This window comes from Salmo salar, chromosome 13 (genome assembly GCF_965601325.2).
Source record: "Salmo salar chromosome 13, fSalSal1, whole genome shotgun sequence".
NCBI classification, from domain to species: domain Eukaryota; kingdom Metazoa; phylum Chordata; class Actinopteri; order Salmoniformes; family Salmonidae; genus Salmo; species Salmo salar.
Genome location: NC_138303.1, coordinates 94,120,562 through 94,181,509, shown reverse-complemented (window position 1 = coordinate 94,181,509; position 60,948 = coordinate 94,120,562). Strand labels below are relative to the sequence as shown.

At 42.4% G+C, this 60,948-nt stretch overlaps 3 protein-coding genes across 6 annotated transcripts; 1 reads left to right on the top strand and 2 right to left on the bottom strand.

The window, feature by feature from the left end:
- Positions 1–240: 240 nt before the first annotated feature.
- Positions 241–3,243, bottom strand: LOC106568188 (glycolipid transfer protein). The gene is made up of 5 exons (XM_014138306.3): positions 3,020–3,243; positions 2,036–2,094; positions 1,797–1,930; positions 1,382–1,532; positions 241–1,142 (listed from the first exon to the last, which is right to left on the bottom strand). The coding sequence occupies exons 1-5, from the start codon at positions 3,120–3,122 to the stop codon at positions 960–962; spliced, it is 630 nt and encodes a 209-aa protein (XP_013993781.1). The 5' UTR covers positions 3,123–3,243; the 3' UTR covers positions 241–959.
- A 5,955-nt stretch (positions 3,244–9,198) lies between these two features.
- On the bottom strand, positions 9,199–30,904 carry LOC106568189 (ARF GTPase-activating protein GIT2). Of its 4 annotated transcripts, XM_082960461.1 has the most exons (21): positions 30,664–30,904; positions 29,988–30,121; positions 29,771–29,883; positions 29,461–29,566; positions 29,244–29,330; positions 25,062–25,192; positions 24,667–24,761; positions 24,225–24,270; positions 21,971–22,022; positions 21,808–21,880; positions 21,586–21,683; positions 19,856–19,967; positions 19,551–19,705; positions 19,315–19,467; positions 13,985–14,194; positions 13,709–13,798; positions 12,847–12,926; positions 12,509–12,682; positions 12,016–12,182; positions 10,990–11,053; positions 9,199–10,730 (listed from the first exon to the last, which is right to left on the bottom strand). In XM_082960461.1, the coding sequence occupies exons 1-20, from the start codon at positions 30,713–30,715 to the stop codon at positions 11,016–11,018; spliced, it is 2,166 nt and encodes a 721-aa protein (XP_082816587.1). In that variant the 5' UTR covers positions 30,716–30,904; the 3' UTR covers positions 9,199–10,730; positions 10,990–11,015. The 4 variants fall into 4 exon arrangements, with proteins under 4 accessions (XP_082816587.1, XP_082816588.1, XP_013993783.1 ...); XM_082960462.1 differs by lacking the exon at positions 12,016–12,182 and having other exon boundaries at positions 29,988–30,134; XM_014138308.3 differs by lacking the exon at positions 12,016–12,182.
- Positions 30,905–34,295: 3,391 nt separating this feature from the next.
- LOC106568190 (small G protein signaling modulator 1) lies at positions 34,296–51,499 on the top strand. The gene is made up of 23 exons (XM_014138315.3): positions 34,296–34,574; positions 34,683–34,726; positions 36,723–36,798; positions 39,600–39,762; positions 39,877–40,026; positions 41,309–41,376; positions 43,658–43,800; positions 43,889–44,020; positions 44,131–44,252; positions 44,361–44,428; positions 44,522–44,685; positions 45,547–45,676; positions 46,096–46,287; positions 46,469–46,614; positions 46,839–46,967; positions 47,088–47,264; positions 47,415–47,483; positions 47,567–48,988; positions 49,193–49,400; positions 49,517–49,626; positions 49,751–49,847; positions 50,077–50,244; positions 50,487–51,499. Exons 1-23 carry the CDS (start codon positions 34,568–34,570, stop codon positions 50,573–50,575), a joined length of 4,074 nt encoding a protein of 1,357 aa, XP_013993790.1. The 5' UTR covers positions 34,296–34,567; the 3' UTR covers positions 50,576–51,499.
- The last annotated feature ends 9,449 nt before the right edge of the window (positions 51,500–60,948 follow it).

Genomic DNA, 60,948 nt, shown 5'->3' with positions numbered 1-60,948 from the left:
GTACAACACCCCAATAGTGAATGAAACTGACATGTAAATGTATGTGCCAAATACTGTTTGGCATTGTCTAGCACTGCATTTGCTGATAGCTACTATTTATTTTTTGCTTACTATGACTGTGAGATGCAGTTGTCGCTCTTAGCTACCTTAAGATTAATACACTAACTGTTAGTCCCTCTGGATAAGAGCATCTGCTAAATGGCTAAAATGTGAAATGCAAAATGTGTTGAAAAAATTGAATGGATTGAAAATATGTATTTAAAAAAGACATGAAGGAAGTGCAACCCTACTCAACTAAAGATTCAGTTGTTCAAACAAACATGTAGAAGCCATAAACAAAACATCACACAATAGACAGCAATAAGACTTAAAACCACTAATGCTGGTTATAATCTCTGAAGGCACGGGGTAGTTAACTCTTCCCCTACCTACAGGGCAGTGAGGGTACTATCTCACGTTTCAGGGCAGAGTTACAGTAGGGATTTCATGAGTCTTGTATCATCAGCAGAAACACTCTTCCCTCCCACAGAGAGAGATACAGTACTAGAATAACACTGACCAGCTCTCTGGATATCACTTCTAAATGTCTCTTACCTGATGGTGGGTCATGTGTAACTGCAGCAGACCGCTTAATAGGCTGACACAACAAGAGTTGTGCTAGACCTGTACCAATTTTTACATTTCTTGAATTTATAAAAGACTCAACACGGAATATGCCACTTTCCATCCAGTAGCAACTCACCTGGGGCCAAACTGTCAACATTCAGTAGGGAGGGACTTAAAAGGAGGGACATGAAATGAATAATACAAATGGTGATACAAATAAAAACAGTGTCTTTGAAATAAAGTCCTCAATCCTCATAAGCTGGAATGTTCCATAACCTGAGAGAAAGGATGAAAAATAGAAGACTGGAAGAAAATAACATGCAGGATACTGCTGTGGTCCAGTATGGGGGACATCAAACACTATAGTCCAGCTCTGCATTCAGCGTTGTGTACATCTCATAGATTGCATCCACTGTGGCTGTGTAATTGATGAGGAACTGGCGTACACTAGCCATGCAGTCCTCCTCTCTGACCTCTTGACCTTTTGACAGGGCCTTTATAAAGTCTGACTTATAGGGTGCTGCAAACAACGCCGCCTGGAGGGGACAAAGAGAAATCCTGTTGTTACATAGTTGCTACACCTTGGCTGGGCAGTTCATCTACATTCAAATTCAATCTGTCGTTTTCAGTTATTACATGTAGAAATGAAGTTCGATATGAAATCAATACATTCAGAGGTGCTTGAGAACCAGGGTTAAGTAGAACACCAAGTCACAAGTAAAAGGCTAGGAGGTCAAGACTATGCTACCAACTGACTCTAGTCACATGGTCTCACCTTAAATATCTTCTGCACTAGCCAGCCGTGGTATTTCTTTAGGGCCTGGTCGTAGGCTTTGGTGATGTTGACACGGATGAGGTTAGGGTTGTTCTCGTCTTTCTCTCCATCTGCCAAGCTCTGAAGCAGGATCTGGATGAAACGGAGGCCTCTGCGGGAGAGAGGACAATCAGCTTAACTTATTTGATTTCAGTCACAACATTATTCATGACGTGCAGATCTCTATCTAGAAACAAGAACACCATTTCACAGCCTCTAGTCAGCCCAATTCTGATCTTTTGACCAATCACATCAGATATTTTTAAGAACTGATCTGATTGGTCAAAAGACCAATTAGTGAAAGAAAATATCAGAATTGGGCTACCACTGTAAACACAGCCTTAAACACATTCAGATGAGATGATTCTGAGCTCACCTCTTCAGCCACATCAGGGCCAAGGTGGCTCCCACTTTGGGCCACTCTGTGCCGTATGCCTCCTTCTCTGACTCCATTATCTGCTGTAGTGTTGCATACTTGGCAGGGTCCTTGTCATACACACTTCTGATTTTCTGGAAGGAAAATATTACCAACAAAATGTATAGACGTAGGCATTTGTTGCTGTAGGGTTACTCTTATTTTAAGGCACAATTAGAGGGTGTGGAAAACATACTTACTGTTATATTGCCACTGATGTCTGATTTGATAGGAACAAATACTTTTGACCCCAGGCAGTCTGGAAAGAAGAAAGAGAGGGACAAAACATTGGATTGAAATGCAACCAAGCAGTTATGAGTAAATGCAGACACAGCATCTTGGATGTAGCCGGAGAAACATCCTTGGGGGAGGAAAGAATAGAATTGAAATGACACTTATTCTCCCACAATGCTTATGTGAATTATATGAAAGTTTCTTGTTGGGCAATCAATAGAGAAAAGGGTCCATTCAAGTCGAAAGTCACACAAGGAGGCCAATGCAGCAGGCAGTGTGGGAGGAGAGAGAGAAGAGCTACAGCAGCTGCATACTAATTCACATGGCCCCTCTTGCCCTTTGGCTTCACAACCTCAATACGTCCTTGGTTTTAAAATCAGATTATTACACTTTATGTTAAGACTATTCCTTGACATTTCCAAGATGTAAAAACAACATCGTGCAAGGTTGTTACCACACACACTAGCGCATTTAAATCCCAAAATCAGCCTATGATTGAGCCATCCACAAAGAGTTTATTTGCGGATCATTCAAAATGTAATAACCGATTATTATGGTAGGCCTACTATGTTCGTTTGGGTAATGGTCATCTTTATGCAACTCTGACGTTAACAAAGCGATTATAACGGCGCTGTACTCACTCAACGTAATATGTTGTTTATTCAACAAGGTCAATGGCACTGTCGAGCCAACTTCGTCAAACCTGTGTTGATTTCTTAGACAAAATACACATTTAAGTTGATTGTTTTTAATTTAGTTCAGTCTATTTCTAAATGTTGTTATAGGGGAAGTCAATCATGAAAAGTGAAACAAAAAGAAAATGAGGTGACATTTTCTAAGGTATCGGTGACGGTGAGACGATTTGAGTGCCTCTCCAGTTTCATGAAGACCAATGAGTGTGATAGGCTACAGGTCGTCTGCCGACCGTTCAGGTGTACTTCTGTACTCACCAAAAAAAGGCGGAAGATATGCCACTGACTCCAGAAAGAACTTTGTATCCACTGATTTGTCGACTGGAAGTTCTCCAAATTGGTTATCCATTAAAAGTGACATCGTTTTCTGAAATGATATGTGACTAACTACAGAATGATAACGACTGCTGTCTGTGAATAATAAACCCGGAACTGTCTTCCGTGTTCACTGTCTTCTACGCCTACGGCAAGGCAACTGTATACTCTGGCAAGGCACACTGACTTGGCAGGGGGCGCGCCCTGATCATTCACGTCATCAACAGGTGTTAGAAAGTGAAAGAAAACATATTTGAGTGAGATACGCTAGTGCCTTTTGGGGGGCATGTACTCAGAGTGAAAAAAGGGCACCCCTAAAATGTTTTTACTGCAACCGCGGTGATAGACTCTTGAGCAATTATTCCAAATCAGTGGAAAGCAGCACAATCTGATGAGTAAAGTATTTTGCCAAACTATTTTGAAATTGAATAATTGCTGCACGTATTAACAATGACCAAAACAATTCCAGTACAAATTGATTGTAAGAAATACTTTAGACTATCATTACTATATCCAACCCAACTGAACTCCATTTGTTGCCACTATCATGCATCCCAGTGGTTTTCAAACTTTTGGAAAAAAAAGCTCATGCACGTGTGCACACTCGAACATGCATGCAGAACTGCTGCCATAATCGGTGATGCATTTTCAAAACGCTAGATAGGCTACAGAAATCAACTGCATTTTACACCTGCAATTGAAGCTGAAAGTCATGAATGTTAGGGTATGAACGTTATTTATAACAAGGGTTACATGGAGAAAATATGACCTCTCTGAAATGAAAATGGATGGCCCTCCCTTCAGTGGTGGTTCTAGACCATTTCAACTGGGGGGGGGGGGGGGGGGGGGGGGGGGGGGGCAAGCTGGGGCTAGTTGTACTGTTAGAGGGGCCAGTTCCATTAGATGTTATTGTTGTCATATCGTTTTCTTCACTGCATTGCAGGCATTAGCAGGCAAAAGACCATGTTCATAATCATCATCGTTGCCACTGTCTAATAATGGATGTAAAAAAAGAACGATAGCAAAAATTAGTTATGTCAAAATTATTTCATACTCCACATTTAGGGGGGCCACAAGGGGGTCCAAAATTGTTGTCAAAGGGGGTCCAAATTGTTGCCCCCCCCCCCCCCCCCCCCCCCTCCCCAGAACCGCTAGTGCCTCCCTTCAGCAGAAATATATTTAAAAAAACAAGTGACCCTTCCCTATACCCAAAATAATAATTGAAACAAAGTGGATAGCAGAGAACATGTCTACCGTTCACCGTCACTTCTTGGACTGAGCAAGCCTAAGATATGCAGTTTTAAAAACGGTACTTCATTCTACTAAGAGTAGTGGTGGAAAGATCTAATTTATAGTAAAAGCATTGCATGAATCTATCATCATATTTGCAGGTCCGAGAAAAAACAGCATTTTATAAAAATGTCGTGCAATTCTACATCATTTGACATATTACAGGATAATGGACAGAGAAAGGCCTATGTGTTAATTTTATCACATTTCTCCAAAGCCAAATCAGTGTGTCCAGTTTGCAATGGAATTGTCCCTGTTTGCAAATAATTAAATCTGAGAAGTCATTAGGAATTAAGCATGGTACTTTCAAAAGTTAGCCACTGGGTAACTTTTTGGGTCAGACATGGACAAACCCACGTGGGTTACATGTAGGTCTCAAATGGGTCCTGAATCATTTTTAATGGGCTGTAGGTGGGCAAATCTTGTGTTATTTTTTCAGGAATAAGGATTGGGACTCAATCAGATGTGTGTGTGAGCGAGTACATGTGTGTTAAGGTGCATAGAATCAGAGCAGGTGGTCAGTCCATTTCAAGTGTTCAACAGTCTGATGGCTTGTAAATAGAAAACTGTTGGTATCAGACATAATGCTCCGATACCATCTGCCTGATGGTAAGGGAGAGAACAGCTTCTGGCTGGCGTGTGTGGGGTCCTTGATTATGCTGCGTGCCTTCCTCAGACACCGTTTGATGTAGATGTGCTGGATGGGTGGGTGTACTGTCCCAATGATGTACTGGACCATCTTCACCAACCGCTGGAGGGCCTTGCGGTCATGGATGGAGAGATTCCTGTACCAGGCCGTGATGCAACTGGTCAGGGCACTCTCGATGGTTCAGCAGTAGTATTTGGAGAGGACCCGGGGGGGGGAAGTAGAGACGCTGTTGCGCCCTCTTGACAAGAGTGTGGTTTTGTTAGTCCCTGACAAGTCCTTGGTGATGCCTAAGAACTTAAAACTCTCTACCGAAGTCCTGTTTATGTGGATCGGGGCATGTTCCCTCTGCTTCCTGAAGTCAACAATCAACTCCTTTGTTTTGCTAATGTTGATGGAGAGGTTGTCATGACACGAGTTTGGAGAGAGCAATAGTGTTGAATGCTGAACTGTACTCAATGAACAGCATTCTCACATACAGTGCCTTCAGAAAGTTTTCATACCCCTTGACTTATTACACATTTTGTTGTGTTACAGCCTGAATATTTTTTTAAACGCACAATACCCCATAATGACAAAGTGAAAACATGTTTTTAGAAAGTTTTGCAAATCTATTGAAAATGAAATACAGAAACATCTAATTTACATAAGTATTCACACCCCTGAGTCAATACACGTTAGAATCACCTTTGGCAGCAATTACAGCTGTGAGTGTTTCTTTTGCACAACGGGATTGTGCAATATTTGCACATTATTCATTTTAAAATTCTTAAAGCTCAGTCAAGATCGTTGTTGATCAATGCTATACAGCCATTTTCAAGCCTTGCTATAGATTTTCAAGCCGATTTACGTCAAAACTGTAACTACGCCTCCCAGGAACATTCAATGTTATCTTAGTAAGCAACTCCAGTGTATATTTGGTTTTAGGTTATTGTCCTGCTGAAATTAGAATTTGTCTCCCTGTGTCTGTTGGAAAGCAGACTGAAGCAGGTTTTCCTATAGGATTTTGCCTGTGCTTATCTCTATTCCGCTTCTTTTTATCATAAAAAAACTCCCTATTTTTTGCTGATGACTGGCATACCCACAACATGATGCAGCCCCCGTCATGCTTGAAAATATGAAGAGTGGTATTCAGTGATGTCTTGTATTTGCCCCAAACATAACACTTTGTATTTAGGACATAAAGTCAATATCTTTGCCACATTCTATGCAGTTTTACTTTAGTGCCTTATTGAAAACAGGATGCATGTTTTGGAATATTTTTTATTCTGTACAGGCTTCCTTCTTTTCACACTGTCATTTACAGTAGGTTAGTATTGTGGAGTAACTACAAGGTTGTTGATCCATCCTCAATTTTATCCTATCACAGCCATTAAACTCTGTAACTGTTTTAAAGTCACCATTGGCCTCATGGTGAAATCCCTGAGTGGTTTCCTTCCTCTCTGGCAACTGGCTCATTCATCCCCCCTCCTCTCCCCTATAACTATTCCCTAGATCGTTGCTGTAACTGAGAATGTGTTCTCAGTCAACTTAACTGGTAAAATAAGGGTTAAATACAATTAAAATGTAACTGTTAGGAAGGACACCTGTATCTTTGTAGTGACTGGGTGTATTGATACACCATCATAAGTGTAATTAATAACTTCACCTTGCTCAAAGGAATATTCAATGTCTGCTTCTTTTTTTTTTTTACCCATCTACCAATAGGTGCGCTTCTTTGTGAGGCATTGGAAAACCTCCCTGGTCTTTGTGGTTGAATCTGTGTTTGATATTCACTGCTCGACTGAGGGACTGTACAGATAATTGTATGTGTGGGATACAGAGATGAGGTAATCATTCAAAAATCATGTTAAACACTATTATTGCACACAGAGTGAGTCCATGCAACTTTCGTTACTTTCGGGAACATTTTTACTCGTGAACTTATTTAGGCTTGCCATAACAAAGGGGTTAAATACATATTGACTCAAGTGTGGGTACAGTGTGCCTGGTATGCTGGCCTTGATGTGGGCCATGAACAGCCTCCCGAAGCCTTCATGATGACTGAGGTGAGTGTCATGGGGCAATAGTCATTTGGGCATGTCACCTTGTTTTTCTTGGGCACTGGGATGATGGCTGTCTCCTTAAAGCAGGTGGGGACTGCAGCCTGGGACAGGGACAGATTGAAGATGTGCAAGAAGACGCCCACAAGCTGGTTAACACACACTCTGAGGACACGGCCAGGGATGCTATCTGGGCCGGCGGCTTTGTGAGTGTTCAAATTCCTAACGTCAGCCTCGGAAAATGAAAGCACCCGGTCGTCCGGAGCAGCAAGACTCTTCCTGTTCGGCTGCCTCGAAGCGAGCATGGAATAGGTTAAACTTGTCTGGGAGGGAGGCTTAGGTGGGCACAGCACAGCTGGATTTGCCTTTGTATTCTGTGATAGTCTGTAGTCCTTGCCAAATGCAATGCAAGTCTGAGTTGTGGAACATAAATTCAAGTTTGGGTCTGTATTGTCTTTTTGCATCTCTAATGGATTTGCAGAGTTCATACCTGCTTGCCTTATATGCGTCGCGTGCCAGAGTCATCAGGGTTTGTTCTGCTGACATGAATGCTGCAGTACTGGCTTTCAGCATTGTACGGATATCTCCATTAATCCAGGGTTGTTGGTTGGGGTATGTCCGGATTGTTATTGTGGGTACATCGTCAACACATTTCCTAATGAAGCCTGTGACTGATGATGTGTATTCCACATGAAGGGTTAATACGATGGCTGCCATTTTGGTTGCAGAAAGCTGATGAATTGTTCAGGAGTCGCTTGGGAAATTATTCGAGATTCACATGCTGTAATATGTTGGGGATTTTTTTGAGTGGAATCGAACAAACTTGAGTAGAACCGATTTGAGGATTCAAGTATTTTTTGAGGAATTTATAGATTTTTTTATTTTATAAAGGTTGTTGTAGTTTCGTAAAATAAAAACTTAAACTAACCCAAATGAAACAGAAATTAGAAACTTTGCCTCCTACACTAATTAGAAACTTTGCCTCCTACACTAACTGAAATAAAATAAATACCATGTTCAATTATTGAGCTAGCTAAAATCAGCTTGTTTGAACAGACTGACCAGATACATTTAAATGACATGATCTTGAATTTATTCTGAAATCTGAATGGTGAAAATATAAATATATTCAAATGAAAAAAAAAAGTGATTAAGGTTACTGTATGTCAACTACAGCCCATTAAAATGGTAAAGGGTCCATTTGGCTCCATTTACACAGGCAACCAATTCTGATCTTTTACCCAATTATTGGCAAAAGAGCTGATCTGATTGGTCAGAAGACCAATTAGTGGAAAAGATTATCAGAATTGGGCTGCCTGTGTAGATGCAGCCATAGGGACCCATTTTGTAGCCCACATGGGTTTGTCCATGTCTGGCCCACAAGGTTAACCCAACTAGGTACCAGCTAAGATGACCATAAAGACCAAAATGTTGCACTAGATCAGTAGCCTAAATACGTAATGTTTTTCTTTTCACAGCTACCTATGAACAGGCTCGGATCAAACTTAAAAAGGTAGAGGAGATTTCTGATCTGCAGACGGACTCAGACATGGATGAAGAAGAGTCGACCTGACAGTAGTAACAGCGATAGCAGTACTACCCGAGGGGGCTGATTTCCCTATGAATACTGTCCAGGATGTGGAGGCGATGGAGCAAAATGTACTCGACACAGCTTTCCTGAATGGAAAAAACACCTTATAGTATTTAGTTAATTACACTGTTAATACAATCCCCAAAGTTGTGCATGTTAGCAATCAAGTTTGCAAGGTAATTTTTGTTTGGGATTCTTGTGGTCAATTTGCAATGTACAAATGATTTATAACCATGTTCCTGCCCCCGACCATCCGCTCAAGGAATATATATATATATATATTTTTTAAGTAATTAAAAAAAAAAAATCGGCCCTCGGCTGAATGTAATTGGGGACCCCTGATGTAGGCGAACACAGTCAGGGTACCAGGCTGTTTAGCTATCATTCCACTCCTTGTCATGCTAAACATCTTATCGTATCTTTGGCATATGACACAGAGTACAAGAAGTGGAATGTGTGAAGGTAAACAGACTGGTACCTCAGCCACACCACAGCACACAAACTGTAGCATAATAGTCAAGGTATTCACACATTTAACACAAACTGTAACAGCTGAGTTATAAATTAAAGTTTATTACTTTAAAAAGGCAGGTATTTAAACCACAAAGGCAATAACTATGACTTGTGTCGGGCTCATAACACTCAATGGCACACATAATTGATCATCACTCCCACATCCCTGGACAACACATGACTAATATAAAATAGTTCATATTACATATATAGAACCAATGCTTTAAACACATCTTAACACCCTATTAGTTGCACATTTTTGACCACTAGCAGCATAATCAAGACAATACAAGGCATAGGCTGGGTTTAGCACCACACACACACACACACAGAGAGAGAGAGAGAGATCACGAGCACAACTGATTGCCGGTGGATATATGGAAACGTATACCACCAAGATGAAAACTTGCATGTCTTCAAACAGCACGGAATATACGAGGAAACTTTAACTGTTAAACATACATTTTATGAAAATAAATGTTTTGTTAGATAGGTGTGAGACATTGTATTCATAAATATAATATAGATTAGGGTTGTATGAATTAAGAATAGATGTTTGTACATTTTCATTCTTTCATAAGAAAATACCACAAATTATAGAATTGGAATTGGCCATTTTGAGAATCCCTTTGGGAGAGACTTCTTTTTTTAAAACACTAAAACAAAATGTATATTGAGCATGTGTGTGAGGTACATGTATATTAGAGGTATGGCTTCACCTTCTGCTCAAACTACAAAAAGAAAAACGAAACAAAGGAAAACTGGCTTGGCAGTTGTCCTCACCTTTATGGCTTTAGTATAAAAAATAGAAATGGCATTCATGGAAAAAAACTTGACGAAAACCTTGTAATGGACGTATCATGACTCATGAGGCAGTATTCCACTAACCTATGTTCAAAATCCCAATGTGTTTGGCATTGAATAAGAAGTTAAAAGCTAACTGCTTAAAATGCTGTTTGAAACCTTTGGACAGTCACGTGTCATTGGTGCATAGGGAAGAGCATCAAGGACAAGCACCCCAGCAACCACAGAAATGTTTAAAATGTGTAACGTTGCAAAACTGTTCAGTAACTTCAATGTAACTAGCATGTCTCCTATGAGGTAAGCTCAGAGGCCGTCACACTCTAGCAGTATTAGTATATTTAACAGACAAACCCATGGACAAATCCCTCGGTTGACCCATGTTTCGGAAGGTACATTTTCTGTAAACGTTCTTCACTAGAAATCCACTATGACCAATTAAGCATTTTAAATAAAAATGGAGGCATACAAATAATAACATAACGTAACACTGATAACTTGAAATTAGCCATAATAACATTTTCAAATATCCAAGAGGGAAGTTAGTCTTTGGGTTAAAAATCAGTTGCTGTTTTCTTTGGTTGTCACAGTGACGAGTTGTTTGGCAGCCTTGGCAATGTCGTAGGCGCACTGGATGACCTGCTGCGTGACCAGCTGCATGTCGGAGGGGCAAGGGTCATGGGACGTGGCCTTCTGGCACTCCCCCTGGAGCCGGCTGGCACTGGAGGTGAGCAGCCGCAGGGACCCTCGCACTGTGTCAGAGTACGGCCTCTGAGGAGGAGGTAGGGAGGGGTCACATACTGTTGGCAAAACATAGGCAATAAACGGCCCTCAACACTAGAGTAATGGGCGGATTTACTGCCGTTGTGTGCGTGTTAAATGATCTCCACCCTGAAGAAAAGAGCGCAACATCTAACAGAACAACAGCTGCAAGACATTTATTTCCCATCCATGTTTACCAAACAAACAACCCTCACTGGCTCTTGCACACAAAGGAGGAGTCTCTGTTGTTGAGGTCACCCCAGCTTACCTTAGGAAACAGAGTGGCCATCTCCCTCACAGCCACATGGATCCTTTCTGAGCATGGTACAAAGCTGAGGGGGAGGAGAAACAAAACGTCAAGTAAGGGAGTGATCCTTTTTCCAACATAGATGTTAGTAGAAAACTCCGGGCCCAGTTTTTTTTCTCAATAACATTGTTAAACAAATATGTAGAATACTTAGGAATGTTTACAGAAGCTTGCTAAGCCCTTGACCCCCTTACTATATGAAACACCTCTCAAAATAGCAAAGTCAGCCAGTGATATCCTGGTGGAGGTTTATTTGTGGACAAGTGAGAGAATGAGAAGCCCTGGCTAATGGCAGTCAAAATAGAGAATATACTGAATAGTAAGTGTGTTCATTAATAGCAAGCATGTGCTCCATTTGAGTAAATTGAACACATGTCCTGTATTATTCCATAGACAACATAATGTAGTGGAGGCTGTTAAGCCATGACAATATCAACAATGAATGACAAAACACATGGCTTAAAAATCAGATCATGAAATACATCATAACTTTCCACCGTTTCAAATCAATAACAATGCCTCCGTTATAACCCAGTAGCTACGTGACTGAGAGGACGCATACAAATTGGCAGGTGTTCTTTGGTCACCAGCTGGAGTGAGGTTTGGTACACAAGCACAAAAGCTAAGCAAATACCACACAGCTTTAGTCAAAGGGGGGCCAATAGTGAGGGTTTGTGTTAAAGACAACAAAATCAAGTGGACTGTATAAACACTGAATGAATGCCAGTGTGAAAATGTCTCTGTATTTAATAAAAAAAACATAGAAAATAAATCCAAGATTGAGCACAAATATTAACCAAACACAGACAAATACAGATAAGGATAGCCTGTGTGTTGACATGTAAAAGCCCTGTAGGCCTGTATTTGGCATTCCATAAGGGAATCTTTGTTTTCTGCCAGCTGCGTTTGACACAAGCCCTGTCCCTCAGCACACAGACAGAGGAGACAGTGACAGTGCCTGGGAGACAGGGACAGAGGCCAGAGTACCAGGAGCCAGGGGGGGTCTCTTCAGCACTCTCAGAGCAGGGCAGCAGGGTAGAGAGACAGCCCTGTCAGAGCAGGGCATCAGGCTGTAGAGACAGGCACGTCCGCGGCCACCCCCCTCACAGCAGGGCAGCAGGCCAGAGAAGCAACCTAGACTGCCTGGCCTGGAGCTAGCCCACACCGTGAGGAAGGGAGTCAGACAGACAGGAAAACACAGGGAGGGGAGGACAGAGTGGGAATACAGGATAGTGAAAACAGAACACAGGAGAACAGAAAGATAGAAAAACAAGATACATCCTCTAAAAAACAATGACTGTAGTAGGTTGAAGGACAGGTGCTGGAAGGTTGGATGAAGGATCAATATATAGACAGCATCATGTCCTATATTTTGAACTGTAAAGGCAAGTTCCACATGAACACACAACCTTTTAGTCAACAGACCTTTTCTCTAACTGCTGATTGGTGTTTTCTGTGTTCTTATGACCCCTGACCTTACCTCTCATGTTTGTTCTCCTGTGCGGCCCTCAGCAGCTCCTGGATGTTCTTGGTGATCTGCTCTGTCTTACAGATGACGTCCTCGGTGAAGGGTAGGGTGGAGTCAGCCTCAGTCTCATCCTCCCCCTGATCTGATGCACTGCCGTCCCCCAGCCAACTGCTGTTCCTGCCCAGACTGCATGGGGAGAGGAGAGGTTACAGGCTTAGGATTTCCCTCACTTGTAGATCGCTTTGTATAGGATTGACTGCCACATGATTAAGTTCCTACATTTCACATAGTGTATATTTCTCAAATATACAATATTTTTCTACTATAGAGATTTGAATGAAAAGTCGTACCCGGACTCCTCCAGTCCGGAGTGGTTTGGTGTGTTGTCATAGTCACTCTCCAGCATGCTCTGTCCCTCTAGGCTGCAACCCTACAATGGGAGGAATGATACAGTAAGCTTCCAGACAACCGTTGAATCTGGAGAGAGCATCTGAACAGCAGTACGGACATGTTACAGAGGTCTGAACGTGCTTGATGAAGCATACGTGTCAGAATCATGCTCTCTGAACCTAAAAAGCCATTTCATATTAAACAGACCTCAATTGGTTTCAAAGCAGAAAGTAAAAAGAGGTAGGAAGTTTGAAACCAGGGACCAGCTCCATGTGACATTAAGCAGTAGGTACAGCAGTGGGTGCTGTTAGTGCAAGCTTAAGATCAAGACATTCTGCTGTACGGGTAAAGGCTTCAGTACAGATGGTTCTCTACCAGTATGGCTGGTAAATAATACTGTTCACACTACCATGAACCATATATCAATTTGTATTCCTTGTCTGTTTCAACACCACTATAGCCTTCTGACAGGATGCATGTTTTGGAAACATACCGTACATGTAATGCTTTGGGGCCTTTGAAAACACACGGATGGCAAACACCCATGTTTAGCGCTGGCATATAAAAAAATAACGTTTTTCAGGTACTCTACACAGCAGTGCTGGCTGGGGGAACAAAGGTCAATGAAGAACAGCAGCATGGTGGTGTATGCAGCCAGACAGCCAGGCGATGCTGAGAGGAGATGCAGTGAGGTACAGGAGCAGTTAAAGGACAGAGGTATAGGAGGATAGGAACAGTAGTGGACAAGCAGAGGAGATAGTCCACCCCTTCCCCTGGGGCTGCTGCCCCCACCCTCCCTTGAGGGGAGATTCGGTACTTAACCCTTCGAGCTCTTTCATCCCGCGACCAGGACAGGGAGGAGGGGAAGGTAGGGAGGGAGGATGAGGCGGTCCCCAAAGGACCCCTCCCAATCTAGAAAGGGGTCAAATCAAGTTTACACAAAGGGAGTTGACTATATTCTAGAGGAGGATGGGGGGGGAGATAAATGCACAAACAAAAACTGAATTACCGCAGACCAAAACTGCTGACAGCACCGGTCCACTGTGACTGCCATAGAACAGTCCAGGAGGGAGCGGTGTGAGTGGTCTCTGTACTTACGTTTGTAGGGAGGGGCTGTATGGCGAGGCCGTCGTCACGGCGAGGAGGGTCACCCCTGTGGGGGTACTGCCTCATGCCCGAGCCTGTCTCGTACATGGACATGGGGCGTCCTCCGTGGACAGGGGGGTGGCCAGAGGGGTCCGGAGGGTGCTGCGAGCCCCTGGGGGCCTGCCATTGCAGGGATGAGTTCTCAGTCTGCAGGGAGTTCAGCTGGAGGGGACAACAGTTCAGAACATCAGCTTTATTTCTGTGTAATAACTTAAATATGGGCCTATGGGTGAAACCTAGGGTGACCATAACATGGAGGATGTGATAGTATCAGTGCAGGTTTAGATAGAGACAAATCTCTCCATCCAGACTGTAAAAAAGGGAACCCATCTCGGTAGAAAAAGGGAACCCATGGCCAGAGAGCACAGCTGCACTTCCACTAGTGCTGCCCCCCGACTACAAAAAAAATCTTGGTCGACCTAGATTCGTCTGTTCTTTCGACCAATCGATTGGTTGAACCTTTTCCTTATAAAAGACACACCCACCACATGTTTTAATAAAATCAACTATATGTAGGCTACTGAGCTTTTCTAATGCTTTAACCACACTGTGATTAAATAATTAAGACACAGATGACTGAAGAGAGCCAGGCCATCCTCCAGCTGCTGCTGGCCTTCGCAGATTCTGCCATGAAGCTCCTGAAGTTGCCAGTGGATAACTGGTGTAGCCTGAGGTTGTCCATTTGGAGTGCCAATTTATCTTACCATTTCTACCAATCTGAATGCCAGTAATGATTTTCATATGCACATTTTCATGGAGCAGTTTAATTTAATTTATAATAAAGTCTTCGTATCTCAAAATCATTATGTGGTTAATCAAAATTCTAAAAGTCACGGTACCCCCCTGTATATAGTCTCGCTATTGTTATTTTACTGCTGCTCTTTAATTACTTGTTACTTTTATTTCTTATCCTTATTTTTTTTTAACTGCATTGTTGGTTAGGGGCTCGTAAGTAAGCATTTCACTGTAAGGTCTACACCGGTTGTATTCAGCGCATGTGACTAATACAATTTGATTTGATTTTGAACTTGTATTGCCATTGCCAACTATGTAAAAATACCCTCCATGAAGCCAACAAAAAAAAACATAGCAGCCTGCAGGTAGAAAATACCCTGATTAAAATATCCTATAAAAGCACACTGGCTAAGCATGGCCTGTATGCAAGGAACTTGAAACAGTGTATCAACTATTAACTTGGGTCTGGCCTGAAGCTAGCACGAGCAACATTGTATAAAATATACTGGGTCCTTAGAGCTTCCCACGCCAGTGAGTGCCGGACAGACATAGATGAAGGCTATTTGCACAAGGGATAACAAGTAATCAGTCAGGCCTCTTTTATGACGTTTCCACGGGATCAGAGCATGACATTTTTTTCCCCTTTCACGCCGAGTGGTTATCGAAAGAGAGCTGGAAAGGTTGTTCAAATAGGCTACGTTGAGGAACTATTGTCATTCTCAATGGATGTAAAAATAGACTTAATTTGCTTGCTGTTTGAGGTGAAGAAAAAATTACTTAGAGAAACTCCAGTGATGGTGAGTTAAGACAATCAGATCCGCAAATGGGCACATTTATAGGCCTACATTTGCACGCAGGTTAGGTAGCCTATGCATAATCAGGTGCGCGTCCTTACTCAACATTGACAAGCGCGCTACAAACAAAATACAATTAATAACTTGACAACACGTAAATGGAATGAAATGAACCAAAACTTGGTTAATTAACTTGGTTAACTTGGTTAAGTGTAGCCTAGCTTGAGCGGTCCGCAAACAACGTGTCCACTCCGACAATGAGAACGGTAAAATACTGTTATAATAATAATATTGAACGCATTAAAAAAAAAGTACTGTAACCAAACAAACATTGTAGATTACAAAGTATGGGAATTAAATGATAAATGTACTTCTGGTGAGCCATCCCCATGGCCTCCACAATGGATTAGTCCACTGAGACAGGCGTGAATCTGACAGGTGTCTCTCGTGCCATAATATATATATATATATATATATATATATACACACAGTGCCAGTCAAAAGTCAGGGGACTGCTAGAGGCATCACTACAGACCCTGGTTCGATTCCAGGCTGTATCACAACCGGCCGTGATTGGGAGGCCCATAGGGCGGAACACAATTGTCTCAGCGCCATCCGGGTTAAGGTTTGGCCGTCATCAAGCACCACTCCGCGCTGCTTCTTAACACACTGCTCGCTTAACCCATAAGTCAGCCGTACAAATGTGTCGGAGGAAACACTGTTCAATTGACGACCGTAGTCAGCTTGCAGGCGCCCGACCCGCCACGAGTTGCTAGAGCGCGATGAGCCAAGGAAGCCCCCCGGCCAAACCCTCCCCTAACCCGGAAGTAGAGCAAGGTGTTTGCAACGCCAGGGTTGTGGGTTCGATTCCCACGGGGGGCCAGCACAGAAAAAAAATGTATGAAATGTATGCATTCACTACTGTAAGTCGCTCTGGATAAGAGCGTCTGCTAAATGACTAAAATGTAAATGTAAATGTAATTTTAAATAAGAATGTTCTTAACTGACTTACCTAGTTAAACAAAGGTTCAATAAAAATATTAAAAGCTGACACACCCTACTCATTCAAGGGTTTTTCTTTATTTTTACTATTTTCTACATTGTAGAATAATAGTGAAGACATCACAACTATTAAATAACACATATGGAATCATGTAGTAACCAAAAAAGTGTTAAACAAATCAAAAATATTTTACATTCTTCAAAGTTGCCACCATCTGCCTTAATGACAGCTTTACACAAGCTTGGCATTCTCTCAACCAGCTTCAACTGGAATGCTTTTCCAACAGTCTTGGAGTTCCCACATATGCTGAGCACTTGTTGGCTGCTTTTCCTTCACTCTGCGGTCCAACTCATCCCAAACCATCTCAATTGGGTTGAGGTCGGGTGATTGTGGAGGCCAGGTCATCTGATGCAGCACTCCATCACTCTCCTTTTCAACAGGACAATGACCCAAAACACACCACCAGGCTGTGTAAGGGCTATTCTGGTTAGAGCCAGTTTGCGCTGTTCTGTGAAGGAAGTAGTACACAGCGTTGTACGAGATCTTCAGTTTCTTTGCAATTTCTCGCATGGAATAGCCTTCATTTCTCAGAACAAGAATAGACTGATGCGTTTGAGGAGAAAGTTCTTTGCTTCTGGCCATTTTGAGCCTGTAATCAAACCCACAAATGCTGATGCTTCAGATACTCAACTAGTCTAAAGACGGACAGTTTTATTGCTCCTTTAATCAGCACAACAGTTTTCAGCTGTGCTAACATAATTGCAAAAGGGTTTTCTAATGATCAATTTGCCTTTTAAAATGATAAACTTGGATTAGCTAACACAACGTGCCATTGTGGTTGCTGATAATGGGCCTATGTAGATATTCCATTAAAAAAAACTGACATTCCCAGCTACAACAGTCATTTACAATGTCTACACTGTATTTCTGATCAATTTGATGTTATTTTAATGGACCAAAAAATTAGCTTTTCTTTCAAAAACAAGGACATTTCTAAGTGACCCCAAACTTTACAGTTGAAGTCGGAAGTTCACATACACTTAGGTTGTAGTCATTAAAACTTGGATTAGAATCTGAATTTGTCCCCACCCAAGCACATCCAGTTCCAAAATGCTGTAAAACAGGACGCCCACTCTCTCTTTCTCTATCCTCTTCCTCGAGAGAGAGAGAGCGAGGAAGAGCACAGAGAGTGAGCGAGGAAGAGCACAGAGAGCGAGAGAGAACTGCTCCCTTTTTGTTTTGGTCCTGCTCATGTTTCTCATGTTGTCAGTGCAAAAAAGGGCAACCTGTTTTACAGCATTTTGGAACTGGATGTGCTTGGGTGGGGACAAATTCAGATATATTATATATATATATATATATATATATGGTCCAAAAATAGTCCAAATAAAGAAAAACCCTGGAATGAGTAGGTGTCCAAACTTTTGGCTGGTACTTTATCTATATATATATATATATATATATATATATATATATATATATATATATATATATATATATATATATATATATATATATATATATATATATATATATATATATATATATATATATATATATATATATATATATATATATATATATATATATATATATATAGTACCAGCCAAAAGTTTGGACACCTACTCATTCCAGGGTTTCTCTTTATTTGGACTATTTTCTATATTGTAGAATAATAGTGCTCAAGTCATAAACAATCACTTGGCTCTGTCATATCCTCACATGGTCTCTCCTATCATTGCTATGCAGACGACACACAATTAATCTTCTCCTTTCCCCCTTCTGATAACCAGGCGGCGAATCGCATCTCTGCATGTCTGTCAGACATATCAGTGTGGATGACGGATCACCAGCTCAAGCTGAACCTCGGCAAGACAGAGCTGCTCTCCCTCCCGGGGAAGGACTGCCCGTTCCATGATCTCGCCATCACGGTTGACAACTCCCTTGTGTCCTCCTCCCAGAGTGCTAAGAACCTTGGCGTGATCCTGGACAACACCCTGTCGTTCTCCACTAACATCAAGGCGGTGACCCGATCCTGTAGGTTCATGCTCTACAACATTCGCAGAGTACGACCCTGCCTCACACAGGAAGCGGCGCAGGTCCTAATCCAGGCACTTGTCATCTCCCGTCTGGATTACTGCAACTCGCTGTTGGCTGGGCTCCCTGCCTGTGCCATTAAACCCCTACAACTCATCCAGAACGCCGCAGCCCGTCTGGTGTTCAACCTTCCCAAGTTCTCTCACGTCACCCCGCTCCTCCGCTCTCTCCACTGGCTTCCAGTTGAAGCTCGCATCCGCTACAAGACCATGGTGATTGCCTACGGAGCTGTGAAGGGAACGGCACCTCCATACCTTCAGGCTCTGATCAGGCCCTACACCCAAACAAGGGCACTGCGTTCATCCACCTCTGGCCTGCTGGCCCCCCTACCTCTGAGGAAGCACAGTTCCCGCTCAGCCCAGTCAAAACTGTTCGCTGCTCTGGCACCCCAATGGTGGAACAAGCTCCCTCACGACGCCAGGACAGCGGAGTCAATCACCACCTTCCGGAGACACCTGAAACCCCACTTCTTTAAGGAATACCTAGGATAGGATAAAGTAATCCTTCTAACCCCCCCCCCCTTAAAAGATTTAGATGCACTATTGTAAAGTGGTTGTTCCACTGGATATCATAAGGTGAATGCACCAATTTGTAAGTCGCTCTGGATAAGAGCGTCTGCTAAATGACTTAAATGTAAATGTAAATAAACATACCTTGCTCTGCATCATCCGGATCTCCTCACTCAGGTGACAGTTGACCTTGAGCAGCTGCTGTATCTTGGCCTCGGAGGCCGTGAGGGCGCTCTTCACCTCCATGAACTCCTGTACTGTGATGGGTCCATCAGACAGGTCAGACGACTCCGAGCTCTGCAGCACGGGGAAGGAGAATGGAACAGTAATGTTAATGGTAATGAAAAACTATATTAAAAAAACTACAAATATGGTGATACCTTGGTCCTGTCATGTTTCCTATTCTTGCCAGAGGCGGGTTCCCGCTCTGGATCTTCATCTGACGCCACACTGTCATAATCTGGTTGGTCTTCATTGTCCTGGTTATCACTCCCATGATGGCTGCCGATTCCCTTCAGGATGAGCTCTATGTCCTCTGAGGAGAGAGAGCAACAGTCAGGTGAGTGGACCACGCAACAACCATGCCCTAGTGGGTACAGTAATGAGCTTTGTTCTAATCAGGTGCTGGATCAAATCATAAAGACCCCCTTTTGAATAAATGTAGCTTCAGATTACGGTACTATACCTCTGGGACTTTCACAGGAGTTCCCCCGTTGCCGACGTTTGGCATCAGTTAAAATATCAATGACGAGTGTTGCAAATTCATGTGCATTGAACCTTGCTAGCTTCTGTCTGCCCTGCAAAACAAATGACCACAAGACACAACATTATGAAGCAGCAGTGCTGAAAGTGTAGGCTCTTCAATCAAATGCATAACATTTACCTAAAGGCTTGGGAAAGAGACCAACCAAATTTGATTTAACCTGTTAGGGCTAGGGGGCAGTATTGACACGGCTGGATAAAAAACATACCCGATTTAATCTGGTTACCACTCCTACCCAGTAACTAGAATATGCATATACTTATTACATATGGATAGAAAACACCCTAAAGTTTCTAAAACTGTTTGAATGGTGTCTGTGAGTATAACAGAACTCAAATGGCAGGTCAAAACCTGAGAGATTCCTTTACAAGAAGTGGCCTGTCTGACCATTTCTTGAACTTCTTTTCCATCTCTATCTTTTACTAAGGATCTCTGCTCTAACGTGACACTTCCCACGTCGTCCATAGGCGCTCAGAGCCCGGGAAAAAACAGAATGTAGTCATTCCAGCCCCAGGCTGAAACACATTATCGCCTTTCTCAAGTGGCCGATCAAGGGACACTGGGCTTATGCGCGTGACCCGACCGCCCCCGCCTTTGGGATTTTTTCCTCTGTTTGCCGAAAAGGAGATTTCCTGTCGGAATATTATCGCTTTTCTACGAGAAAAATGTCGTAAAAATTGATTTTAAACAGCGGTTGACATGCTTCGAAGTACGGTAATGGAATATTTAGAATTTTATTGTAACGAATTGCGACATGCGCGCGACACTTCTTTACTATTTCGGATAGTGTCTGGAACGCACGAACAAAACGCCGCTATTCGGATATAACGATGGATTATTTTGGACCAAACCAACATTTGTTATTGAAGTAGCAGTCCTGGGTGTGCATTCTGACGAAGACAACAAAAGGTAATCAAACTTTTATAATAGTAAATATGATTATGGTGAGTGCTAAACTTGCCGGGTGTCTAAATAGCGAGCCCGTGATGCCTGGGCTATGTACTTAGAATATTGCAAAATGTGCTTTCACCAAAAAGCTATTTTAAAATCGGACATATCGAGTGCATAGAGGAGGTCTGTATCTATAATTCTTAAAATAATTGTTATGCTTTTTGTGAACGTTTATCGTGAGTAATTTAGTAAAATGTTAGCGAATTCCCCGGAAGTTTGCGGGGGGTATGCTAGTTCTGAACGTCACATGCTAATGTAAAAAGCTGGTTTTTGATATAAATATGAACTTGATTGAACAAAACATGCATGTATTGTATAACATAATGTCCTAGGGTTGTCATCTGATGAAGATCATCAAAGGTGAGTGCTGCATTTAGCTGTCTTCTGGGTTTTGGTGACATTATATGCTGGCTTGAAAAATGGGTGTCTGATTATTTCTGGCTTGGTACTCTGCTGACATAATCTAATGTTTTGCTTTCGTTGTAAAGCCTTTTTGAAATCGGACAGTGTGGTTAGATTAACGAGAGTCTTGTCTTTAAATAGCTGTAAAATAGTCATATGTTTGAGAAATTGAAGTAATAGGATTTTTAAGGTTTTGAAAATCGCGCCACAGGCTGGCAGTGGCTGTTACGTAGGTGGGACGCAAGCGTCCCACCTAGCCCATAGAGGATAACGTTGAAAGACATTTTTAGGTGACTTGCCTGGTTCCTTGTGGATGAGTATTCGGGGTTGACAGGGAGGAAAGGCACCAAAGTTGTATCTGTTACCAGACTGCTGTGGTTCTGAGTCACGAGCCACACTGATACAGCAAAGACAGAACATAAATAAACATGATTTGTTTTGTTAAATCACACTAATAATCTATTAAAACACCTAATGATACCTTTATCAAACTCTACAAACACGTCAAATGTCAGTTCAACCTGCATCAGTTTCTCTTCTGTCCACTTCATCATAAACGTCCATGGCAAGCTCTTCAAACTGATGGTTAGTGAGCTGAAATCACAAGCCACAGTAAAATCACATCACTGGTTGTCTAAAAGGACCATAAAACCATGTTTGGAAAAAATATATACAGTCACTCACAGACTGGAGTTTTTTCTTTGCAGCTTTTGCAAATTCTGACAAATCCAGACTGCTGTAGACATAAAAATAAAATATATACAGTGCCTGTAGAAAGTATTCAGACCCCTTGACTTTAACTACATTTTGTTAGGTTACAGCCTTATTCTAAAATTAAAGTGTTTTCCCCCTCATCAATCTACACACAATATCCCATAATGACAAAGCAAAAACAGGTTTTTAGAAATTGGTCAGACGACTCGATATATATATATATATATTAGCAATTTCTAAAAACCTGTTAATATATATATATATATATAAAAATAAGAAATCACAATTACATACACCCCCAGTCAAAGGTTTGGACACATCTACTCATTCAACGTTTTTTTTCTTTCTTTTTACAAAAATAAAATATATTTCATATTTTACATTCTTCAAAGTAGCCACACTTTGCCTTGATGACAGCTTTGCACACTCTTGGCATTCTCTCAACCAGCTTCATGAGGTAGTCACCTGGAATGGTTGAAGGAGTTACCACATATGCTGAGCACTTGTTGGCTGCTTTTACTTCTGTCTGCGGTCCAAGTCATCCCAAACCATCTCAATTGGGTTGAGGTCAGATGATTGTGGAGGCCAGGTCATCTGATGCAGCACTCCATCACTCTCATTCTTGGTCAAATAGCCATTATACAGCCTGGAGGTGTGTTTTGGGTCATTGCCCTGTTGAAAAACAAATGATAGTCGCAAACCAGATGGGATGGCGTATCACTGCAGAATGCTGTGGTAGCCATGCTGGTTAAGTGTGCCTTGAATTCTAAATAAATCAGACAGGGTCATCAGCAAAGCACCCCCACACCACCTCCTCCATGCTTCACGGTGAGATCCACACATGCGGAGATCATTCGTTCACCTACTTTGTGTCTCACGAAGACACAGCGGTTGGAACCAAAAATCTCAAATTTGTACTCATCAGTCCAAAGGACAGATTTCCACCGGTCTAATGTCCATTGCTCATGTTTCTTGGCCCAAGCAAGTCTCTTCTTCTTATTGGTGTCATTTAGTAGTGGTTTCTCTGCAGCAATTCGACCATGAAGGCCTGATTCATGCAGTCTCCTCTGAACAGTTCAAGTTGAGATGAGTCTGTCTGTTGAACTCTGTGAAGATTTTATTTAGGCTGCAATCTGAGGTGCAGGTAATTGCCAATTTCTGGGGCTGGTAACTCTAATGAACTTATCCTCTGCAGCAGAGGTAACTCTCGGTCTTCCTTTCTTGTGGCGGTCCTCGTGAGAACCAGTTTAATCATAGCGCTTGATGGTTTTTGCGACTGCACTTGAAGGAACTTTCAAAGTTCTTGAAATTTTCCGGATTGACTGACCTTCATGTCTTAAAGTAATGATGGACTGTCGTTTGTCTACTTATATGAACTGTTCTTGCCATAATATGGACTTGTTTTTTTTTTACCAAATAGGGCTATCTGCTGTATACCACCCCTACCTTGTCACTACACAACTGATTGGCTCAAATACATTGAGGAAAGACATTCCAGAAATTAACAAGGTACATTGAAATGCATTCCAGATAGTACCTCATGAAGCTGCTTGAGAGAATGCCAAGTGTGCAAAGCTGTTAAGGCAAAGGGTGACTACTTTGAAGAATATCAAATATATTTGTTTAACACCTTTTGATTACTACATGTGTCATTTCATAGTTATGTTTTCACTATTATTCTACAAATGTAGAAAATAGTAAAAATAAAATAAAAACCCTGGAATGAGTAGGTGTGTCCAAACTTTTGACTGGTACTTTTGACACACACACTAGAGAGTCAGGCCCAGCCAATCAGAATGAGTTTTTCCCCACCAAAGGGCTTTTATTACAGAAAGAGATACTCCTCAGCACCCCTCCCCCTCAGACAATCCCACAGGTGAAGAAGGTCCTGGGCTGGTGTGGTTACACGCATTGTGCGGTTGTGAGGCCAGTTGGATGTCAGTTTATATAGTACATTCAAGACAAATAACTATAGACAACAGTTGACATACTTACAAATTTCTTTTCCATCAAGATATGGCAGGAAAGAGATAAACAAGGATGGTTTGATAAATGCATTACGTTTTAACGTCAGTTACTAAACCATAGGATGGATACACACAGCTGGCTAATCAGGACTTTGAGAAGAGGTTTTTGTAAAATGCCACTGAAACACCAAAATATCTGAACAGCATTGTATTCCCATTCTCCATAAGCATGCCATCATGTTGGGCTCAGTTCTTACCTGTCAGCCATTTGTGGGATTATGAAGTGTTGTCCAGTCCTATGATCTAGTAGACAAACACAGTCAGATTAAAACAACGGACATGTACATTTTAATAATTTAGCACAAATAACCAACTCATCAACAAGCTTTGATTATTTGAATCAGATGTGTAGTGCTAGGGCAAAAACCAAAATGTGCACCCAGGGGGGGCCCCAGGACCAAGTTTGGGAAACCCTGTTTAGCAGACACTCTTATCCAGAATGACTTACTGGAGGAATTACGGTTAAGTGCCTTGCTCAAGGGGAAAACATCCGATTTTTTCCACCTAGTTGGCTCAGGGATTCAAATCAGCGCCCTTTCGGTTACTGGCCCAACGCTCTTAACCGCTAGGCTACCTGCAGCCCATATCAGGGTTCAATTATTCACCATGTCCCTGTCAATGCGTCTTCTCCACTCTTACCTGGCCTTCTCCCACAGAGGTAAAATGCCAGGCGGTCTGTGAGTTCATACTGGATCTCTACCAGTCTGTCTGCCAGCTCCTGGTGGCCTGCTTGTCTGATTGGAACATGAATAAAAGGTCATGAGTCTTTTCCACATCAATATAAGTGACGGTGAGGTCAATTTATGTTTACTGTAAATGCCAACCATAGCACTGTATTTTTAGACCTCTTTACAATAAAACCCAAAGGTGGTAAAGTTGCAGTTTATTCAGTATCCGTAATCATTTACATCATTTTTCTAATATATGTAAGTACTAGGCAGCCTCATAAACCGTTTTCTGGGAAAGAGTTGTCACACCATCAGCGGTAATGGATTGCTCAAGTGCAGTACAAAAGAGTATGAAGACTGCTTTACCTTGCGTAGTCAACAGGGGTCTTACCCCCTGTGTCTAGGGCACCAGGATCCGCCCCATACACAGCCAGGAGCTCTGCCTGTGACACCTGGCATGCCTTAGCTGCTACATGCAGTGGACTGTTTCCTTTTTCCTGAAGGACAAACAGGACACACCACGCCGAATACAATGAGACACTGGACAGGCCACACCACCCCCAATACAATGAGACACTGGACAGGCCACACCACCCCCAATACAATGAGACACTGGACAGGCCACACCACCCCCAATACAATGAGACACTGGACAGGCCACACCACCCCCAATACAATGAGACACTGGACAGGCCACACCACCCCCAATACAATGAGACACTGGACAGGCCACACCACCCCCAATACAATGAGACACTGGACAGGCCACACCACCCCCAATACAATGAGACACTGGACAGGCCACACCACCCCCAATACAATGAGACACTGGACAGGCCACACCACCCCCAATACAATGAGACACTGGACAGGCCACACCACCCCCAATACAATGAGACACTGGACAGGCCACACCACCCCCAATACAATGAGACACTGGACAGGCCACACCACCCCCAATACAATGAGACACTGGACAGGCCACACCACCCCTAAAACAATGAGACACTGGACAGGCCACACCACCCCTAAAACAATGAGACACTGGACAGGCCACACCACCCCCAATACAATGAGACACTGGACAGGCCACACCACCCCCAATACAATGAGACACTGGACAGGCCACACCACCCCCAATACAATGAGACACTAGACACTGTGTGTGGGCACTGGTGCAATAGCGTGCAGGCTTTTATGTATTGATACATTTCAGGCAACTGAGTGGATTCCATGATGGCGCCGACAGAGATGGTCGCTTCGCATTCTTAGGAAGCAGCATTTTCTTCTTTTTTTTATGTATTATTTCTTACATTGTTACCCCAGGAAATCTTAAGTCTTATTACATACAGTCGGGAAGAAGTATTGGATATAAGAGCAATGTCAACTTACCAACATTACAACCAGGAATACAACTTTCCCGAAGCGGATCCTCTATTTGGACCACCACCCAGGACAATGGATCGGATCCCAGTTGGCGACCCAAAACAACAGCGCCGCAGAAGGGGCAGACGGAGCGCTCTTCTGGTCAGACTCCGTAGACGGGCACATCGCTCACCGCTCCTGAGTATACTACTCCCCAATGTCCAATCTCTTGACAACAAAGTAGACGAAATTCGAGCAAGGGTTGCCTTCCAGAGACATCAGAGATCATAACATTCTCTGTTTCACGGAAACATGGCTCACTCGGGATACGTTATCAGAGTCGGTACAGCCATCCGGTTTCTTCACGCATCGCGCCGACAGAAACAAATATCTCTCTGATAAGAAGAAGGGCGGGGGTGTATGCCTTATGATTAACGAGTCGTGGTGTGATCATAACAACATACAGGAACTCAAGTCCTTTTGTTCACCTGACCTAGAATTCCTTAACAACCAAATGCCGACCACATTATCTACCAAGAGAATTCTCTGATTATAATCACAGCCGTGTATATCCCCCCTAAGCAGACACATCGACGGCCCTGAAAGAACTTCATTGGACTCTATGTAAACTGGAAACCACATATCCTGAGGCTGCATTTATTGAAGCTGGGGATTTTAACAAAGCTAATCTGAAAACAAGGCTCCTTAAATTTTATCAGCATATCGAATGCGCGACCCGGGCTGGCAGCATTCTGGATCATTGCTACTCTAACTTCCGCGACGCATACAAAGCCCTCCCTTGCCCTCCTTTCGGCAAATCTGACCATGACTCCATTTTGTTGCTCCCAGCCGATAGACAAACTAAAACAGAAAACGCCCGTGCTCAGGTCTGTTCAACGCTGGTCCGACCAATCTGACTCCACGCTTCAAGATTGCTTCGATCACGTAGACTGGGATATGTTCCGGATAGCCTCAGACAACAACATTGATGTATACTCTGATTCGGTGAGCGAGTTTATTAACAAGTGCATCAGTGATGTTGTACCCACGGTGACTATTAAAACCTTCCCCAACCAGAAACCGTGGATTGATGGCAGCATTCGCTCAAAACTGAAAGCGTGAACCACTGCTTTTAATCATGGCAAGGCGACCGGAAACATGACCGAATACAAACAGTGTAGCTATTCCCTCCGCAAGGCAATCAAACAAGCTAAGTGTCAGTATAGAGACAAAGTAGAGTCGCAATTCAACGACTTAGACACGAGACGTGGTAAACAGGGTAAACAGTCAATCACGGACAACAAAAAGAAAACCAGCTCCGTCGCGGACACCGACGTCTTGCTCCCAGACAAACTAAACAACTTCTTTGCTCGCTTTGAGGATAATACAGTGCCACGGACACGGCCTGCTACCAAAACATGAGGGCTCTCCTTCACCGCAGCCAACGTGAGTTAAACATTTGAACGTGTTAACCCACGCAAAGCTGCCGGCCCTGATGGCATCTCTAGCCGCATCCTCAGAGCATGCGCAGACCAGCTGGCTGGTGTGTTTACGGACATATTCAATCAATCCCTATCCCAGTCTGCTGTTCCCACATGCTTCAAGAGGGCCACCATTGTTCCTGTTCCCAAGAAAGCTAAGGTAACGGAGCTAAACAACTATCGCCCCGTAGCACTCACTTCCATCATCATGAAGTGCTTTGAGAGACTAGTCAAGGATCATATCACCTCCACCCTACCTGACACCCTAGACCCACTCCAATTTGCTTACTGTCCCAATAGGTCCACAGACGATGCAATCACACTGCCCTAACCCATCTGGACAAGAGGAATACCTATGTAAGAATGCTGTTCATCAAATACAGCTCAGCATTTAACACCATAGTACCCTCCAAACTCGTCATTAAGCTCGAGACCCTGGGTCTCGACCCCGCCCTGTGCAACTGGGTCCTGGACTTTGACGGGCCGCCTGCAGGTGGTGAGGGTAGGAAACAACATCTCCACCCCGCTGATCCTCAACATTGGGGCCCCAATGCATTTTCAGCCCTCTCCTGTACTCCTTGTTCACCCATGACTGCATGGCCATGCACACCTTCAACTCAATCATCACGTTTGCAGACGACACTACAGTGATTACCAACAACGACGAGGCGGCCTACAGGGCCCTCGGAGTGTGGTGTCAGGAAAATAACCTCACACTCAACGTCAACAAAACAAAGGTGATGATTGTGGACTTCTGGAAAAAGCACAGGGAGCACCCCCCTATCCACATCGACAGGACAGTAGTGGAGAAGGTGGAAAGTTTTAAGTTCCTCGGCGTACACATCACGGACAAACTGAAGTGGTCCACCCACACAGACAGTGTGGTGAAGAAGGCGCAACAGCGCCTCTTCAACCTCAGGAGGCTGAAAAAATTGGCTTGTCACCGAAAACACTCACAAACCTTTACATATGCACAATCGAGAGCATCCTGTCGGGCTGTATCACCGCCTGGTATGGCAACTGCTCCGCCCACAACAGTAAGGCTCTTCAAAGGGTAGTGAGGTCTGCACAACGCATCACCGGGGGCAAACTACCTGCCCTCCAGGACACCTACACCACCCGATGTCACAGGAAGGCCAAAAAGATCATCAAGAACAACAACCACCCGAGCCACTGCCTGTTCACCCCGCTATCATCCAGAAGGTGAGGTCAGTACAGGTGCATCAAAGCTGGGACAGCTTCGATCTCAAGGCCATCAGACTGTTAAACAGCCATCACTAACATTGAGTGGCTGCTGCCAACATATTGAGTCAAATCTCTAGCCACTTTAATAATTAAAAATTGGATGTAATAAATGTATCACTAGTCACTTTAAACAATGCCACTTTATATAATGTTTACATAGCCTACATTACTCATTTCATATGTATATACTGTACTCTATACCATCTACTGCATCTTGCCTATGCCACACGGCCTTCGCTCATCCATATATTTGTATGCACATATTCTTATTCATTCCTTTACACTTGTGTGTATAAGGTAGTTGTTGTGAAATTGTTAGATTACTTGTTAGATATTACTGCACGGTCGGAACTAGAAGCACAAGTATTTCGCTACACTCACATTAACATCTGCTAACCATGTGTATGTGACCAATACAATTTGATTTACAGACAATTTTATATATTTTTTTACATACTGGGTGGAAGAAGTTGGCCTGGGCTCCCAAAGACAACAGTCTCAGGCACGTCTCCAGGTTCCCAGTCCGAACACTGGAGTGGAGTTGCTAGAGTGTAGGCCAAAGGAGGTTTGGTTAGCTAACAGATAATAAAAAACAGTTGATAAATTGGTAAATTAATGAGCTCAATGGCAATGAAGCCTGCAATCCAGGGTGTGGTCTGGCTGCAATCTCTCACCTTACTGAGGTCCTTTGTGGTGACACTGTCATCCTCTCGACAGGGCATTCGATGGACATACGCCAGCATCTGATATTTGGCCTTGATGAATTCAGTTTTATGGGGACTGTGAAGGGAACAGAAAATCACACTTCCAAACCTCAGACTGTCCAGGCAAACCTGACCCCAATGGCATTTTAATACAACAGAGAGTCCAACAAAGTGAGAGTGATAGATCATGGTGAGATGAGATGCCCAGATTTGTCATCACATTGGTTTAAAATTATATTATATAACCTTCAACTAAAAGTTTGAAATGTGCCCCACTCACTGGACTCTGTCCTGGGGGTTGGCCTTGCGTTTCCCACTCGTGATAGACGAGGGGTCCAGAAGGCTGTGCTCCCAGATGGAGTTGGCCCCATTGCTGTACAATTTCTGAACCATCTAAAAAGGAAACAAACAATACAACCAATTGGTAAGGGAAAACAACAATTGAAGAAGTTGACTGTTCTTCAGCGTCAGTATAGCTGCTTGTGTGAGGTGCTCACCTGTAGCTGGGAGGGGGGCCATGGTGTATGGGTCAGGTGTCGGACTTGGGAACTGTGTCGGCCCAGACCCCGGTGGACGCTGCAGCACTCATCACAGATCAGCACGCCCCTGTTCACTGAGGCCCAGCACGGGCCTGGGACACACACCTTTAGACTCAATATTACCACAAAGGCTTTGAGTCCATACAAACCATTTACACTAAAAGAGTCACATCATTCTGCATGCATTCTTTTTCATGATTTCAGGCAGCTCCCTAACTACAAATGTCATACTTTTACTTTCACACAGCTAGAAACGAGATATACCCCAACTAGTTTGCAAGCTAAAGTTATAAAACAAAGACTATTGTAAAGTCGAGTTAGCGATAAACTAACTAACTAGCAACAATAACAAAGTTGAGGGCTAACAGCTGCTAACTTGCAACAGACAGCTAAGGTTAGCTGACTTCCCCATTCTTCTTGGACATTGTCATACTAGCAGCTAGTTTAGCTTGCAAGCAAAGCTATGCGTTGCTGGAACTACAAGCAATCAAACAGAATATGAATCCCTTTGAAAGTCAAAATCAAGCAAGCAAATATTAAAATAGCTTGGGTTACCATTACATACAACTGCTAACATAAACTAGCTATCATGCTATCTAAATTCCTAAGGCTAGCCAGCAATCGTTTAGCTTACCCTGAGAGCTACAATCAGCGCAGACCTCTCTGCTCCGCAGCCGCTTTGACATCCCTTTTTACTTTAGGTAGAAAACTAGTTGTTTGTATACAGAAAGTCCTTTACACACTCCGTTTCAGACAGGCACTCATGAGACAGTTTATACTACTGTACAACGACGAGGTCAGATAATTTGATGAGGAAAATGCTAACTGTCTAACGTTAGCTTATTTAGCTTCTTCTTCTTTGAGGTTTATTGGCAGACTACACTCAAAAGGTGTATTGCCGCCACCTACTGTACGGGATACTAAAAAATACCCCAAAAAACTAAATATATTTTGGATCAACAAATTCATACTAATTACCAAAAACAAAAACACTAACCAAATTCATGCTACTGTACTACCCTGAATTTCAAACAAAAACAAAAAACTGTACTCCTTCAGTCGATTAAAATTTCTATTCAGATCCCTACACAGGCTCAGGAACCTGGGAGGAAACCTCTTCATTCAGTACTCCCTGTAACATTTTGTCTGTAAAGTCCTGGGGATCCAGACATTTATTTGCCGCCTTCACAATGATGTCTAGCTTCTTTGATTTGTTATTAGTTTGACTAGTGCAATTTGGCACTTGCGCTATAAACGCAACAAAGTCCACCTTTTTCACTTTTAGTGTGTCGGGAACCTTCTCCTGCATGGCATTCACTGTAGACTGTGGGACATCCACTACCATCTCCTTTCTACTGACTCCTTCAGCTATGTTCACTGCCTACACATAGGAGACCTGCTGGATTGCCCTGAACCTAGCTACTGTGACCTCCATCCTTACAGCGCACTCCGGGATCTCGGGAACGTGATTCCCATCACAATTACACCATGCCTCATCTGACTCTTCAACTACAACATATTTACTGCTTTGACAAACACTTGCCACGTGTCCAAACTTTTTACAATTACAAGACTGCAACGGCTTCTGTACATACGGTCTCACCGCATATCTCACATACCAAAGTTTTCTATAAGTCAGGAGAACCACTTCATCAAACAACAGCAACATCGATAGGCTTAGCTCCTTCTTTCCATTTATCATTTGATTCAAGTGACATGCGTCTACCACTCCTGGAATGTTACTAATGTTAGCTACCTCATTCAGGGCACGTGGTGACCCGTCATTCAAGGCATTGAGCCCCACCTGTTTAGGTAAAAATAAATAAAAAATAATAATATATAGAGTATTTGTTGTTGTTGCCAGTTGTTGCCAGTTTTGCAGGTTATTTTGACATTAATCAGTTTGCAAACATTGTAAAAATAATAACAATTGAGTTAATTAAGCCGCACACAAACATGGTCTCTTTTTTGTTTTCTTGAGTAAGGCAGCTCCAAAATGCAGGTGTTTCAGCCTAGCTCAGTGCTTTCTGTGGCAGCCACTGGAAAATACGGCGCATAGGGGTTGGTAATGTTCTCTAGTTGCGCTGTGATTGGCTCAGTTTTCTGTCACTCATGGGGACACTACATCACCGCAAAATCTATGGGGAGAGCTTGAAAATTCTAGCCCCTTAGGTGTTGCCATAGAGTTACATTAGAAGTGCCCATCCAATAAGGCTCAAGGTCATTGGCCACAGATAAAATTAAGTCAAATCACATTATATCTACCATAGCTTTGATTGGACTGATCATGTTGATATCTTAGCTAGCAAGCTAGACAAGCAGTCATCATCATGAATCACGTCGACAGTCTACTGGCAAATCCTTTTCAAACCTTGTCATATGTCATATGGTGCTCTTCGGCCATTGGACATATACATTACACAACAAGTTAGAAAATGCAAATTCAACAATGGGTGGTTTGGTAGGAATTAGTGGCTAACTGCAAGCGTTGCAAAGCAATAACTAACCTGCTATTCAGTGGAGTGGGTGTGTGGTCCAAGTCTGGGTTTAAGGGTCTCTTTTCCAAGCTTTAAAGGATAAACATTCAACATCATGGGTCAGAAAAGGTTGAATACATTGGCCATGCTGTCAATCTGCCACGTTCAAAACAACTGGAAACTTGGAACTGGGAAATCTCTGACTTCAGTGAGTTCAAGACAACTGAGCACTCTGAAAAAAACGAGCTCCAACAGGGAAAATACCTTTTGTATGGTCATCCTTCTCGGGTCTCTTTCTAGAGCTCCGACCTGAAGATCACTGATGTCATGATTCAACTTTGTTTTTTCCAAGTTCCCAGTTGTCGTGAAAGCACCATATATTCAGAGAATACCAGACTTTGATAACAAAATTTGCCCACAAGGACAGCTGCACCACCTTCATGTTCAAGTGAGCACAGCACAAGAAGGTGAGTCCATAAATGTATTGTATGCTGCTGCATAAATGATGTAATATGCCATGGAGATAAGTATACTTTAGCTAAGAAAGTGATACCAAGTGTATGTTGTATAGTAAGCTGGAAGTTGCCCATGTGCCTCACTCTAATAATTTGGTCCCTTTCCTTCTCTTAACTTAGCCTACTGTTCTGACTTGGTGGTGCACATGTAGCCTATAGATTGTTTTGGAGAAATGTAATCATTGAATATTGTTAGAGCTTTCATTGCTTATATGCCCCCTTTATTTATCCTGTGGTTCTGACTTGGTTTACAGGGAGAATACTATAAGAAGGGCCCATGTTCTGAATTATGTCACTGTACAGTTTAAAAGTGCTGACAAATAGTTACCTTGACTACGTTCGTCCTATCTTGCTCATTAATGTCTTAATCGAATTTATGGATTGCCTCTTATCTGCTCGTAGAAATTACGGATTGGCTCTTATCCGCTCGTCTTCCCCTTATGCCATAGTTTGTACACCTCAATTGTCAGTAGAAACCACATTTGTTTAGGCAAATCAGCCATATCAGTTATGTTTTTTTTAAAGGCAGTAAATGAGGCTGAATTAACTGTTTTGCTGCCAGACAAGGCTCGGCTGATAGACAGGTGGAGCAGTGGTAAGGATTAACTCCATGGTGCTGAAAAGAAAGCTCTGCTGCTCGGACAGCGTTATGTCGGCCCTAACAGTTTGTGGGAACCGTTTGCCACCGTTAAAGTGCAATTCATGTATTGTTCGTGTTGTGTTGTGTTGTGTAGTGGCTTTGCTGGCATGCATCCAAAAATATTTTTTGAGTTTTCCTCACCAAGATGTACATGCTAAAATCGTCGCTGTACATCACTATCATCAAGATACCCTCCCCAAAGAACCCTCCCTCCCAGTTATGTCTGTCATCAGCGACGGAAAGCGAGAGGTATCTGGTGTTGTGCCATTGAAAACGCATACTCAAAATTCTATACATATTTACATGAAATTGTGTTAGGCCTACTACTAATTTATTTTGATACGGGACGTAATAGCCTGCTTTTCACATTGACTTCTATGGAGATCTTATTTATTAGCTGTTATCTAGACAATATTGGTTAGCTGACTACTGCAAATGAGTTATTCTTACTGTCAATAATCATATATAGACTATATGAGGTGGAGATCATCACAGATTGCCCCGCTAAATAAGACAGTGGAATACCTTTCAACCCACACATTTAACCCCTTATTGTGTGTGTGTGTGTGTGTGTGTGTGTGTGTGTGTGTGTGTGTGTGTGTGTGTGTGTGTGTGTGTGTGTGTATATATACAGTGAGTGAGCGAGAGAGAGAGGGCGCGCGCGCTTGTACCTGCCTTCGTGTGTAGCCTACCTGCGTGTTTCCTTGCATCCTTTATTAACCATAGACTGTAAATACAGGCCATATAATCAAGATTGACTGTGTATTGCAACGTGTGGCGTGTGTTGCTTTAAAGGGGGCGTTCGGCCGCATATTCACAATCGGCCAGAGTGTAAACTGAAGAGAGGCTCATTTGAAGCAAATAGCTGTCTTTGTGCAATTGAATCAACAGCAACAGTGGGGCGCAATGGGAGGTAAGATGTTTCAATAATTTCGTTTTCTATTTTAATAGGTGGGACAAATCGACATAGGCTTGAATGCCTCGGCAGCTTTCGAATGATACTGTTATTTTCTTATTCCAGAGGCCGAGACGCGCCATAAATTGCTGCGCAATGTGAAGAAAGAGGTGAGTGCCTATATATTTGCAATGTTTATAACAACTAATTATTAGAACCAACCTTGGTCATGGATCGCTGGCAGCAGTTCTGTTTTATTGGGATTGCCAAAATGAGATTGTAAAATAGGGAGGTCTAATATGTTTCAATAAAATGATATGTTTCAATAAAATGTTGCCTAATTGTGAGGATGTAGCCTAATATGTTTTTTTGGAACGTTATTTCATTATAAACGGTGCGCTCATGCATTCAGTGACGACTTGGATTGAAATACTTGGATTATAGCCTATGCAGAGAAATCATGGATCCGTTATCTGCATGTGAATACGTGTGTATGTCACAGTGCAGAGCCAATGAGCATCATCATTCCTAGGATTATTGATAACTGCTTTTACTGAGATGTCTTTCATGTTAATGCTCGTGCTGTAATGGAGGGCAATTCAATTCACTGGGCGCTATTATCTCAGATAGCCTAATGCCCCTCTCTCTTTTATATAAAACACAACACCAAATCAATTGATAAGATTGTCTTGCTTCATCCAGTGTTTAGAAAGTTAAAGTGTAACTGACAGCATTTTAGTAACATTAAATCTTCTTCAAATCTGTTCATATACACCCCCAGGAAGAATATGACACTTTTTAAAAACATTTTTGACATGTGAGCACTTAGATATGGTCATTTTCATAAATTCTTAGGATGTTGCTGTTGTGTCGCGACTCCTTGCCGTTATCTGACCCCACCACCTCTGCAAGAGACTCCCATCTATCTGTTAGCTACAGTCATATCATACTTCTTCAAAGGAAAATTGGTTTATGGCATAGTTGGGCTGCAGATTTGGGGAACCTGAAAGGGAGAGAGGAGACTACCTTCCTGTCTGGCTCCTTTTCTTTGTAGCTGCATGCTGGTGTGTCCTCTGTTGCACTTTGTTGTTTTAGAAAACAAAAAGTACATCATAGCAGCAGACTGTATAGTGTACTCATTTGTATGGATAGCACTGACCAGTGGTGTAGTGTAGGGTAAATGCAAGTAAACACAGTTTACTCAGATTTTGCGGAAAAATGCATGGAAAGTACCCAGCTTTTGCGGGAAAATGCATGGAAAGTATAGAAAAGCTGACTTTTTCCCCACAACCAGCTTTCAAAGTTTTTTTTAATCAGTAAATCACTGGCACTGGTAATCTTTGTGACATTTTTAGAAGAGGAAAATAACGGTCTGGACAACAGACCAAGTGATTAGCTATTCACTTTCATTGTTTGTAATTATGAGAGCTTGATCTTTGACAGAGCTGAATAAATAAATGGGTGACTTTCATTGGTGATACATCTTAGAATGTTATCTATAGATAACTTACTACACACACACACACACACACACACATGCAAGACAAAATACCCTTATTCTGACAAGTTATTCATGGCAGCAATTCTTATTGTGAGTCTTGTGAAGGCAATCATTGGCTCTGGTGCCCGCTGGGGGGTAAACAGGATGTTTTATTCAGTAGTGTGTGGGTTGGAGACTTCCACGTTTAGCTTCACCATGCCTGTGGAGGCCTCATCACACTGGGGACATGACTGGCACCAGGTCATGCAGCAAGGAAGAGGGTCTTAGTTGGTGATACTAAATATACTGTATCTCAAACTCAGACAGGTTTTCCCAGTATTTCGAGTAGATTTGATTGGATTTCTATCTCGCAATGTTCACAATTTCTCTGTACTGTATAATTCCATAATCTGGGAATTGGTCACAATATATTTTACTAGTGCGCGTTTTTTACGCTGGTCAAGCTCTGTCTTGTCTGAAGTGATACATATCTGCATGCTCGCTTGCATTCCCTCGCCACTCTCCCTCTGCCTACCTGTGATTATCTATTGTTGCGTAATCACTCCCCAACCTTCCCTCCTTCTACACTTTGATTTTCTTTCTGTTTCCTCATGTCAGAACCTGTCTCTTTATCTGCCTGTTAAATTAAAGCCAACGTCACCTTTATCTCGTTCTTTTATTCCCAGGTGAAACAGATCATGGAAGAGGCAGTAACTCGGAAGTTTGTGCATGCAGACAGCAGCCATATAATATCCTTCTGTGGTGAGTGTCTTCATGAAGTAGTGTATTACTTATTTCATCAGTGTTGCAGATTTGACAGTTTGTCAAGGCCAATTTGTTTGTGAACAGAAGTAGTGACAGTTCGTATTGCTCATTGGAGTTTTGACTTGCCTATATATTTCTTGCTGGTTTTCTATCCCCCAATTAAAGTTTATGCAGATAGATTAGAGATGGATTCATTAAACTGATCTATAGTAACTGTTAATTTAAAAAAATGTTGCTGTTGTACACAAAATCATTTGGGAGGGAGCAAAATCTACAAGCCCACTGAAGGACTTAAGTGCCATATGGCAGTGCTCCAGTAATTTGATGGGAGGGAGGGTGCCGTGGTTGATGGGCAGGCATAGCTGGTTTGGGTGGGTCTAAGTGTTGATTCAATGACTGCTTAGCTTATGTGTAACAGATGCACAAGTGCTTGGTTTATCATCTTGGACCAAACACCATTACGATTGTAATGAGAGCAAGAGAGGAGTGGATAGAAGCAAGAGGTTGTGGTAAGTAAGAAACTCACATGTTTCGTGAGATGAGTAACTTTATCTCCAAAGAGCACCTTTCTTTCTCTTATCAAAGACCCATGCAGTGCTGCTATTCTTTATAAACTGAAGAATCACCGTTGGTTTGAACTAGTGATTTGTAACCTCCACCCCCAACCCTCTGGTGTCACAGCCTCACATTTCACACTTGTGATATGACACAGGATTATTGTTCCATTAACAGCTCAGTAGTAAGATTATGGAGTCAAAAGCAGGGGGATTATTATTTGGTCCCCCAAGTTTTATAAGCAAAAATTGTATTTATTTTTTTATTTATGTTTTTTTCTAAAAAATGTTTTATTGTTGGACATGTCAGCTCCAAGTGATTTTAATTTTGTAAATCTGTTCCAAAGTATTCCCATGTATAATAGAGATACTGTCTATGTGATTGTATACAAATGTAAGCAATGTTTGAAATTATTATGTTAAGTCAAATATTATATCTGTTTGGGCTTATTGTCAGTCAATAAATTACTTGTAATTATGTTCCAGCCCCTTGACCATCCGCTCAAGACAAAAACGGCCCGCGGCTGAATCTAGTTGATGATTCCTGTCATAGACATACAGTTAATTTCACATAAAAACTCTGAACTGATTGCATGGTCAGACATTTACTCATGACTACATTGACATTTACAGAGCAAAGTGACATCAGGCATCATCATGTGGAGTTGAAATGTCAAGCCATGTCAAGTCCTGCCACCTCCTACTACCTCAATCTGCGTACGGTCACATTCTCAACCAAACACAGCTTGATTTTAGGCTGTCTCTTATCCTTTACTATGGCTGTGGCCAGTGCCCGCCTAAAATCAAGCTGTGTTGGTTGAGAATGTAACCGTACACAGATTGGGATAGTAGGAGGTGGCAGGGCTTGACAGGGCTTGACATTTTGCTCTGTAAATGTAGGTCTATCTGTGATAAATTGAATTGTCAGCAGACACTATTTGGTAAGAGTCAGCAGGTAGGGCAGGTCAAGCCACCCTTTGTTGCCACCCCAACAACGGGAATTCGTTACACTATTCAAAGGTGTTGATACTACACCTCCACACATCCATGGATACCCTACACTCTTTGAAAAAATGGTTCCAAAAGGGTTCTTTGGGGAAGGATAAGGTTCTACCAACAACCGTTTGATCAGAATAACTATTTTTGTAAGACAAGGGTTCTTCGTAAGACAAAGGGTTCTACCTAGAAGAACCGTTAACATCTTAAGAACCATTTTTTGGAAGAAAGGGTTCTTGGATAACTCTTTGTAAGGCAAGCAGGATTCTTTGGAAGGCAAGAAGGGTTTATAAATAGAAACATATATAATATTTCCCAGTTTGACTGTAATATCTGTGTTTTTGCATCTAAACTAATCCAATCTGTTGGATTTATTGCTCCTGTTACTGAGATATTTGTTCCAGTTTAGATGATTGAGGTAGTCTCAGTATTCTTCCCTACCCTGGCAGTCATTTTGGATGCAGGTTGCAGGTGATTAACAATTCCACTTGTTGGATATCCTAACTCTGTCTGGATTCCAATAGGAATTACAAATCACTTTGCAAGCCAGCATAATGTGACTTGCAGGCCGGATGTGGCCTGTACACCAGGAAACTCCTAACACCACTGTGTTAGGGTATAGCTAGGCCCTCAAAGAAAGGCTTGATGTATATGTATTGTCATAAATAATACCATTTTAAAGGCTAATAAGGCTAGTAGAACCCTTCATAGACGGTTCTAGGAAGAACCTTTAGATTATAAAATGGTTCTTGGTAGAACCCTTCATAGACGTTCTAGGCAGAACCATATATAGGGGGTTCTTTGAAGAATCCTACATAGAGGGTTCTAGATAAAACCCTCTGCAAAGGGTTCTACCCTGCACCTAAAAAGGGTTCCCCTATGGGGACAAACCAAAGAACCCTGTATGGTTCTGACTGGCACCTTTTTTTCTAAGAGTGTAGCAACAGTAAACAGCATTTGCCGGTTTTCAGTCTATTTCTGGTCCTGCTGAGAGCCACCTGCGCCTGCCCTCCAACCCATCTCTGCCTCTCTGCTGTAGCACTCAAATTGTCCAAGGGTTTCTCACTTCATTTTCACCCGGTGCTCCTGAAAAAGATCAAACTCTGCTAGGGAAATCCATAAATAGTATGTGGTTTACTTGTTGTTTACAGTGTATGCAATCTTAGCTTAGTGAATATCGCTTTGGGGAAAACCAAACTCTGTGTATACTGTTTGTGTCTGTATATTCTGTACTATGTGTGTCTACAGCTGTAGTGGAGGCATGTGTGCTCCATGGGCTGAAGAGGCGAGCAGCGGGCCTCCTGTGCAGTAATAAGGTAGCAGCACTCTTCATGAAGGTGGGGAAGAGCTTCACCCCGGTGGAGGAACTGTGTCAAAAGGTCCAAGAACTGGAACAGCTCATCGAGACCAAGTAAGACACTGATCTTGGATAGTAATCCCCCCCCCCCCCCCCCCCCCCTCCACACACACAGAGATGTCAAAAGTATAGAACATTTGTATCAAACTCTCCTCTCCTCTCCTCCAGCAGACAGGCTCAACTAAATAATGCCAGTGTTCCGAAACAACCCAGGGTGACCAACCTCCCCCCCCAGGGCTTGAGGAACCTGTGGATCCGCACTGCTCTCATGGAGAAGCTTCTGGACAAGATTGTCATGTACCTAGTGGAGAACAGCAGGTTAGCAATCAATCAACTGATCAGCTTCTGGCTGATATTGTGTTTGATTTTACAAATACCAACAGTTGCTGTTCAATCTATAGCCAACTACTCATATCCCTTTCACACTAAGTCATTTCTCTACTAACTATACCATACTACCGACTTTTTCCTGCCTCGTCCTTACATCTGAAAGGTATTGCCGGAATCAAAGCCAAAACTTTTATTTCCGCCTAACAACCTAGTAATTATTTCGGTAAAGTTCTGCCTACGGCTCAGTATGAAACGTAGCCGTAATGCTGAGCCGGCATTGGCACGCACTACTCTCTTAAACTCTTGATGGTTGCTAGGCAGCGGCAGTAAACCATCCTCCTGCCAGTTCTACAATTTGGCTAGGGAAATGTTAGCTAAGTTGAGGTGAGTGCTGCTCATGATCATCTTGTCTAGTTGGCTCATTATTTAGAACATTTTGCCAGCATGTTATGTAGTTTAAATATTATATTATTTTGCTCTTCACTCGCAGAAGCTTAGTAGCCTAGGCCTACTCCCGACTAAAACCCTGTGACTTCCCTGACTTGTCTCAATCAATGTGATTTTGTTTAATTGAATCTCTATCTGTATGGACTATTTGGTTAATTGGTTTCAGGCTGGGCAAATGGAGGTGGTATAGCTCATCTGTTCGTTTGGTTATCTACAGTATCGCTGATCAGAAACATTTAGCAATAATAGGCTATCACTTTTTTTATATGACAGCTGTTCCACACATTCCCGTGACACAAGTTGTGTGGGAACAATATTATTTGTATTTTACTCTGTTGATATTCTATTATATTCCTACTACAAAGTATATGGGTGTGGACTGTGATCGGGGTAGGTGTGTCTTGACTGTTTAATGAACAAAATAGATTTCATTCATTTGAACGTAGCATAATTAAACTCAAAATATGTAATTCTATTGTTTTGAAAATTATTTTTATTAGTCTTATGTTTCGTAGGACTTGCCTAAACAAATAAATAATATTTTTATTTTTGATGGTGTATATTCAATGGATTTATTAAAATTACCCACATCTGCACATTACTATTACCACTTGTCACTGACCTGCCAGAATGCACACGGGAGGTATAAAAGGCATGTTGAGGCAAGTGGGAGAAATGGGCTTGATTGTAAGGGGGTCATATAAACATTGCAATTTTTTTTTACAGTCAAAATACTGTAAATCTTATGTGAAAACAGTATTACAGTCACTTTTCAGAGAACGTCTTGCACCATTTTTAGTAAACATGGTTTTCTCTCTTCCAGTACTTTCTATGACAGGGAGGCCATTCTAATGGATGCTGTGGATGGACCAATCCTTGCCTCTCTGTTAGGTATTAATGGACCTCTTCTTGTAGCTTCTATTGCCAGGATGTGGCCAGACAGATCTCTGATAAGATAAGAAATAGCACATTGAATGGCACATTACAGTGACTGTGACTCCCTCTAAGATAACCTATAGATACAACATGACATACAGTTGAAGTCCGAAGTTTACATACACCTTAGCCAAATACATTTAAACTCAGTGTTTCACAATTCCTGACATTTAATCCCAGTAAAAATTCCCTGTTTTAGGTCAGTTAGGATCACGACTTTATTTTAAGAATGTGAAATGTCAGAATTATAGTAGAGAGAATGATTTATTTAATATTTTATTTCTATCATCACATTCCCAGTGGGTCAGAAGTTTACATACACTCAATTAGCATTTGGTAGCATTGCCTTTAAATTGTTTACCTTGGGTCAAACGCTTCGGGTAGCCTTCCACAAGCTTCCCACAATAAGTTGGGTGAATTTTGGCCCATTCCTCCTGACAGAGCTGGTGTAACTGAGTCAGGTTTGTAGACCTCCTTGCTCGCATACGCTTTTTCAGTTCTGCCCACACATTTTCTATAGGATTGAGGTCAGGGCTTTGTGATGGCCACTCCAATACCTTGACTTTGTTGACCTTAAGCCATTTTGCCACAACTTTGGAAGTATGCTTGGGGTCATTGTCCATTTGGAAGACCCATTTGCGACCAAGTTTTAACTTCCTGACTGATGTCTTGAGATGTTGCTTCAATATATCCACATAATTTTTCTTCCTCATGATGCCATCTATTTTGTGAAGTGCACCAATCTCTCCTGCAGCAAGGCACCCCCACAACATGATGCTGCCACCCCCATGCTTCACGGTTGGGATGGTGTTCTTCGGCTTGCAAGCCTCCCCCTTTTTCCTCCAAACATAACGATGGTCATTATGGCCAAACAGTTCTATTTTTGTTTCATCAGACCAGAGGACATTTCTCCAAAAAGTACGATCTTTGTCCCCATGTTTATTTTGTATTTTTATTTCACCTTTATTTAACCAGGTAGGCTAGTTGAGAGCAAGTTCTCATTTGCAACTGTGACCTGGCCAAGATAAAGCATAGCAATTCGACACATACAACAACACAGAGTTACACATGGAATAAACAAAACATACAGTCAATAATACAGTAGAACAAAAGAAAACAAAAAGTATATATATACAGTGAGTGCAAATGAGGTAAGATAAGGGAGTTGTGCAGTTGCAAACCATAGTCTGGCTTTTTTATGGCGGTTTTGGAGCAGTGGCTTCTTCCTTGCTGAGCGGCCTTTCAGGTTATGTCGATATCGGACTTGCTTTACTGTGGATATAGATTTTGTACCTGTTTCCTCCAGCATCCTCACAAGGTCCTTTGCTGTTGTTCTGGGATTGATTTGCACTTTTTGCACCGAAGTACGTTCATCTGTAGGAGACAGAACGCATCTCCTTCCTGAGCGGTATGACGGCGGGGTGGTCCCATGGTGTTTATACTTGCGTACTATTGTTTGTACAGATGAACATGGTACCATCAGGCGTTTGGAAATTGCTCCCAAGGATGAACCACACTTGTGGAGGTCTACAATTTTTTTCTGAGGTCTTGGCTGATTTCTTTTGATTTCCCCATGATGTCAAGCAAAGAGGCACTAAGGTACACCTCCAATTGACTCAAATGATGTCAATTAGCCTATCAGAAGCTTCTAAAGCCATGACATCATTTTCTGGAATTTTCCAAGCTGTTTAAAGGCACAGTCAACTTAGTGTATGTAAACTTCTGATCCACTGGAACTGTGATACAGTTAATTATGTGAAATAAGTGAAATAATCTGTCTGTAAGCAATTGTTGGAAAAATTACTTGAGTCATGCACAAAGTAGATGTCCTAACCGACTTGCCAAAACTATAGTTTGTTAACAAGAAATTTGTGGAGTGGTTGAGAAACGAGTTTTAATGACTCCAACATAAGTGTATTTAAACCTCCGACTTCAACCGTAGGAGACTAGTGCTTAACAGTGGATATTACCTTATTTCAGATAAGGACATAGCTCTGTAGTTTAGAAGATAAATATACTGGTTACTAACTCCAAATTGACTTTATACTCACACTTATAACAGACAAGTGCATTTACCTCTTCCTGTGAGCGTAACAATGACATTGCTGGTACCTCGCTATTTCACTCTGTATGATGATGGTTTAGTACAGTTCTTTAGGGGCTAAAAATAGTGATTTCACTTTTCCACGCCCAACCTGTTGTGGATCTCAGTGTTTTGTTGCTTTTACTCTTGCAGTCGGCCCTTGTGCTCTGGAGTACACTAAGGTGAAGACAGCCGACCACTTCTGGACAGACCCATCTGCTGATGAGCTAGTCCAGAGGCACCGCATCCACAGTGGCCACTGTCGCCAGGACTCCCCCTCTAGGCGACCTGCCCTGGTCAGTGTGTGGATGATGTGTTTGTAAATGAATGATGTGTGTGAAGTATATGATGTATAAAAAATGGTCCAATGGTCTTTTCTATTAGATCCAGAAGAGGCAGTCCAGTGGCAGTATGGAGGACCGGCCCATCCTGTGGGCTAGGGACTATGTTGAGTCCCTCCATCAGAACAACAGGGCTACACTGCTGTTTGGCAAGAACAATGTCCTGGTGCAGCCGGTGTGTGTATGTGTGTGCATGTGTGTGATTTAAAGGATCAGACATAGCTTTTTATCACTGTTTAAACAGCAGGGAATGCTTTGTAACAAATATCTTGTCTTGGTCAACAGAGGGATGACATGGAGGCTATTCCAGGGTACCTGTCTCTCCACCAGACTGCAGATCTCATGACCCTGAAATGGACGCCCAACCAGCTCATGAATGGCACTGTGGCAGATGATACTGAAAAAAGGTAATGTAATATCAAATCACAGTAATAAAAACATATTCTGACACTCATATTTGTCCACTGAGCATGCCAAATTATATATGATTTGTTCACACATTTACTTTCCTACAGTGTTTACTGGGACTTTGCCATGACTATTCGCCTGGCGGAGATTGTTTATCTGCACTGCCATCAGCAAGGTACAGGAACCTCTCTTAATTATGTAGGCCTATAGCTTTGTATACATTTGTTTGTTTGTGTGTTATTGACCTTGTGATCATGTTTTTTCCCAGTGGACAGTGGTGGGACAGTGGTTCTGGTGAGTCAGGATGGGATCCAGAGGCCTCCACTGCGGTTCCCCCGGGGAGGACACCTGCTCCAGTTCCTGACCTGCCTGGAGACGGGCCTGCTGCCACACGGACAACTGGATCCCCCGCTCTGGTCCCAGAGAGGAAAGGTCTGCATTATTCCGATCTTAATTCATGTTTACTGTAGCCATTATGTCCACATCCACTAAATTAAGCCTGATGGTATGATTTAGCTAGTTGTTTCTTGTAACATTAAAACAGGGTCATCTATAGCATCATTTATGTTGTTTAACTGAGGATAACTCTGATCTCTGTGTTAGTACACTGCTGCCAGAGGAATACTTTTACACTGACATTGATATTATCCACCAATTTAGCCTCCAAGTAGAAAATAACATTGACCTGCCAAAGCAAAGGGAACAACGTGAAGGTTTTTTATATGGGTTGAGTTGATGAAAGTGGTAGTGATAGCAGAGCTGGGAATATAATTCACAGGGTGCAATGGAAGATAGCTTTGTAAGGGTTGTGGTACATTCCTTTGTCTTATACTGAGTGCAGTACATTCCTTTGTCTTATACTGAGTGCAGTACATTCCTTTGTCTTATACTGAGTGCAGTACATCCCTTTGTCTTATACTGAGTGCAGTACATCCCTTGTCTTATACTGAGTGCAGTACATCCCTTGTCTTATACTGAGTGCAGTACATCCCTTTGTCTTATACTGAGTGCAGTACATCCCTTTGTCTTATACTGAGTGCAGTACATCCCTTTGTCTTATACTGAGTGCAGTACATCCCTTTGTCTTATACTGAGTGCAGTACATCCCTTTGTCTTATACTGAGTGCAGTACATCCCTTTGTCTTATACTGAGTGCAGTACATCCCTTTGTCTTATACTAAGTGCAGTACATCCCTTTGTCTTATACTGAGTGCAGTACATCCCTTTGTCTTATACTGAGTGCAGTACATTCCTTTGTCTTATACTGAGTGCAGTACATTCCTTTGCCTACAGGGAAAGGTTTTCCCTAAATTGCGGAAGAGGAGTCCGCAGGGCTCTGTGGAGTCTGTGTCGGATAAAGAAGAGGACGAGGCCACTGACTATGTCTTTCGGATCCTGCTTCCTGGTACTCCGTCAGACTTTGGTATGTCACTTGTGATCTTCTTATTCTGTATCGATTTTCTGTTCAAATATGTTCAGAATAAACCTTTTCATTCATTTTTTTCGCTCTCTCTCATTGTTTTGTTGACCATTGTCCCATCTGCCTTCCCTCAGCCCCTCTCTGTCCAGACCATGCGTCTCTGCCTGTATCTGTAGTCCTGTGAACCTGCGAACACCCTCCATTAGTTACCCTGGATTTGAGACCATACATGGGCATTAAGTTGTCTTTGTCACACCTCCATCTTCTGTCTTGGTTTGTCAATGTTTCCATGTTTATTATGAAAGAAAGTCACCCAAATCCTCCATCAGTTCAAGAAGATCATGTAGCTGTTGCTAATGACAATAACAATAATGACGATGTTCATGCTGATGATAACATTGAGCCTGTTGTTTGCTGTCCAGTGGCTCCAGAGCTGATGGACCAGGCATTGAACATGTGGCACCCCACCCCCAGGAAGTCCTCCTGTTTCTCCTGCGCTCTCAACGGATCCCGTGTTGGCTCACTACCCAACGGCTGCAACCAGGACAGGGCTCCCCTGAAACTCCTCTGTGACACCATGAAGTACCAGATCATTTCCCGTGCTTTCTATGGCTGTGAGTACATGCATCATAAATTCATTTAGGAAAGACCGATTCAAATGCTATAATCTTCATGCAGTGGCATACTGCAGCTTCGCGGGGGGGGGGGCGTCTTGCGGGAATGTGTTGTACACCAGTGTCTTCATGTTATGGTTGGATTGATAACCATGCACGTTTCTTCACTACTTCATTGAAGGGCTTGCCTACTGCCGTCACCTGTCCACTGTTCGTATCCACCTCTCTGCCCTGGTCAACCCCACCATCGTCGACCCTGACGTGCCTCATGATGCCCAGGAAGGACTCACTGTGGATGTCTGGAGCAGCTTCCTCCAGGACTGCTCAGTAAGATCTACTGCACCATCTGCTCATCATTCTCAACACACTGTACACACAACCACAACATGCAGTGATTGTGTATGTTCTTCAAGGCTTAGATAACTGCTCACAGTGTGAATGTACCTGCTTCATCAACATCCCACTGAGAGGCATACAGAATCACACAGCAACTGATGACAGTACTGTATTGAGTCTGTATGTAATCACATTCACAATCTTTTCTCCTGCAGGCATATGATGAGCATGAGCTTCTGCGTCTGGTGTATTATGGTGGTGTGGCTCCTACAATACGCAAGGAGGTCTGGCCATTCCTGCTGGGACACTACCACTTCGATATGACCCAGAAATGTAGGATGGAGGTGGGTATTGTTATATTGTCATGTGGTAAAATTACCAACTCAGGAATCAAAGTAGGAAGGAGGGTCAAATGTAATACCATTACACACTAGTGACTCTGTGCGTTTATAATCTGTGTGTAGGTGGATGAGCAGGTGCGGGCCTGCTATGAGCAGACTATGAAAGAGTGGCTGGGCTGTGAGGCCATCGTAAAACAGAATGAGGGGGAGAAGCATGCTGAAGCCATAGCCAAGTGCAACTCTGTGGCCAGTGTGGACAGACCAGGACCAGTGCAGCGAGACTCCACCATCAGCACTGATGTAAGTGGGCCATACCAGTCCCATTTGATGAGTGCAACACATGACAGAATTTGTGACTCATACTCATATGGTTAACACACTTACATATGTCTCTCCCCATGCTGTTCTGGTCTCTTCCTGGTTGGCATTTGTCTCATCCTCCTACACCAGTCCTCACAGAGCATTGGTTCTGACAAACAGATTGCCCACTCACAGAGTGACTCCAGAAGTAGCACACAGGTACAGTATGTTTATACTGAAGGATTTTAATAGGATATCTTGATAATACTTGGTATTCACTCTCCTATGGTCTGCTGTTGCAGGCATTTTGGTTTGTTGAGGAAGTGGAACTGATTGAATCTGAGACAAAGCGAGAGAAAAGCAAAGAGCGGTCCAAAACCCCACTGAAAGACCTCCGAGATGTAGCCATCCCAAATGGTACCTCAGACTCTGGGGACCCATCCTTCTACAGCTTGTCTGTTGACTCAGGTCTTCCAGAACAGCCTCAAAGCACAAACAACAACAACAGTCCTGTATCTGGCTCACCAGTCAGACCAGCAGCCACTCAGCCATCACCAGAGCCATCAGCGGTCCAAGGAGCTGCATCTAGCCCAGTGGCCAAGGCTGAGCCACCCCTAATAGAGAGTCCTTTCACTGTCTTGGGAACTGAAGTCGGATCTGAAGAACTAAAGCTGCCGATAACAGTTGACGACAAGGCTGCATCAGCCGGAGAGTTCAAGGCCCCAGAGAGTGAAGTGGTCGAAAGCTCTAGATTGGTAGAAATCGTGAAAACCTCAGAGAAAGTTGAAGAGGGTCCTGACAAAAAATATGCAAAGTCCTTAGGAAATGTTGAAATGGAAGAAAACAACATTATAGCAGATGGGTTGTCTGAAGCTTCCACCACAGAAGACACAAAGCTCCTTGTGAGAGCAGCGTTTGCAACTGAGAATACTGATATTCTCAAACTAGAAATTGAGGTTTCTAATGTATATATTCCAGCTCCGCCACTAGGCGAGACCACAGTTACTAAAACACAAGTGAGCAAAGCCCCAGCGACAGAGCCCTTCTGTCCCAGAGAGCCATCTGTAACAGAAGGAAATAAAGATTCAACAACGATAAGGGAGGCTGGTATTGCTGAAAAAGAGGACACAACCTCCTCTGAAATGGAAGAAATCACAAAATCTGAATTTCCAAAAATGCAAACCCCTCAAACCAGCAAGGCTTGTGTTTGTGAGAAAGACATGGATAGTACTAAAGAAAAGGTTGCAGATGTATTCGTAACCAAACCATTAGACTCTGTGGAGGCCAATTTCCCTGAGAATTACAATAACAAAGCTGCAGAAATGACAGTTGCCATAGATTCAGAGAAACATGCACCTGCATTGCCTGAGGCCAGGGCCAGTGTTACAGTGACATCCCACTCTAGGCGATCTCCTGATACACTAGATTCTGATGACTCGCCCTCCGCCTTAGAGATGGAGGATATTCCCACGGCCTGGGCTAGACCCTTGTCTGGCCTGATGGCTCCCCCACCTGCCCCCTTGGCCCTGGGGAGAGTTGGCTCAGGGGAGCCTGTCCTGGATGCACCCTCCAACACCAGTCCTGATGGAACAGAGCCAGCCCTGTCTGAGGAGGAACCTGAGATGGAGAGTCTCTACACTCAGTCTGACTCTGTGGTTGAGACAGAGGAACTCAAACCTGAGGTCTCACCAGTGGCAGTGTCCCCAGCAGGGACTACCTATTCTGTAAGTACTCCAAATGAGTTACCTACTGTATGTGTTCTATAATGAATGTCACAGCTTTTGAGGTTGATTGGCTAAGGGTTGGTTTAACATACAGTACCCAACTGGCTACAAAGCTGACACAATGCTGGTATGAATGACAAAACAATAGCCATTTGAAGTTGAACAAATTTAACTAATCTTAGTCCCTTTTGTCACTCTGTGCAGCAAGAGCAGCTGGATTTGTACTTGCTCAACCTGCATCGCATTGATAAGGACGTGAGACGCTGTGACAGATCCTACTGGTACTTCACTCCTGCTAACCTGGAGAAACTACGCAACATAATGTGCAGTTATGTGTGGCAACATCTGGAGATTGGCTATGTCCAGGGCATGTGTGATCTGCTGGCTCCTTTACTGGTCGTTCTGGATGATGGTCAGTCTGCATTAACAATAGCTCTCTTATACTGCATAATATTACTGCATCATTTGCAGACAAGAGTAAGATAACATGAATCATTTGCTGTTTATTTGTGTCTGTGTGTTACTCAGAGGTCATAGCTTTCAGCTGTTTCTCTGAGTTGATGAAAAGGATGAATCACAACTTCCCCCATGGAGGGGCCATGGATTCACACTTTGCCAACATGCGCTCCCTCATCCAGGTACCATAAACACGTATGCTCACACACACGCACGTATATACACAGTCACACATGCACATTATTATAAGTACAGTGATATTACTTTGTAGTACCAGATAGGCACTCTCGTCATCTTTTCTGCTAGATCCTTGATGCAGAGCTCTTTGAAGTGATGCAGATGAATGGAGACTACACTCACTTCTACTTCTGCTACCGCTGGTTCCTGCTAGACTTCAAACGAGGTGCTGACATCTGCATGGGCATGTGTTACATCGCACACACTATGAAAGGGCCATGCTGGTGATGTTTAAACCTAAATTAATCTTGTTCAAGTTATACAATATGAAGGACCTATACAGATTTTTAGCTAGTTTTTTCTGACATTTTATTTCTGTAACATGACTGTTCTGCAGGCAGGTCATATCGCAGTCTTCTTTGGTGTATAACGTGCTGTGCCATTCTTCCCTTCAGAGATGGTGTATGATGATGTGTTCTCCGTGTGGGAGACCATCTGGGCGGCCACGTATACCTCCTCCACTCATTTTGTCCTCTTCATCGCTCTGGCACTGGTGGAGATGTACCGAGACATCATCCTGGAGAACAACATGGACTTCACTGACATCATCAAGTTCTTCAACGGTGAGGCTAAACAATGACTTTAGATGTTGTTATGGAATGGAATATTTGACAATTCAGTTATTTAATTTCATTTCCACTTTCTTTTTGCTTGCTGAATGTATGTTTTGAATGTAGCAACTGCTTTTATTGTGCTTGCTAACAACATCAGAAAGCACAACTCCATAGGCTGCACTCATATGTAAATCAACACAACCAATTAGGTTCTTGTAACACAGTGTGTTTGATTTGATTTCCCTCTTCAGAAATGGCCGAGCATCACAACGTCCCGCAGGTCCTAACGATGGCTCGAGACTTGGTCCTCAAAGTGCAGACTCTCATAGAAAACAAGTAATCCACCATGTGTCTGTTCCTTTCCCTTTCACTCAGTGTGCAACATTTAGACAATATGTTCACTTGTATTTATATGAAAGCTAAACCAACAATTAGTCAGTATTTCAAAATCATGCTTCTAAATAATTATTTATATTCCTGAAATCATCAGGTGACCCATACTGAAAATATACTCACACTACAATAATTGCACAACACAGTATTTCTGTGTCTCAGTCTCTAAAAGCACTTTCCTATGTTCAGGTAATTAACATTATAATCAATACGTTTGAATACATTTAATTGTTCACTTAGTGAATGTACCCTTTTAAAAACAAAAACTCTTTTGCATATTGCTTCAGGATGTTTTTGTATTTGTTTTGCCTTAAATTTAGCTATTTTGAGCAGGGATATTCTCAATATGATTACCAAATGAGATCTTGTTTGTACATTGCCATCATGCACTTCCCATCAGTTATAACCATTCACAGAGTAGAGGTGCAGCCCTCCAACATGGCAGCCAGTATTTTTGTATTAGTGCTTAAATCGGTCTCTTCATTATATATTCTCCTGGCTAAATGTCTGTGTGTATTGCTGTGGTACTGTAATGTTAACTGTAAAAGTATTTGTAACACAAAAGCTAATGTTCAAAAGTATCTGTGAGCATAACAATGGAGCTAAATTGTTTCATACAGATATGTACACACGTCAGCTACTGTACATGTGATCAGATATGTACACACGTCAGCTACTGTACATGTGATCAGATATATAACACGTCAGCTACTGTACATGTGATTTGTCGCTTGACAATAAAAAATAAATAAACCGTCAAACATATATGAGCAAAGGAGAAAAATACGAATATGTTTTCTATGTATTCTTGAACTGTTTATTGTTGTTATTACTTTGCTGTGTATTAAACAATCCGTATATTTTGGATTCAGCATTGTGTCAACTTTGGTTTAATTCATTGCACTTCACTCCGTGTTGTCTTTGGTAAAGCCACTTTTGCCTGTAGCCAAAGTGTGCTGTAGGGTTGTCACTAGTTATCACAGCCATAAAGTCATTATGTCTAAACCCTGCCCATTTCTACAATTTCTCTTCTTAAAATCTGATTTCAAACCTAACCCTAACTACAACCACACTGCTAACCTTATGCCTAACCCAAACCTTAAATTTAGACCAACAAGCACCTATTTTGTGCTCCTATTTTGACAATGTGGCTGTGGAATCTGACTTTGTGACTGTGTTATCTAGTGGAAACTGTGCTGGTGTAGACATAGATACACTACAGGATCAAATGTACGTGGACACCTGCTCGTCGAACATCTCATTCCAAAATTATGGGCATTAAGTTGGTCTGCCCTTTGCTGCTATAAGAGCCTCCACTCTTCTGGGAAGGCTTTCCACTAGAAGTTGGAACTTTGACTTGCTTCTACTCAGCCATAAGAGCATTAGTGAGGTCAGACACTGGTGTTGGGTGATTAGCCCTAGCTCGCAGTCGGCGTTCCAATTCATCCCAAAGGTGTTTGATGGGGTTCAGATCAGGGCTATGTGCAGACCAGACAAGTTCTTCCAGACCGATCTCGACAAACCATTTCTGTATGGACCTCGTATTGTGCACAGGGGCATTGTCATGCTGAAACAGGAAAGGCCCTTCCCCCAACTGTTGCCACAAAGTTGGAAGCACAGAATTGTCTAGAATGTCATTTTATGCTGTAGCATTAAGATTTCCCTTCACTGGAGCTAAGGGGCATAGCCCGAACCATGAAAAACTGCCCCAGACCATTATTTCTGATCCACCTAACTTTACAGTTGGCACTATGCATTCAGGCAGGTAGTGTTCCCTTCCCATCCACCAAACCCAGATTTGTCCTTCGGACTGCCAGATGGTGAAGCATGATTCATCACTCCAGAGAACGCCTTTCCACTGCTCCAGAGTCCAATGGTGGCAAGTTTTACAGAAGCTGCTATAGACCACCAACTGCTAACAGTCAGTATCTGGATAATATGTGTGAAATGCTTGATAATGTATGTGATATCAACAGAAAGGTATATTTTCTGGGTGATTTAAATATTAATTGGCTTTCATCAAGCTGCCCACTCAAGAAAAAGCTTCAAACTTTAACTAGTGCCTGCAACCTGGTTCAGGTTATCCATCAACCTACCAGGGTAGTTACAAACAGCACAGGAATGAAATCATCAACATGTATTGATCAAATCAAAGTTTATTTGTCACGTGTGCCGAATACAACAGGTGTAGACCTTACAGTTAAATGCTTAGTTACAGGCTCTAACCAATAGTGCAAAAAGGGTATTAGGTGATCCATAGGTAGGTAAAGAAATAAAACAACAGTAAAAAGACAGGCTATTTACAGTAGCAAGGCTATAAAAGTAGCGAGGCTACATAGAGACACCGGTTAGTCAGACTTATTGAGGTAGTATGTACATGTAGATATGGTTAAAGTGACTATGCATATATGATGAACAGAGAGTAGCAGTAGTGTAACAGAGGGGTTGGCGGGTGGTGGGTGGGACACAATGCAGATAGCCCGGTTAGCCAATGTGTGGGAGCACTGGTTGGTCGGCCCAATTGAGGTAGTATGTACATGAACGTAGCGTTAAAGTGACTATGCATATATGATAAACAGAGAGTAAAAGCAGCATAAAAAGAGGGGTTGGGGGGGGGGCACACAATGCAAATAGTCCGGGTAGCCATTTGATTACCTGTTCAGGAGTCTTATGGCTTGGGGGTAAAAACTGTTGAGAAGCCTTTTTGTCCTAGATTTGGCACTCCGGTACCACTTGCCATGCGGTAGTAGAGAGAACAGTCTATGACTGGAGTGTTTGACCATTTTTAGGGCCTTCCTCTGACACCGCCTGGTGTAGAGGTCCTGGATGGCAGGCAGCTTAGCTCCAGTGATGTACTGGGCCGTACGCACTACCCTCTGTAGCGCCTTGCGGTCAGAGGCTGAGCAATTGCCATACCAGGCAGTGATGCAACCAGTCAGGATGCTCTCGATGTTGCAGCTGTAGAACCTTTTGAGGATCTCAGGACCCATGCCAAATCTTTTTAGTTTCTTGAGGGGGAATAGGCTTGATCACATCTTTACTAATACTGCAGAAATTTGCTTTAAAGCAGTATCCAAATCCATCGGATGTAGTGATCACAATATAGTAGCCATATCTAGGAAAACCAACGTTCCAAAGGCTGGACCTAATATAGTGTATAAGAGGTCATGTTGTTGATGTAAATAATATGTGTTGGTCTGTGGTGTGTAATTAGAAGCAACCAGACACTGCACTTAACACATTTCTGAAATTGCTTATTCCAGTTACTAATAAGCATGCACCCATGAAAAAAATGACTGTTAAAAACTGTTAAATCTCAGTGGATTGATGAGGAATTGAAAAATGGTATGGTTGAGAGGGATGAGACAAAAGGAATGGCAAATAAGTCTGGCTGCACAACCGATTGGCATACTATACTATGAAACAAAGATAAATTAAATAAAGAATGATAGTAAAAAAGCTTTGGAGCACATTAAATTACATTTTGGGCCAAAAGGCAACTCAACTCCATCCTTCATTGAATCACATGACTCATTCATCACAAAACCCACTGATATTGCCAATTTGTTAAATTATTTTTTCATTGGCCAGAATTGCAAATTTAGGCATGATATGCCAGCAACAAACGCTGACACTACATATCAAAGCATAACTGAGCAAATTATGAAAGACGAGCATTGTAATTTTGAATTCTGTAAAGTGAGTGTGGAAGAGGTGAAAAAATGATTGTTGTCTATCAACAATGACAAGCCACCGGGGTCTGACAGCTTGGATGAAAAATTACTGAAGATAATAGTGGATGATATTGACACTCCTATTTGCCATATATTCAATCTAAGCCCATTAGAAAGTGTGTGCCCTCAGGCCTGGAGGGAATCAAAAGTAATTCCGCTACCCAAGAATAGTAAAGCCCCCTTTACTGGCTCAAATAACCGACCAATCAGCCAAATACCAACCCTTAGTAAACTTTTGGAAAAAAACGTGTTTGATCAGATACAATGCTATTTTACTGTAAACAAATTAACAGACTTACAGCACGCTTATAGGGAAGGACATTCAGCAAGCACAGCAATTACACAAATGACTGACGATTGGCTGAGAGAAATTGATAGTTTAAAAGATTGTGGGAGCTGTTTTGTTAGACTTCAGTGTGGCTTTTGACCTTATCGTTCATAGTCTGCTGATGGAAAAACATACAGTGCATTCGGAAAGTATTCAGACCCCTTGACTTTTTCCTTTTCTGTTACGTTACAGCCTTACTAAAATTGATTAAATATTTTTCTCTCCCTCATTAATCTACACACAATACCCCATAATGTCAAATCAAATAAATAAGTATTCAGACCCTTTGGATGGTTAACCTTTGCCCAAGTCTGAGGTTCTGAGCGCTCTGGAGCAGGTTTTCATCAAGGATCTCTCTGTACTTTCCTCTGTTCATCTTTCCCTCGATCCTGACTCGTCTCCTAGTCCTTGCTGCTGAAAAACATCCTCACAGCATGATGCTGCCACCACCATGCTTAACTGTAGGGATGGTGCCAGCTTTCCTCCACACTTCAAATCAAATCAAATGTTATTTGTCACATACACTTGCATTAACATCTGCTAACCATGTGTATTGAAATGCTTGTGCTTCCAGTTCCGACCATGCAGTAATATCTAACAAGTAATCTGACAATTTCACAACAACTACTTGATACACACAAGTGTAAAGGCATTCAGGCCAAAGAGTTCAGACCAGAGAATATTGTTTCTCATCATCTGAGAGTCTTTAGGTGCCTTTTGGCAAACTCCAAGCAGGCTGTCATGTGCCTTTTACTGAGAAGTGGCTTCCGTCTGCCACTCTACCATAAAGGCCTGATTGGTGGAGTGCTGCAGAGATGGTTGTCCTTCTGGAAGGTTCTCCCATCTCCACAGAGGAACTCTGGAGCTCTGTCAGAGTGACCATCGGGTTCTTGGTCACCTCCCTGATCAAGGCCCTTCTCCCCCGATTGCTCAGTTTGGCCGGGCGGCCAGCTCTAGGAAGAGTCTTGGGGGTTCCAAACTTCTCCCATTGTGTTCTTGGGGACCTTCAATGCCACATAATTGTTTTTGTACCCTTCCCCAGATCTGTGTCTCGACACAATCCTGTCTCGGAGCTCTACGGACAATATTTTCGACCTCATGGCTTCAACTGTGGGACCTTATATAGACAGATGTGTGCCTTTCCAAATCCTTTCCAATCAATTGAATTTACCACAGGTGGACTCTAATCAAGTTGTAGAAACATCTGAAGGATGACCAATGGAAACAGGATGCACCTGAGCTCAATTTTGAGTCTCATAGCAAAGGGTCTGAATACTTATGTAAATAAGGTATTTCTGTTTTTTTATTTTTAATACATTTGCAAACATTTCTAAAAACCTGTTTTTGCTTCGTCATTATGGGGTATTATGTGTAGATTGTTTTTAAAATGGATTTTATAATAAGGCTGTAATGTAACAAAATTTAGAAAAAGTCAAGGGGTCTGAATACTTTCCAAAGGCACTGTATTTTACATTTTAGTCATTTAGCAGACGCTCTTATCCAGAGCGACTTACAGTAGTGAATGCATACATTTCATACATTTTTTCCCCCGTACTGGACCCCCGTGGGAATCGAACCCACAACCCTGGCGTTGCAAACACCATGCTCTACCAACTGAGCCACACGGGACCATGTATGTGTTATGGCTTTACACCACCTGCTATTTTATGGATAAAGAGTTACCTGTCTAACAGAACACAGAGGGAGTTCTTTAATGAAAGCCTCTCCAACATAATCCAGGTATAATCAGGAATTCCCCAAGGCAGCTGTCTAGGCCCATTACTTTTTCAATCTTTACAAATGAATTGCCACTGGCTTTGAGGAAAGCCAGAGTGTCTATGTATGCAGATGACTCAACACTATACATGTTAGCTACTACAGCGACTGAAATGACTGCAACACTTAACAAAGAGTTGCAGTTAGTTTCAGAGCGGGTGGCAAGGAATAAGTTAGCCCTAAATATTTCAAAAACTAAAAGCATTGTGTTTGGGACGAATCATTCCCTAAACCCTAAATCTCAATTAAATATTGTAATAAATTATGTGGAAATTGAGCAAGTTGAGGTAAGTAAACTGCTTGGAGTTACCCTCGATTGTAAACTGTCATGGTCAAAACATATTGATGCAACAGTAGCTAAAATGGGGAGAAGTATGTCCATGATAAGGCGCTACTCTACATTCTTAACAGCACTGTCAACAAGGCAGGTCCTACAGGCCCTAGTTTTGTTGCACGTGCACTACTGTTCAGTCGTGTGGTCAGGTGCCACAAAAAAAGGACTTAGGAAAATTGCAATTGGTTCAGAACAGGGCAGCACAGCTGGCCCTTGGATGTACACAGAGAGCTAATATTAATAATATGCATGTCAATCTCTCCTGGCTCAAAGTGGAGAAGAGATTGACTTCATCACTGCTTGTATTTATGAAAGGTATTGACATGTTGAATGCACAGAGCTGTCTGTTTGAACTACTGGCGCACAGCTCGGACACCCATGCATACCCCACAGGACATGCCACAAGAGGTCTCTTCACAGTCCCCATGTCCAGAACAGACTATGGAAGGCGCACAGTACTAAAATAGAGCCATGACTACATGGAACTCTATTCCACATCAAGTAACTCATGCAAGCAGTAAAATTAGATTTAAAAAACAGATAAAAAAACATCTTATGGAACAGCGGGGACTGTGAAGCAACACAAACATAGGCACAGATGCATGCATATACACACACACACACACACACAATAGCATACACACTATACACACACATGGATTGTGTACTGTATATATGTGGTAGTGGTGGAGTAGGGGCCTGAGGGCACACAGTCTGTGAATGTACTGTAATGTTTTTAAAATTGTATAAACTGCCTTAATTTTATTGGACCCCAGGAAGAGAAGCTACTGCCTTGGCAGCAGCTAATGGGGTTCCATAATAAATACAAATACAAAATGTATAATGATATGTAGATCTCGCATGGCTTAAAGTGGGGGAGAGATTGACTTCATCACTACTAGTTTTTGTAAGTGTGTTGACATGCTGAATGCACTGAGGTGTCTGTTTAAACTACTAGCACACAGCTCGGACACCCATGCATACCTCACAAGACGTGCCACCAAAGGTTTCTTCACAGTCCAAGTCAAGAATAAACTATGGGAGGCGCACAGTACTACATAGAGCCATGGCTACATGGAACTCTATTTCACATCAGGTAATTGATGCAAGCAGTAGAATCAGATTTTAAAAACAGATAAAAATACACCTCATGGAACAGCGGGGACTGTGAAGAGACACACACACACAGGCTCAGACACACATACACATGATAAGGCACGCACTATACACACGTACACATGGATTTTGTATCGTAGGTATGTGATAGTAGAGTAGTGGCCTGAGGGAACACACTTAATGTGTTGTGAAAAGTGATTTGAAATGTCATGTAATTTTTTAAATTGCATAAAACTGCCTTAATGTTGCTGGGGTTCCTTAATAAATACAAATGCAAAATATTTGTGTGGTTGTGATCAGTAATTGTGGTCACGCTTTCACTCTTACAAAAATGTACCATGTTAGTACAATGAAAAAAATACCATGTTTTTTGGTCACTACCATGGCAGGAAAATATCATGGTACTGGTGCAAAAGCCATGGTATTTTCCTGCCACGATAGTCACAAAAAGCATAATAGTACCATGGTAGTTTTTACATTGCACTACTATGGCAGAAAAATACCATGGCAGAAAAGTAAAGTAACCAAAAACATAGTACTTTATGATGCTCCCGTAATGCAACATTGACTACTCGCTCTGCAATGGAAAAGCATAGGCCTTGTAGGCCAGTGCAGTGTTGCCAACTCCTCAGTAAGGAAAGTAGCTATTGGCTCTCCTAAAAGTCGCTAGAAGTCGCTAAATGACATCATCGCCTAATTTGCATAATTGGCTGTGTGCATGTAATTGTGATGGACGCTGTAGGAGAGAGGAATAACGTCGTGGGAGAGACAAAAAGAGAGTAAAAACACCCTAAATATGTTTCGAACTACAAATGAGCAAGCTGCAGAGAGTGTCACACACAGCGAATAAGAACCAGATATTTGAGGCCATACTCCTCCATCAGCACTTTATGGACCCCATTGTTAATCCCCGTCAGTCCCTATCCCCAGGAGTTTCTCTTTTTTAAGACAACACTTCTCGAGGAAAGCCACAACAGCACGGGCTATAGATTTGGCGTCTCCTTCCTCCAACTCAACAAGCCCCAGAAATGTTGATACAATTGTCTGCTTGGTGTCACTAAAGTACCTTATCACAACCCCCAGGTACTTAGAAACACATGCGTGGACTCATCGAGGAGGAGGCTGAAACGCTGGTCACCCACATCTGCGACCAACGTTTTCAGAAAGTATGGTGCTAGAACACCATTAATAATTTCTGTGCACTTTGAAGTGGGTAGCAGCAGTGGAGTCTGAGAAAGCAGCTCTACATGCTTCTCCAATGTGATCACATGCCAGCATGGAACAGTGTTCAGCGATAGCTAATGCCATGGTGGCCTCAGCCTTTTTTGCAGTCCATTTTTTTAACCATAAATGGCAGCTTGTTTTGGGTGTAACTGTTATAAGGCTTTGCCTTTTGAGTATGTTTTTGAGTTGTCATGTGTTTTTTTACATCACTAAGTTTGGCGTAGAAATCAGCCTTACAATACAGGCAGTATGCCGGTGTATCATCTCCAATAAACGGCTTCAACCAGCCTTTGAATTCAGGGTTTGATTCCCACTACTTTCTGTATTTTTTTGTGTACAGTTTAGACTGAGACATGATGAGCTAGCCAGCTAGATGTTTAGCTTATGTCACAGAGAGGCACACACACAGTGGAAAAGGTGAGTAAGTGACTGAGGCTGTGTGAGTCAAATGCAGTGATTTATTTTTGTGCAGTGATTTATTTTAGACAAATAACATTTAACATTTACATCCCGCCCTGAATGTAAGCCAGGGCGGGATCAGCCAGCGGCGGCTTCCCGCATGCACGATTCATTTGCAGTAGAGACACGGAGGGGTTGTCATATTCTTCATCTTCTGAAGAGGAGAAATCATCGGACCAATACGCAGCGTGGTAAGTGTCCAAACTTATACTTTTATTTACTAGTGAACACTGAAACGAAACAAGAACGACAGTCTTGTAAGGTACTATGGCTATACATGGAAACAACCACCCACAAACACAAGAGAAAACTAACCCACTTAAATATGGTCTCTAATCAGAGGCAATGAGATTCAGCTGCCTCCAATTAGAGACCAACCCCAAACAAATCCAACATAGAAATAGATAAACTAGATTAACACATAGAAATAGAACATAGAACCTAACCCAAAAACACATACCCCCTGCCACGCCCTGACCAAACTACAATAACCCCTTTTACTGGTCAGGACGTGACAGGGGTGAACATCTGCTCTGACTGCAGCGCGAGGACTGGGCCGCCTGTGAGTGCTTTGGGATGGGGGTGGGATGGCCGTGGGGCCCACGGCAGCACCCGCTGCTCGTTGAGAAGAGTAAGAACGATACGTGCTTTCACGTCAGTCTCCAGAAGTCTCCAATAACACCAGAAAAAGTCGCTAGATTTGTTGCTAGTCGATATTTTGAAAATGTGTCGCTAGAGGGGTCTGAATACTCGCTAAATATAGCGACAAAGTCGCTAAGTTGGCAACACTGGGTCAGTGCCGTTTAAAATGAGGGAGGCGATTTTTTTTATTCGTGAGCATGGCCTTTTTCAGCATATTAGATGACTGTCATTCATATTCCATTCACCCAGTTCAATGTAACAGCTATTGGTTTAGGCTACTACATGGAACTCACATTTTCCATTTACCCATCATGAGGTTGCTACAACCTAGCCTACGAAGGAAAGTTTACAAAGTAGGTGGACACAGGTCGAGAATTTTTTTTTGAGGTGACAGACAGTGAGACATAGACAAACGTTGACACATTCAATACCGCCTTGCAGACTCTTGCCTGCATCTAGCTGATACGGTGTGTAATCATTAGTCCAACAGTTGCAAAAGAGAGTTTCTATTGGACAAATTGAGAAATGTTTTTCAACAGAATCGGGGCAGTTCACTTTCATTGTAGCCATGTTGTATTCATTCTCGCATCTATGCACTCCCCTCACATTGTCCCTTCGCATGTGGACTTCAATGCACAACACATCAGCTGTATGTGACCAGGCGAAAAAAACCTTTCCAAGCCAAACCATATCATAACTGCTACACA

Bases quoted from the DNA above. Each gene is read 5' to 3' on its own strand.
- LOC106568188 (XM_014138306.3), bottom strand. From the start codon at position 3,122: ATGTCACTTTTAATGGATAACCAATTTGGAGAACTTCCAGTCGACAAA. The intron at 1,931-2,035 runs GTAAGTATGTTT...TTTTCCTTCCAG, and splicing joins ACATCAGTGGCAATATAACA to AAAATCAGAAGTGTGTATGA. The intron at 1,143-1,381 runs GTGAGACCATGT...TGTCCCCTCCAG, and splicing joins TAGTGCAGAAGATATTTAAG to GCGGCGTTGTTTGCAGCACC.
- LOC106568189 (XM_014138308.3), bottom strand. From the start codon at position 30,715: ATGTCAAAGCGGCTGCGGAGCAGAGAGGTCTGCGCTGATTGTAGCTCT. The intron at 29,331-29,460 runs GTGAGAGATTGC...CCTACACTCTAG, and splicing joins CCACAAAGGACCTCAGTAAG to CAACTCCACTCCAGTGTTCG. The intron at 25,193-29,243 runs GTATGTAAAAAA...TTTGTCCTTCAG, and splicing joins AGGCCAACTTCTTCCACCCA to GAAAAAGGAAACAGTCCACT.
- LOC106568190 (XM_014138315.3), top strand. The intron at 34,727-36,722 runs GTGAGTGCCTAT...TTTTATTCCCAG, and splicing joins TGCGCAATGTGAAGAAAGAG to GTGAAACAGATCATGGAAGA. The intron at 44,686-45,546 runs GTCTGCATTATT...CTTTGCCTACAG, and splicing joins TCTGGTCCCAGAGAGGAAAG to GGAAAGGTTTTCCCTAAATT.